Below are 72089 nucleotides of genomic sequence, written 5' to 3'. Positions count from 1 at the left end.
GTTGTTCATCAACTACAGCTTGGTGTTTAACACCATCCTCCCCTCGAAACTTACGGGCAGCACTGTGGCGCAGTGGTAGAGCTACTGCCTTGTAGTGCCAGAGACCCGGGTTCAATCCAGACAATGGGTGCTGTCTATATGGAGTTTGTATGTTCTCTCCGTGACTTGGGGCGGCACGGTGGCGCAGAGGTAGAGTTGCTGCCTTACAGCGCTTTCAGCGCCAGAGACGGAGGTTCGATCCCGACTACAGGCGCTGGCTGCACGGAGTTTGTACGTTCTCCCTGTGACCGCGTGGGTATCCTCCGAGAGCTTTGGTTGCCTCCCACACTCCAAAGACGTACAGGTTTGTAGGTTAATTGGCTTGGTATAAATGTAAATTGTCCCTAGTGTGTGCAGGGCAGTGTTAATGTGCGGGGATTGCTGGTCGGCCGATACTCGGTGGGCCGAAGGGCTTGTTTCCTTGCTGTATCTCTAAAACTAAAAACTAGACCTGTGTGATTCTGTGAGATCTTCAATTTCAAAAAACTTTTAAATCGTCCCTAGTGTGCAGGTGTGTGGGGGCCGCTGGTCGGTGGGCTGAAGGTTGTATCTCTAAACTAAACTGAATGAAACATTCATCTTTCCCAGCCAAACAATAAAAATAATAAGAAGGGTCTCGACCCGAAATGTTCACCCATCCTTTCTCTCCAGTGATGCTGCCTGACCCGCTGAATTACTCCAGCACTTTGCGTCTATCCTCAGTAACAACAAGTAAATGGATCTAAAGTTACATGCAAATCCTACAAACACACTGGGCACCTAAATAAATGCGGCCTGTCTTCTTAATGCTGGATGTACTTGTGTATTCTCATGTAAAAATGTTGAAGATTAATCCATTAATCTTTCAGAAAATATGAAAGTTATTTAATTTAAATTCTACCGAGGTATAGATGCTGCCCCCAGCTTTTAGTTGTTTTGATTTTAGTTTAGAGAGACAGTGTGGAAAGATGCCCTTTGGCCCACTGAGTCCGCACCGACCAGCGATCCCCGCACATTAAACACTGCCCTACACACACTAGGGACAAATTTTGCAATGATAGCAAGCCAATTCAAACTCCAACCCTGTGTGTCTTTGGAGTGTGGGAGAAAACCGAAGATCTCCGAGAAAACCCATGCAGGTCACGGGGAGAACGTACAAACTCCGTACAGACAGTACCCATAGTCGGGATCGAACCCTGGTCTCCGGCGCTGTGAGGCAGCAACTCTACCGCTGCGCCACCGTGCCACCCTCAAACAGGACAAAGGGCAGATCTTTCATTTTTTTAGTTTAGTTCAGTGATACAGCGTGGTAACAGGGCCCTTCAGCCCACCAAGTCTGTGCCGACCAGAGATCCATGTACACTACCACTATCCTACACACGAGGGCCAATTTTACAATTGTTACAAAAGCCAATTAACCTACAAACTCGCACGTCTTTGGAGTGTGGGAGGAAACGGAAGATGTCTGAGAAAACCCATGCAGGTCACGGGGAGAACGTACAAACTCCGTACAGACAGCACCCGTAGTCGGGATCGAACCCGGGTCTCTGGCGCTGTGAGGCAGCAACTCTACCGCTGCGCCACCGTGCGACCTCAGGCTTTTATCCTGACTGAATGCATTGTGAGCTGCTTTCACCCTCCCAACAGATGGAGTGCTGATAAGCATTGGAAAGGACGTGGAAGAGATATAACATCACACAGCCTAAAGGCTGCTAGTTGTGAATGAAACAGAATTTTGCATTATGCATTAGTGGTTAAAATGGAGACATGGTACAAATTTCACCGCTCAGACAGCAAGTTATGAGGCAGAGAAGATTTGTTGGTGGTGCGTTGAGCATGATGTAGTGATCCATTCGGAGACGGACATCAAGAGCCACTGGAAGACCACAACCCAGTGAAAGGCTCTCAATGGTGTAGGTTTTCTCAGGGGTTTTGATGGCGTTGAAATCGACATGTAGCAGAGTTAGAAACATAGAAAATAGGTGCAGGAGTAGGCCATTCGGCCCTTCGAGCCTGCACCGCCATTCAATATGATCATGGCTGATCATCCAACTCAGTATCCTGTACCTGCCTTCTCTCCATACCCCCTGATCCCTTTAGCCACAAGGGCCACATCTAACTCCCTCTTAAATAGAGCCAATGAACTGGCCTCAACTACCTTCTGTGGCAGAGAATTCCACAGATTCACCACTCTGCGTGAAAAAAAAGTTCTCATCTCGGTCCTAAAAGATTTCCCCCTTATCCTTAAACTGTGACCCCTTGTTCTGGACTTCCCCAACATCGGGAACAATCTTTCTGCATCTAGCCTGTCCAACCCCTTAAGAATTTTGTAAGTTTCTGTAAGATCCCCCCTCAATCTTCTAAATTCCAGCGAGTACAAGCCGAGTCTATCCAGTCTTTCTTCATATGAAAGTCCTGCCATCCCAGGAATCAATCTGGTGAACCTCCTCTGTATGGCAAGAATGTCTTTCCTCAGATTAGGAGACCAAAACTGTTCGCAATACTCCAGGTGTGGTCTCACCAATGCCCTGTACAACTGCAGCAGAACCTCCCTGCTCCTATGCTCAAATCCCCTCGCTATGAATGCCAACATACCATTCGCTTTCTTCACTGCCTGCTGCACCTGCATGCCTACTTTCAATGATAGTGTACCACAACACCCAGGTCTCGTTGCATCTCCCCTTTTCCTAATCGGCCACTATTCAGATAATAGTCTGCTTTCCTGTTCTTGCCACCAAAGTGGATAACCTCACATTTATCCACATTATACTGCATCTGCCATGCATTTGCCCACTCACCTAACCTATCCAAGTCACCTTGCAGCCTCCTAGCATCCTCCTCACATCTAACACTGCCCCCCAGCTTCGTGTCATCCGCAAACTTGGAGATGTTGCATTCAATTCCCTCGTCCAAATCATTAATATATATTGTAAATAGCTGGGGTCCCAGCATTGAGCCTTGCGGTACCCCACTAGTCACTGCCTGCCATTCTGAAAAGGACCCGTTTATTCCTACTCTTTGCTTCCTGTCTGCCAGCCAGTTCTCTATCTACATCAATACTGAACCCACAATACCGTGTGCTTTAACTGCATACTAATCTCTTATGTGGGACCTTGTCGAAAGCCTTCTGGAAGTCCAGATATAACACATCCACTGGTTCTCCCTTATCCACTCTACTAGTTACATCCTCGAAAAATTCTATAAGATTCGTCAGGCATGATTTACCTTTCATAAATCCATGCTGACTTTGTCCGATGATTTCACCACTTTCCAAATGTGATGCTATCACATCTTTAATAACTGACTCTAGCATTTTCCCCACTACCGATGTTAGGCTAACTGGTCTATAATTCCCCGTTTTCTCTCTCCCTCCCTTTTTGAAAAGTGGGGTTACATTAGCTACCCTCCAATCCTCAGGATCTACTCCAGAATCTAAAGAGTTTTGAAAAATGATCACTAATGCATCCACTATTTCTGGGGCTACCTCCTTAAGCACTCTGGGATGCAGCCTATCTGGCCCTGGGGATTTATCGGCCTTTAATCCATTCAATTTTCCTAACAGCACTTCCCGACTAACCTGGATTTCACTCAGTTCCTCCATCTCATTTGACCCCCGGTCCCCTGCTATTTCCGGCAGATTATTTATGTCTTCCTTAGTGAAGACAGAACCAAAGTAGTTATTTAATTGGTCTGCCATCTCCTTGTTCCCCATGATCAATTCACCTGTTTCTGACTGCAAGGGACCTACATTTGTTTTAACTAATCTTTTTCTCTTCACATATCTATAAAAGCTTTTGCAGTCAGTTTTTATGTTCCCTGCCAGTTTTCTTTCATAATCTATTTCCCCTTTCCTAATTAAGCCCTTTGTCCTCCTCTGCTGGACTCTGAATTTCTCCCAGTCCTCTGGTAGGCTGCTTTTTTTTTGCCAATTTGTATGCTTCATCTTTTGTTTTGATACTGTTCCTAATTTCCCTTGTTAGCCACGGATGCACTACCTTCCCTGATTTATTCTTTTGCCAAACTGGGATGAACAATTGTTGTAGTTCATCCATGCGGTCTTTAAATGCCTTCCATTGCATATCCACCGTCAACCCTTTAAGAATCAATTTCCAGTCTATCTTGGCCAATTCTCGTCTCCTACCCTCAAAGTTACAAAGTTGGGTGAGTGAGCCAGATTTTTGTTTAGAGATATAGCACGGAAACAGGCCCTTCAGCCCACCGAGTCCGTGCCGACCAGCGGTCCCCACACACTCACACTATCCTACACAAACTAGGGACAATTTACATTTCCACCAAGCCAATTCATCTACAAACCAGTACGTCTTTGGAGTGTGGGAAGAAACCGGAGATGCTGGAGAAAACCCACGCAGGTCACGGGGAAAACATACAAACTCCGTACAGACGGCACCCGTGGTCAGGATCGAACCGGGGTCTCTGGTGCTGTAAGGCAGCAAATTGACAGCTGTGCCACTGTGACACCCTGCCTGTCTTAGATTTTTTATTTTTTATCATAAACTTTATTCATGACAAAGAATATATACAAAGTGAGAACCTCGTAGTACATTCTTGCATTCAATATTGTTGGTGTTATGCACAGCAGTGTTAGCATCTCTCTTTTCCCCTCACACACAGCACCTTTGCTTAAGCTCTGGCACCCTGGAGTGATCTCCCTCCCCTTGTTTGAGGGGTGTCCCCACCGGACTCTGCCCCCCCCAATGTCCAGCAGTGGAAGGACCCTAGACTGTGGCCCTCCCGCACAGAGCCTTGGCGTTGGCTGCACCGAGCTCCAGTGCGTCTCTCAGCTCGTACTCCTGCAGTCTTATAGAAACTAAGAAACATATAAAATTCGTAAGGGATTGGACAGGCGAGATGCAGGAAAAATGTTCCCCATGTTGGGGGAGTCCAGAACCAGATGTCACACAGTTTAAGAATAAGGGGTAGACTGAGTCTGAAGAAGGGTCTCGACCCGAAACGTCGCCCATTCCTTCTCTCCAGAGATGCTGCCTGACCTGCTGAGTTACTCCAGCATTTTGTGAAACCTTTCTCTCAACGTAAGCAAGGCAAAGGAAATAGTGATCGACTTCAGGAAGTGAGGCGATACACATACCCCAGTTTGCATTGAGGGTGCAGAAGTAGAGGTGGTTGAAAACCTCAAATTCCTAGGAGTCAATATCACCAACAACTTCTCCTGGACCACCCATATTGAAGCAAACGACCTAGGAAGCACACCAACGTGAAGGCTGAGGAAGTTTGGCATGTCCCCTACAACACTCACCAACCTCTACAGATGCACCATAGAAAGCAGTTTATCAGGATACATCACAGCTTGGCTTGGGAACAGCTGCTGTACATTCAAGATCGTAAGAAATTGCAGTGAAGTGTGGAAGCTGCCCCCCACCCACACAAACCATTGACTCCTTCTACACCTCACGCTGCCTCGGCAAGGCCAGCAGCATAATCAAGGATGAGACGCACCCTGGCCACTCCCTCTTCTCCCCTCTTCCATCGGGCAAAAGGTACAGAAGTGTGAAAACGCACACCTCCAGATTCAGAGACTGTTTCTTCCCAGCTGTTATCAGGCAACTGAATCATCCTACCACAACCAGAGAGCAGTCAATAGACAATAGACAATAGGTGCAGGAGTAGGCCATTCACCCCTTCGAGCCAGCACCGCCATTCAATGCGATCATGGCTGATCACTCTCAATCAGTACCCCGTTCCTGCCTTCTCCCCATACCCCCTCACTCCGCTATCCTTAAGAGCTCTATCCAGCTCTTTCTTGAAAGCATCCAACGAACTGGCCTCCACTGCCTTCTGAGGCAGAGAATTCCACACCTTCACCACTCTCTGACTGAAAAAGTTCTTCCTCATCTCCGTCCTGAACTATCATCTACCTCATTGGTGACCCTCGGACTATCCTTGATTGGACTTTGTCTTGCACTAAATGTTATTCCCTTATCATGTATCTGTACATTGTAAGTGGCTCGATTGTAATCACGTATTGTCTTTATGCTGACTGGTTAGCATGCAACAAAAGCTTTTCACTGTACCTCGGTACACGTGACAATAAACTAAACTAGACTAGATTAATGTCAAGATATTTTGGGGAATGAAGAGAAAACAAACTCAAAGGGCCGATTGGCTTTTTCCTACTCCTTGTCATGGTTTTATGTTCTTCTTGCACCTGCTGGACAGAATTATGTGTTCAGAGCGACAAGGATTGATGGGAGCTAACGCTGGATTCAATTTATAAATATCATAAGAAAGCTTACTGAGCTCGATAGATCTTTGTTCTTCTGTAAAGATGTATTGTCTTGAGTTTCACATTATTTTACTGCTGTTGTTTTTTGGCCACTGTGTAGCTTCAACTTTTTACAATAAATCAAATTCAGGTTTGCACGATTGAATCATGTTGTATATTTCTTGCTGTTGAAGGAGGTAAGATTTATGAGAAAGACGAGACATAATAATCCATTTCTGAAGATCTTGCTCCAACGGTTAAAAAAAGGACACAAAGTGCTGGAATAACTCAGCAATTCTGGGGAACATGGACAGGTGACGTTTCGTGCCAAGACCCTTCTTCAGGCCAGAATGGTCATAGATTCATAGTCATACAGCGTGGAAGCAAGTCCTTCAGCCCAACTTGCCCACCCCAACCAACATGCCCCATCTACACTAGTCCCACCTGCCTGCGTTTCGCCCATATCCCTCTAAACCTGTCCTTTCCATGTACCTGTCTGAATGTTTCTTAAACATCATGATCGTACTTGACACAATTACCTCCTCCAGCAGCTCGTTCCACACACCCACCACTTTCTGTGTAAAAATGTTACCCCTTCAGGTTTGGATTAAATCTTTCCCTCCTCACCTTAAACTCATGTCCTCCGGTTCTCGATTCTCCTACTCTGGGTCATAGACTATGTGCGTTTACTCGATGTATCCCGGTTGTTGCTGTTTCAGTAGTTTGTTTAAGGCTTACTTTACTATTAAGACTTGTCTCCCTAATCATTTGTGTGTCTGCAAGTAAAGATTTTCTCTGCCGTTTGCAGTGGGAGCTGGACATTTGGGCTATAAAGGCTTATTATTGTCACACGGACCGAGGTGCAGTGAACAGCTTTTGTTTACATGCTGTCCAATCAAATCAGATAATTCTACACGTAAATATAATCAAGGCAAACACAAGAATGAAAGATAGAGCAAAGAGAAAAATCTCAGAGTGTAGAATCTAGTTTCTCGGCATTGTAGTGGAATAGTTCCGGAAATAAAATCCAGTGTCCACAATGAGAGAGGTTGGAAAATTGGGTCTGCCCCCAGCCTAGGGGAAGAGGCCCGGTTTCCATCCTGACCTTGGGTGCTGCCTGTGTGGAGTTTGCATGTTCTCCCTGTGACCGTGTGGATTTCCTCCAGGTGTTCCAGCTTCCTCCCCCATCCCAAAGACGTGCGGGCTTACTGATTAATTGACCTCTCTAATCCTCTCTAATCGCCCTTTGTGTGTAGGGAGTGGATGAGAAAGTGGGATAACATAGAGCAAGTGTGACCGGGTGATCGATGGTCAGTGTGGACTCGGTGGGTCGAAGGGGCCTGTTACCGTGCTGTATCTGTGAATGATATAATGATACTGCGTTTTCTACCTCTGTGCTTCTGACGTATATAGAGGCTGCAATGTAGTTTATATTATACTAGACCAAGTGGACCCGTTGGGCCCAAACCTCTCCTGCATTGGTGCAGCACCCTCTCCTCCCCCACTCCCCCTCCTCTCTCCCCCCCTCCTCCTTTCCCCTCCCCCACTCCATCCCCCTCAACCCCCCTTATCCTCCCTCCTCCCCCTCCCTCCCTCCACCCCCTCCCTCCCTAAAAGATAGATTTAAACTTTAAAATGTAAAAATATAACACCAATTTCAATGAAACGTCTTCCATTAGCACCAAAGGGACGACGGTGAGTAAGGTGGGCCTAAAATTGTCGAGCTACCGTGTACCGTTTTGGCTGTAGTTCAGGAACAAACAAACAAACAAACGAGAGTTTTGGTATGTAGATGTGCAGTGAAGATAGACACAAAAAGCTGGAGTAACTCAGCGGGATCGTGGATGTTTATATATATTGGTGAGTAATTTGTTTATGAGAGAGAATGCAACCGTCGTTTATATTAACTGTGTTCTGTGCGGTTACTCCACCAGCCAGTACCTATAAAGCAGTTTATCGATGTGTGTGGCTTCATGTGGTAGTCAGAGATGCTGCCTGTCCCGCTGAGTTACTCCAGCATTTTGTGTGTAAATATGTCATGTAACTTCCATATGTGGAGTGCGTGTGCATAATGCAACGTGAGTGAATACAATTTTTAAATTTCAAAAATCAACATTATTTGTCATTAAAAATTTCTACGAAACAAAAACCGTGCAAAACGTTTGATACATTCTGCATTTAATATTGCAGGCGTTATAACATATAACATATAACAACTACAGCATGGAAACAGGCCTGTCCGGCCCTACCAGTCCACGCCGACCATTCTCCCTGACCTAGTCTCATCTACCTGCACTCAGACCATAACCCTCCAATCCCCTCCTATCCATATACCTATCCAATTTACTAACCCAGTAATGTTAGACTTTAGAGATACAGCACGGAAACAGGCCCTTCAGCCCTCCGAGTCTGCGCCGACCGGTGATCACCCTGTACACCAACACCATTCTACACACGAGGGACAATTTACAATTTTACTGAAGCCAATTAACTCATAAGCTGTACGTTTTTGGAGTGTGGGAGGAATCCGGAGCACCCGGACAAAGCCCATGCCGGTCACGGGGAGAATTTTCCAAACTCCGTTCAGACAACTCCCGTAGTCAGGATTGAACCCGGGTCTCTGGCGCTGTGGGGCTGCAACTCTACCGCTGCGCCACTGTGCCGCTCTTATTGCCTCTTTACTTCTGTACACAGAGCACCATTGTGACTCACGTGGACCACTGGGGTGGTATCCCTTCCCTTGTTTAAGGGACTCTGCCCCTCAAAGTAATTCCATCGCCCGGCACGGCTCGGCTGCGGGGCCTTCCATCTCCTTGCGGGGGCTGCGCAAGTCGGTCGCCTCGGCAGAAGTCAAACTATCTGTCCGTGGGAGGAGCATGGGGGAAGAGAGAAGAATTTTTTTTTGCCTTCCATCACAGTGAAGGGGTGTCTGGAGGTAGTCACTGTGATGGATGTTTGTGTTAAAATTGTGTGTCTTGTGTCTTTTACTCTGTACTGTTGTGGCTGTGTGGCAAATGATTTTCGTTCAATTCATTTTGAATGACAATAAAGGTAATTCAGATTCAGAATATCCAACAGGAGAAGAGCCCTAGAATATGGTTCCCCACAGAGTTTTTGTGTGGTTGCACCAAGATTTTTCATTTTAAAAATAAACTTTATTTGTAATAAAAATACATCTACAAAACTGTTTACTAAAAACCTTTATACCTTCTTGGTGTTTACCTTGTATCACGCTCATTCGTATTAACATCTGTCTTGTGGAGTAGTGCAGAGGGGTAGAGCTGCTGCCTGACAGTGCCAGGGACCCAGGATTGATCCTGACCTCGGGTGCTGTCTGTGTGGAGTCTGCAAGTTCCCGTGTTTGTTCATGACCAAGTGTGTTTCTTCCGGGTGCTCCACTTTCCTCCTGCATCCCAAAGACATGTGGAGGAAGGAACTGCAGGTGCTGGTTTACACCGAAGATAAGTCTGAACATGCTGGAGTAATTCAGCGGGTCAGGCAGCATCTCTGAAGGGAAGGAATGGGTGACGTTTCGGATCAAGACCCTTCTTCAAACTGAGAGTCAGGGGAGAGGGAGTCTAAGGAAATGGAAAGGTAAGGTGTGAAAATGACAGATCAAAAGTAGATGGTGCTGAGGAAATGTAGAATGGTACATTGTTAGCTGAGGGGAAGGTGACAATGAGGCATACAATCGGAAACATTTAATCAGGACAGTGAAACTAGTTGGTGAACGAGGATGGGGGGGAGGAAGGATGGAGAGAGGGAGGAAAAGCAAGGGTTAATTTGAGGTTCGATAAATCAATATTCACACACCTGGGTTGTGAAGCTGCCCAAGTGAAATATAAGGTGCTGTTCCTCCAATTTGCATTGGGCCTCACTCTGACAATGGAGGACTCAGGGACAGTAATGCACACTATGTACATGGGGTACTGCAGCCTGCACGGTGTGCTGAGCTCCCATGCCATGCATTGGTACAAATGCAGCCCTGCAGCATGTGTGCAAGGGGCAGCAACCTCACCAGCCATGCATAGGCATTAATGCATCCTCCGCAGCAGCAGTGTATGCGCACGGGGCAGCGACCTCCCCAGCCATGCATTAGCACTAGTGTACATGCACGGGACAGCCACCTCCCCCGCAGCCATGCATTAACTAGTGCACCCCCCCGCTGCAGCAGCATCTGCACTGTATGTTGACCTCTCCAGCTATGCATTGGCATTAATGCATCCTCTGCAGCAGTGTATGTGCCAGGGCCGGATACCGCCCCCCAGCCATGCATTAGCACGAGTGCATCCCCCCTGCAGCAGCAGCGTATGAGCACGGGGCAGCGACCTCCCATCCATGCATTAACACCAGTGCACCCACCCCCTGCAGCAGCATGTGCACTGTATGTTGACGCCCAGTGTTGCATTGGCATTAATGCATCCCCTGCAGCAGCAGTGCATGTGCACAGGGCAGCGACCTACCAGCCATGCATTAGCACCAGCAGTGCATCCTCCCCAGCCATGTATCAGCACCAATGCATCACCCCTGCAGCAACACAGTAGCACGGGCGGCATGGTGGCGCAACGGTAGAGTTGCTGCTTTACAGCGAATGCAGCGCCGGAGACTCAGGTTCGATCCTGACTACGGGTGCTGTACTGTAAGGAGTTTGTACGTTCTCCCCGTGACCTGCGTGGGTTTTCTCCGAGATCTTCGGTTTCCTCCCACACTCCAAAGACGTACAGGTATGTAGGTTAATTGACTGGGTAAATGTAAAAATTGTCCCTAGTGTGTGTAGGATAATGTGCGGGGATCGCTGGGCGGCGCGGACTTGGTGGGCCGAAAGGGCCTGTTTCCGCGCTGTATCTGAAATATGAAAAATAAAATATGAAAGTGTATGTGCACGGGGCATCGACCTCACAGCCATGCATTAGCACTAGTGCATCCTCCCAGCCATGCATCAGCACCAGTGCATCTCCCCTGCAGCAGCCGTGTATGTGCATGGGGCAACGACCTCCCAGCTATGCATTAGCACCAGCAGTGCATCCTCCCCAGCCATGCATTAGCACAAGTGCATCAACCCCCGCAGCAGCAGTGTATGAGCACGGGACAGTGAACTCCTCCCTCAGTCATGCGTTAGTACTAGTGCATCCACCCGTGCAACAGTGTATGTGCATGGGACGACCTCCCCCCCCTCGCCATGCATTGGCACTCGTGCACCCCCTCTGCAGCAGTAGTGGATGTGCACAGGACAGCTACCACCCAGCCATGCATTAGCACTAGTGCATCCCCCCTGTAGCAGCATGTGCACTGCATGTTGACCTCGCCAGCCTTGCATTGGCATTAATGCACCCCTGCAGCAGTGTATGTGCATGGGACAGTGACCTCACAGCCATGCATTAGCACCAGTGCACCCACCCCCTGCAGCAGCATGTGCTGTATGTTGACCTCCCCAGCTTTGCATTGGCATTAATGCACCCCCTGCAGCAGCAGTGTATGTGCATGGGACAGCGACCTCCCAGCCATGCATTAGCACCAGCAGTGCATCCTCCCCAGCCATGCATCAGCACCAATGCATCTCCCCACAACAGCAGTGTATGTGCACGGGGCAGCGACCTCGTCATGCATTAGCACCAGCACATCCGCCCAGCCATGCATCAGCACCAATGCATCCCCAGCCATGCATCAGCACCAGGGCATCTCCCCTGCAGCAACAGCGTATGTGCACGGGGCAGTGGCCAGTCCCAGCCATGCATCAGCACCAGCAGTGCATCCACCCCAGCCATGCATTAGCACCAGTGCATTTTCCCTGCAGCAGCAGTGTTTGTGACGGGGTATCCACCCCAACCATACATTAGCACCAATGCATCCTCCCCCGGCCATGCATTGACACCAGTGCAGCATTCCCAGCCATGCATTAGCACCAGTGCATTTCCCCTGCAGCAACAGTGTATGTGCACGGGGCAGCGACATCCCAGCCATGCACCAGCAGTGCATCCTCCCCAGCCATACATCAGCACCAGTGCATCCTCCCCAGCCACGCATCAGCACCAGTGCATCCTCCCAGTCATGCATAGGCACCAGTGCATACTACACATCCATGCATCAGCACCAGTGCATACTCCGCATCCACGCATCAGCACCCGTGCATACGCCCCAGCCTTGCATCAGCACCAGTGCATACTCCACATCAATGCATCAGCACCAGTGCGTCCTCAGAGCCATGCATCAGCACCAGTGCATACTCTACAGCCATGCATCAGCACCAGTGCATACTCTACAGCCATGCATCAGCACCAGTGCATCCTCCCCAGCCATGCATCAGCACCAGTGCACCCCCTCCCTCCCTCCAGCGGCGGCGTTGTTGTTGTTGCTGGCGGACGGGGCGAGCAGCCTGCAGGCAGTGGGAGTGGGGGAGTGGGGGGGAGTGGGGGGGAGGGGGGGGAGGCGGGTCTGCCGCTCTACCCACAATACCAGGCTGGCCGTTTCCGCTGGCGGCCGGAGTGGCTTCCTGATGCGCGCGCGGGGCACAGAGAGAGAGAGTGAGTGAGGGGGAGAGTGAGAGAGAGCGGGGCCGCGCGCGGGGAGCGGGACACAGACAGACAGACAGACAGACAGAGAGAGAGAGTCCGCGAGCGCCCGCCCGCCCGCCGTCACCGCCACCAGCACCGGGCCCGCCCGCCCGCCCGCCCACCCACCTACATACATGGGACAGCGGTGAGTGAGGGGATGAGGGGGGTATCAGCCCCGGTCTGCTCCGCGCCCCCACCCCCCGGGAGGGAGGAGGAGGAGGAGGAGGAGGGTGTGAGCCCGGGGGAGGGGGTGGAGCGCGGCCCCGGGGTGGGGGTGAGGGCCGGGCCCAGACAACGAGCGCCCCCGTCCCGGCCCCGGGTAACGCTGAGGCCCCTCGCTCCCCTCACCCGGCCACAGTCTCCCCCACCCCTCCCCCCCATCTCCCCCCCCCCCTCCCCCCCCATCTCCCCCCCCCCTCCCCCCCCATCTCCCCCACCCCTCCCCCCCCCCATCTCCTGTGGGCGGCCGGAGCCCCCCCCCCCCCCCTCCCCGCACAGCGCGGAGTGCGGCCCGGCCCTCATTGTCTCCCCCCTCCCTTCCCTCCCCCCTCTCCCTTCCCCCCTCCCCCCCTCCTTCCCTCCCTCCCCCCCTCCTTCCCTCCCTCCCCCCCTCCTTCCCTCCCTCCCCCCCTCCTCCCCCTCCCCCCCCCCTCCTCCCCTCCCTCCCCCCTCCTCCCCTCCTTCCCTCCCTCCCCCCTCCTCCCTCCCTCCCCCCCTCCTTCCCCCCTCCCCCACCCTTCCCTCCCTCCCCACCCTTCCTTCCCTCCCTTCTCCCTCCCCTCCCTCTCCCCCCTCCCCTCCCCTCTCCCCCCTCCCCTCCCCTCTCCCCCTCCCCTTCCCCCCCTCCCTCCCCATCCCCCCCTCCCCTCCCCCCCTCCCCCCCCTCCCCCCCCTCCACCCCCCCCCTCCTCTCCTCCCCCCCTCCCCCCCCTCCCCTCCCCCTCCCCCCCCCTCCCCTCCCCCTCCCCTCCCCCCCACCCTTCCCTCCCTCCCCTCCCCCCCACCCTCCCTCCCTCCCTCCCCCCCACCCTTCCCTCCCTCCCCCCCCCACCCTTCCTCCCCCCACCCTCCCCTCCCCCCACCCTCCCCTCCCCCCCACCCTCCCTCCCCCCCTCCCTCCCTCCCTCCCCCCCACCCTTCCCTCCCTCCCCCCCCCCACCCTTCCCTCCCTCCCCCCCACCCTTCCCTCCCTCCCCCCACCCTCCCTCCCTCCCCCCCACCTTCCCTCCCTCCCCCCCACCCTTCCCTCCCTCCCCCCCCCCTTCCCTCCCTCTCCCCCACCCTTCCCTCCCTCTCCCTTCTCCCTCCCTCCCCTCTCCCTTCTCCCTCCCCTCTCCTTCTCCCTCCCCTTCTCCTTCCCCCTCCGTTCTCCGTTCTTCCCCCTCTCCCCCCCTCCCCCCTCCCTCCTCCCCTCCCTTCCCCCCTTCCTTCCCCCTCCCTCCTCCCTTCCTTCCTCCTCCCTTCCTTCCCCCTCCCTTCCTTCCCCCTCCCTCCCTTCCTCCCTTCCTTCCCCCTCCCTCCCTTCCCCCTCCCTCCCTTCCCCCTCCCTTCCCCCTCCCTCCCTTCCCCCTCCCTCCTCCCTTCCCCCTCCCTCCTCCCTTCCCCCTCCCTCCTCCCTTCCCCCTCCCTCCTCCCTTCCCCCTCCCTCCTCCCTTCCCCCTCCCTCCTCCCTTCCCCCTCCCTCCTCCCTTCCCCCTCCCTCCTCCCTTCCTCCTCCCTTCCCCTTCCCCCTCCCTTCCCCTCCCTTCCCCCCTCCTCCCTTCCCCCCCTCCCCCCTTCTCCCTCCCTCCCCCCTTCTCCCTCCCTCCCCCCTTCTCCCTCCCTCCCCCCTTCTCCCTCCCTCCCCCCTTCTCCCTCCCTCCTCCTTCCCCCTCCGTTCCTTCCCCCGCTCCCACTTCCCCCTCCCCCACTTCCCATTTCCCCTCCCCACCTTCTCCTTCCCCCCTCCCTCCCCCTCCCTTCCTCCCCCTCCCTTCCCTTCTTCCCCCCTCCCTTCCCTTCTTCCCCCTCCCTTCCTTCTTCCCCCCTTCCCTTCTTCCCCCCTCCCTTCCCTTCTTCCCCTCCCTTCCCTTCTTCCCCTCCCTTCCCTTCCCCCCTCCCTTCCCCTTCTTCCCCTCCCTTCCCCCTTCTTCCCACTCCCTCCCCCCTTCTTCCCCTTTCCCCCTCCCCCCTTCTTCCCCCTTTCCCCCCTCCCTCCCCCTCCTTCCACCTCCCTCCCCCCTCCTCCTCTTCCCCCTCCCTCCCCCTTCTTCCCCCTCCCTCTCCCTTCTTCCCCCTCCCTCCCCCTTCTTCCCCTACTTCCCCCTCCCTCCCCCTACTTCCCCCTCCCTCCCCCTTCTTCCCCCACCTCCCCCCTTCTTCCCCCTCCCTCCCCCGTTCTTCCCCTCCCCTCCCCCTTCTTCCCCTCCCTCCCCCCTTCTTCCCCTCCCTCCCCCCTCTTCCCCTCCCTCCCCCCTTCTTCCCCCTCCCACCCCCCTTCTTCCCCTCCCTCCCCCCTTCTTCCCCCTCCCTCCCCCCTTCTTCCCCTCCCTCCCCCCTTCTTCCCCCTCCCTCCCCCCTTCTTCCCCCTCCCTCCCACCCCCTTCTTCCCCCTCCCTCCCACCTTCTTCCCCCTCCCTCCCACCTTCTTCCCCCTCCCTCCCCCCTTCTTCCCCCTCCCCCCTTCTTCCCCTCCCTCCCCTTCTTCCCCCTCCCTCCCCTTCTTCCCCCTCCCTCCCCTTCTTCCCCCTCCCTCCCCTTCTTCCCCCTCCCTCCCCCCTTCTTCCCCCTCCCTCCCCCCTTCTTCCCCCTCCCTCCCCCCTTCTTCCCCCTCCCTCCCCCCTTCTTCCCCCTCCCTCCCCCCTTCTTCCCCCTCCCTCCCCTTCTTCCCCCTCCCTCTCCCGTCCCTCTCCCTTCCCCCTCCCTCTCCCTTCCCCCTTTTCCTCTCCCTCCCCATCCCTTCCCCCTCTTCCCTTTCCGGCCCCCCTCTCTTTCCTTCCCACCCCCCCTCTCTTCCCTTCCCGCCGCCCCTCTCTTCCCTTCCCGCCCCCCCTCTCTTCCCTTCCCACCCACCCGTTATCCCTCTTTGTCTCCCCCTCCCCTCATTGTTTACCCCCTTCTCTCGCCCTCATTGTCTGCTCCATTCCCTATTGCCTCCCCTGATACCCCCCTCATTGTGTACCCCACTTATCCCTCTTTGTCTCTTTCCCCCCTCCTTCTTCCCCCATCCCTCTTCCCCCTCCCTCTTCCCCTCTCCCTCTTCCCCTCCCTCTTCCCTTCCTCCCCTCCCCCCCATCCTCCCCTCCCCCCCATCCTCCCCTCCCCCCCATCCTCCCCACCCCCCCCATCCTCCCCTCCCCCCCATCCTCCCCACCCCCCCATCATCCCCTCCCCCCATCCTCCCACCCCCATCCTCCTTCCCCATCCTCCTTCCCTCCCTCCCCCCATCTTCCCCCCCCCCCATCCTCCCTCCCCTCCCCCCATCCTCCCACCCCCATCCTCCTTCCCCCATCCTCCTTCCCTCCCTTCCCCATCCTCCCTCCCTCCCCCATCCTCCCTCCCTCCCCCATCCTCCCCTCCCCCCTCCCCCATCCTCCCTCCCCCATCCTCCCTCCCCCCTCCCCCATCCTCCCTCCCCCCTCCCCCATCCTCCCTCCCCCCTCCCCCATCCTCCCTCCCCCCCTCCCCCATCCTCCCTCCCTCCCCCCATCCTCCCTCCCTCCCCCCATCCTCCCTCCCTCCCCCCATCCTCCCTCCCTCCCCCCATCCTCCCTCCCTCCCCCCATCCTCCCTCCCTCCCCCCATCCTCCCTCCCTCCCCCCATCCTCCCTCCCTCCCCCCATCCTCCCTCCCCCCATCCTCCCTCCCTCCCCCCATCCTCCCTCCCTCCCCATCCTCCCTCCCCCATCCTCCCTCCCCCCATCTTTCCTCCCTCCCCCATCCATCCTCTCTCCCCCATCCTCCCTCCTCTCTCACCCCCCATCCTCCCTCCCCTCTCTCCCCCCATCCTCCCTCCCCTCTCATCCTCCCTCCTCCTCTCTCCCCCCATCCTCCCTCCTCCTCTCTCTCCCCCCCATCCTCCCTCCCCCCCATCCTCCCTCCCCCCCCCCCCCCCCCCCCCCCCCCCGTCCTCTCTCCCCGCCATATGTATTGACAATGGAACAATTTGTGCCTTTTTGTGTAATGTAAAACACCCATCCTTTTCAATGGGGGGTTTCTCATTTTGGTCGGGAAACTTGAATAATTGACTCCAGCTATTGGTGGGGTGATTGTACGTCCACATCCTCCATTCTCTTGGCACCCATCTGCTCCGGCAGTTCAGACACATCAAGCCATTAAAAACTGGAGAGGCAGTTAAATTCTCCCACTTCCTGATTGGAATTTCCAACGAGAACAGAGATATCCCAGAAAGGGCTTTCCCGTTTTCAACGTTTCACTGCTGGTGCCCTTAAATAATTAGTAATACACGCTGCTTCACAGTTCATGTTTTATATCACAGTGCATGAACACTTTGCAGTTGGATTAGAGTTACTGTGATCCTACATTATTTACAGAATAATTGGCTTGGTTTGGGATTTTTTTAAGAGCCTGTAGTCATAGAACTGCAGATGTTGGTTTAAACCGAAGACAGACACAAAAGCTGGAGTAACTCAGCAGGTCAGGCAGCATCTCTGCAAAAAAGGAATAGGTGACTTTTCGGGTCGAGACGCTCCTTCAGAATAGGATACCACAGTAACATGCCCATCGGCCCACATTGTACCGAACATCATGGCAAGCTAAACTGATCTAATTTGCCTGTACATGATCCATATCCCTCTGTTCCCTACTCTTCCATTTGCCTATCTATAAGTCAATAATTTCAGCATCAACATTTGTGCTACGACCTGTTAACCTACATTAAGTTTGATTAATAAGTTTTGAATGCATTAAATGTTGAAATTTGGCAAGGGCATTTGAAATTTGCATTCCCTCTATCTTTGTTGTTGAATTTGTTTGATGCCTTTGTACAATCATGTAATTTAGTATTTTAAGGAAGTTGCATGCATGTGATTATTTTTAAAGTAATTAAGAGTGAGGAACTAGAGACCCAGACAGAGAACTAAAGAAACCCATACAGTAAAAGTCTGGAACAAAGATAAAATAGTTTGTGAAGGAGTGGGGCTCATTAAAGGTAAAACTTGGAACTTGGACTTTGAAACCGATAGCACTGACAGGGTACTAAATGAGTACTGAGCATCTGTCTTCACCAGGCAGGAAGGTGCTACCAATGTAGAATTGAATGAGGAGATAATTGAGACCCTGAATATGTTTTCTTTTAAAAAAAAATGATACCACAGATTGGGATTTTGAGGGGAAACATGGGGGTAATTACTGGTCCCTCATGTTCTTCCAGTGCACCTTGAACATTGGAGAACACCGAGTTTAACCAATGTGAAGGGATATTTTGAAGAAATGTATAAGAAAATAACTGCAGATGCTGGTACAAATCGATTTATTCACAAAATGCTGGAGTAACTCAGCAGGTCAGACAGCATCTCGGGAGAGAAGGAATGGGTGACGTTTCGGGTCGAGACCCTTCTTCAGACATTTTGAGGAAATGTAGTCTGAGGAAGGATCCTGGCCTGAAATGTGAAGCTGGCCACGTCATAGACAATAGGGGGTAATGGTAATTTGGGGTGGCGCAGTGGTCGTTGCTGCTTAACCGCACCAGAGACCCGGGTTCGATCCTGACCATTGGTGCTGTTTGTACGGAGGTTATACGTTCTCCCTGTGACCCCGTGGGTTTTCTCCGGGCGCTCCGGTTTCCTCCCACACTCCAAAGAAGTACAGGTTTGTAGTTTAATTAGCTTCGGTTAAAAAAAAAATGTGAATTGTCCCTAGTGTGCAGGATAGTGCTAGTGTACGGAGTGATCACTGATGGTGCGGACTCGGTTGGCCAAAGGACCTGTTTCCGTGCTGTATCTCTAAAGTCTAAAGTAATGCTTTTCAAATTGGAAGGAGGTGAATAATTCCCCAGGGATCGGTGTTTTTTTATTTTATTGATTTAATGAGCTAGACTTGGGGATGCAAACAATTTCTGAATTTGTGGATGACGCAAAACGTGACAGAATTGTACATTGCTTAGAGATTAGTGATAGATTGCAGTAAAATATAAACTGGCTCTTGCAATGGGCCAATGAAGTTTAATAGAGGGGACATATGTTTTGGTAGGAAGACTGGGGAAGCCATTTAAAGGATGCTGTTCTAAAATGGGTGCAAGAACAAAGGGATGTGAGCACATAACGTTGAATGTGGCAGAAAGACGTGCTGTGCTGGAGTAACAGCGAGTCAGGCAGCATCTCTGGAGAACGCGAATGGGTGACGTTTTGGGTCAGGACCCTTCAGGCACGTTAGGATGAGAATAGTTTGAGCATAATTCTGGGCATTATCAGATGAGACAAGGGATATAAAAGCTGAGAAGCTATGCCGAACCTTTATCAAACATTGGTTCAGCCTCAGCTGGCAAAGTGCTGCGGAAACACAGCTGTTCAGGCAGCACTTGTGGAGGGAATGGGCAGACGACGTTTTGGGTATGAAGAGGGATCCTGACTCCCAAACATCATCTGTGCATCTCCACAGATGCTGCCTGACCTGCTGAGTTCCTCCAGCATTTATATTTTGCTCAAGATTTCTTGCATTTCCATTGTGTTCAACAATCGGACTGGTGGAAATGTAAATATTTGGTTGCCATGTTCATGGAAGAATACACAAGCATGCGAGGGAATCTGGAATCGAGTTGATACAATACAATATATCTTTATTGTCATTGTACAGGGGTACAACGAGATTGGGAATGCGACTTCCATTCGATGCAATAAATTAATTAGCTAATCAACAGTAATTTAGACAGCCCAGAGAAACAAAAGAGGATGATTCCTGTGACGAGGGATGACAGTAACAAGGGTAGGCATTATCAGCGAGGTTTGGTTGGTTTTCGTTTGGAGAAGAGGCATCCAGGAATGGTTTAATTGAAGTTCATAAAATAATGAAGGCTCTGGATCATGTGTGGCTTTTTCTTTGGAGGGGGTCAAGACATAGAACAGGACAGGCCCTATGGCCCACAATGTCTGTGCTGAACACAATGCTAACGTAAACTAATCTCTTCTGCTTGCATGCGATCTTTATCCCTCCATATCTAAAAGCTTCTTAAATGCCACATCTGTGACTCCTTCCACCACGATCCCTGGCAGGAAAACATGTTTAGTGTGTGTGGTTGAAATTTAAAATGCACTGTCTGCAGATTTGGTATAAACAGGTTAAACTGTAGCTTTCAAAGTGGAATAGGTAAATGATAGCGATGAAACATTGAGACAAGTGCAACGACGGGTAAAATTGGTAGTGGTCCTGAGAATTTAGATTTGGGTTTATTATTGTCACGTGTACCGTGGTGCAGCGAAAAACAAAATTTTCTGATCAGATAATACTCTACAATCTAAATACTCGAGTGCAATAGGCAGATCAAAGTGGAAGATACAGAGTGCAGAATATAGTTCTCAGCATTGTGGTGCATCAGTTCCATAGACAGTCCAATGTGCGCAATGGGGTCGAGGTGAATTGGACAGCACCCTAGCTTATGGAGGGACTGTTCAGAGGTACTGGGATTGGAAGTTTAGGATTACTGAATGGAGCATTGCTCTTCTCTCTCTGTTCTGCTTCATCTCCGAATATTTATATCTCCTCCGGTCAGATCAGCTGCAAATAGCAAGCCTTCGTCATCCTCTTTCAGCCAGTCATTTATTGGGTCTCTCTTGATTTTCACCCGATCACAGACATTCTCTTTGTTCACTCTACACCCCAACCACAAGTTACCTAAAACATCCTTGATTCAAACCTTTTCCTAGTTGTGTTAAAAGTGCATTGGCCTGAAATGTCATCCTTATTTCTTTCTCCGGATATGCTGTCTCACTTGCTGAATCTTTATACCATCTTTATACCATTTTCTGTTAGTATTCCATGATTGGTGCAATACTTAAAGATTACATTCAGAATGCATAAAAAATTCAGAATAGATAAAAAAAATGTGTTTAATTATTAAATAAAAGATACAAAGTGCTGGAGTAACTCAACAGGTCAGGCAGCACCCCGGAGAAAAATGATAGGTGACGTTTCGGGTCGGGACCCTTTAGACTGGTTAGGGGGTGGGGTGGGGGGGGGGGGGGAAAGAAAGGTGGAAGAGGGGAGGGGCAGGACAAAGCTTGACCCACTGAGTTACTCCAGCACTTTGTGTCTTTTTTTTTGTTGTAAACCAGCATCTGCAGTTCATGTGTCTACGTTTAGACGACTGATATGAATAAATAAATCTATTCAGCTGTTCTGCGTTTGCCACTTCCAATTTTAACTGGATAGGCAACATTTCAGGTTGGGACACTTCCGAGTGATTATGGTTAGGGGAGAGAAAGCTGGAAGAGAGGTGGGGGTGGGACAAAGCCTGGCCCACTGAGTTACTCCAGTATTTTGTGCCTTTTTCTTTTGTAAACTAGCAACTGCAGTTTCTGTTTCTACATTTCATTTTTCCAAGATAAGTAACGAACAAATAGATCACCCATTCAGTTGTTTTGCATTTGTCAGTTTTCCAATTTTCAATGCTAAACCTAATTTGACTACTTGATGTACAGCTTGGTCTGTTGGAATCAACAATGTACCAGATGGTAAAACCACTGGAGATCTGGGATCTTGAGAGGCCACAAAAGGTCCTGAAGCCAAATCCCTGGATGTTTTTAGAAAAGATCTGTAGTGCATTGATGATAGTATTTAAAAATATCGTTAGGCTGTGTAAATCTGGATATTTTTGAACATGCTGCATACAAACATGCCCCGTGGCTCACGTTTTGTTTAGAGATACAGCGCGGGATTGGCGGGACTGACATATGACAAACGAATGGGTCAACTGGGCTTGTATTCACTGGAATTTAGAAGGATGAGAGAGGATCTTATGAAAACATAAAATTCTTAAGGGATTGGACAGGCTAGATGCATGAAAAATGTTCCCCATGTTGGAGGAGTCAAGAACCAGGGGTCACAGTTTAAGAATAAGGGGTAGGCCATTTAGGACTGAGATGAGGAAAAACTTTTTTCACCCAGAGAGTTGTGAATCTGTGGAATTCTCTGCCACAGAAGGCAGTGGAGGCCAATTCATTGGCTGTTTTCAAGAGAGAGTTAGATTGAGCTCTTAGGGCTAAAGGAATCAAGGGATATGGGGAGAAAGCAGGAACGGGGTACTGATTTTGGATGATCACCCATGATCGTATCGAATGGCGGGCGAAGGGCCGAATGGCCTACTCCTTCAACTATTTTCTGATTCTATGACACAGGTCATTCGACCCACTGAGCAAGTGCCGACCAGCGATCACCCATACACTAGTTCTATCCTACACATTAGCGAACAATTTACCAAAGCCAATTAACCTACAAATCTGTACTTCTTTGGGATGTGGTAGGAAACCGGTGCACCTGGAGGAAAACCCACGTGTCCATGCAGGCAGCACCCATAGTCAGGATTGAACCCAGGTCTCTGGCCCTGTGAGGCAGCAACTCTACTGCTGTACCACTGTGCCACCCTTTGTATGAAGCAGTGCTGAATCATTGCTGAATGGGTGATACATTTGAGGTTTCTTTGTCCATTAAAGGGCGTTTAGCCAAATGCAACATGAAGTTTTTAAATGTATTAATAGAATGCAGGCGCTGTGGTCTGCTGGGGTCATGCACCCCCGATAGGGAGGGAAGGGGGGAAATATGTGAGGAATGCAGACTATTTGAACAAATGCATTCTGAATGTTTTTTGAGGAGAACAGTTTGTGAAACATTTTAAAATCTTTTCCTCCCCCTCCATCTCCATAAATTTCCATTGATTCACTTCCCTATAACTCCAAACTATGTCTTTGAGAATTATGGATATTTGATGCTATAGTGGAAATATATGCTGGGCTCCAAATCTCTTATGTTTACAATATTTCACAGAAACTAAATCAAGCAAGGGTAAAATAACTTGTGGTGGAAAGCGTAAAGTGATCTAAATCTTTTACAAACTATATTTATAATGAGAGATCTTTGGTCTTTTTTGTGTGTGACCTAGGCAGCCATAGAAACAGCAACCTAGAGACAGACTCAAAATGCTGGGGTAACTCAGCAGGTCAGGCAGCATCTCTGGAAAACATGGATAGGTGATGATTCGTGTCGGGACCCTTCTACAAACCCGACCTAAAACATCACCTATCCATTTCCTCCAGAGATGCTACCTGACCCGCTGAGTTATTCCAGCATTTTGTGTCTATATGTTTGGTATAAACCAGCATTTGCAGTTCCTTTTTATTATAGCAATCCAGAGAGGTGTGTTGTGGATATTTAGGTATTCGGAACTGGAGCAATATAAATATATCTATCATTTAAAAAAAAAAATGTAGATTTCAGAAATCCGAATGAAAAACAGTGTTTGAAGCCCTTAGTATGTCAGGCAGCATCTATTGCATAAGATGCCAAGCATGTTGGTGACAAGGGAACAGTTTAAGCTGCCTGTTGCATCATTGCAAAACCATGCCTTATCCATGATTTACAACTTGCATTTTTCCTGCAATTATCAGAGTTGCAGAACAAGAGGGATTAATTTAGAAATCATCACAGGCGTTATTTGGAATGGTCTAATATGAGCAATAATATTGGCTTGTTGTACTTAAGTCAAAACTGGTACGTTTAGTCAACCAAATATGCTTCTGTTTTGGCTTTGAGTATCTTCATAGACCTACCTCAAATTAACGTGCATTAGAAATGACCGCGCCATCCATAATTTGATTAGGAGGTGTAGCGGTAGATTTGCTGCCTTACAGCGCCAGAGACCCAGGTTCGATTTTGACTACGGATGCTGTCTGTACAGATTTTGTACGTTCTCCCCATGACTGTGGGTTTTCTCCAGGTGCTCTGGTTTCCTCCCACACTCTAAAGATATACAAGTTTGTTGTGTGGGTCTCGACCCGAAACGTCACCCATTCCTTCTCTCCCGAGATGCTGCCCGACCTGCTGAGTTACTCCAGCATTTTGTGAATAAATCGATTTGTACCAGCATCTGCAGTTATTTTCTTATACAAGTTTGTTGGGTAATTGGCTTGGTATAATTGCATATTGTCCTTGGTGTGTAGGATAGTGTTAGTGTGCGGGGATCACTGGTTAGCGTGGACTTGGTGGGCTTTAGGGCCTATTTCCACACTGTGTCTCTAGGCTAAACAAAACCTGCAGAACAGCAGTTTCTAATTCTAGGCACAGTTATCTTGGTTCATATAAAGTGAATAACAATGTATCATGTTAAATAATGAAAATGTTTAAACTTCTGATGCTCATAAGATATCAAAAGAATTGCAACATTATACAGAGAGAAAACAGGCGTATGTGCAAATACTTAACTGTAATTATTTTCCAACTGAGAACATTGTAGGAAAAGATTTAATGAATTGTGTGCTCGTGGGCGTTTCTCATTGTAAATATCCTGTTCAGAAAGGGTGGGGTGGTGGGAGGAAACCACCATTAAGTGAGAGCCCTATAACAGTAATATTCAATACTGAGGGTGGGAGTGCTTCGAAGACATTTTGCCTTAGCTTTACTTTTCAGCGAGTGAGGTTTAAAATTACCAGAAGTGGCAATTGAGTTTAGTTTAGTAATACAGCATGGGAACAGTCCCTTTTGCCCACTGAGTTCACGCCGACCATCGCTCGCCCATTTACACTATTTCAATGTTATCCTACTTTCACATCCACTCCCCCTACACATCGGGGGCAATTTACAGAGGCCAAATTAACCTACAAACCCACACGTCTTTGGGATATGGAAGGAAACCGGAGCACCCGGAGGGAAAAATATAGCCACAGGGAGAACCTAAAAATAAACATAAAATACCAGAGTATTTTCATCACTTAGATTACTATTACATAGAACTTAGTTTAGAGTTTGCAGAAGATTACAGACCTGGGCAAAGAACTCCATAAAATGTTTTATTCACATCCTCGCAAGGCAGCACGGTGGCGCAGCGGTAGAGCTACTGCCTTACAGCGCCAGAGACCCGGGTTCGATCCTGACTACGGGTGCTTGTCTGCAAAGTTTGTGCATTCTCCCCGTGACCTTTACTCCAAGATCTTGAGTTTCCTCCCACACTCCAAAGATGACAGGCTTGTAGGTTAATTGGCTTGGTATCAATGTAAAATTGTCCCGTGTATGTAGGGTAGTGTTAATGTGCGGGGATCGCTGGGCGGCGCGTACTCAGTGGGCCAAAGGGCCGGTTTCCGCGCTGTATCTCTAAACGAAACTAATCTGGGCTGAAACAGGGACAACAGAAATGCTTTTAGTAACATTTTGGGGGCGGATGGTAGTTAGCAGTAGCTTCACCGTGATAATTCCATTACCAAAGCTTCTAGAATTTGGGATCAGCATAAATATACAGTCAAGCTTGTGTGAAAACATGGAAATGTTTGTAAATAATTAAAGTTTGAAGAAGGGTTTCAATCCGAGTCGTCACCTATTCCTTTTCTCCCGAGATGCTGCCTGGTCCGTTGAGTTACTCCTGCATTTTGTGTCTATCTTCTGTGTAAACCAGCATCTGCAGTTCCCTCCTACACTTGTAAACAAATCATCTCTCTTCCAATTACAGTGCAGGAGTGTCCTTCATGGAGTCTTGCTTCTCATTTGAACAGGAACATTTTAGAAGCTGTGATATAATCTAAAAACAGTTTACAGTTCAGTTTATTGTCAGGAAAAAAAACCTGCAGATGCTGGTTAAAATCGAAGGTAGACACAAAATGCTAGAGTAACTCAGGAGGTCAGGCAGCATCTCGGGAGAGAAGGAATGGGTGATGTTTCGGGTCAAGACCCTTCTTCAGACTTAGTTTATTGTCACATGTGCCGAGGCACAGTGAATCAATCACTTCAAATAGAACCTGCATAAACTTCGAGATGACATTAGAGCTCACTTTTTTCTTTCAGTGTATTGGTCTTGTTCAAACGAATATTTTATATAGCTACTGCCAAATAGTGAGAAGCTAAAAGAACCCGAACATTCTATTTATTTCCTGACGAAAGCCAGCCATTTAGTTTGGCCATGGTTACAGGAACATTATTTTTTCCAGTAATGTTTGGAGTAGTATTGAATCCTTGTCTCCCTATTTGAGTTTTGATGTTTGGGTATCTTTCTTAAAAGAAGAAAGAACTTTAATAGCATCTGTAATATATTTCGAAATAAGCGAGCAACTTCAGATCATTTTAAATTGAAGCTTAACGTCTAACTGGTGGATTTTGGTCTTTATGGACACTTCAGTTAAGAGCAAAATAAACACTAAAATACCACTTATTTGGAAAATAATGATCCATGTTAAAATTACTATTAGTAGGCTTTGAGATGAGGTAATGTCTCGAGATTTTACAGATTACTCTCATGCAGAAATATTTCAAAATAAATATTTGAAGAGGATATTGTGCAAAGTGTAGTTAAATTTATAAAACTTTTCCAAAAATTAGTTTAATTACGCTGATGAATTATTTAATGTGCATTGACGTCATTTTTAATGCACTTGTGATTAAAGTCATACTGCATGGAAATGGACCCTGCGGTCCAACTTGATTGTTGATCATTTCTTTGAGGCATATCCCTCTAAACCTGTCCTATTCATGTACCTGTCTAAATGTTTTTTAAACGTTGTGATAGTACCTGCTTCAACTACCTCCTCTGGCAGCTTGTTCCATACACCCACCACCCTTTGTGTAAAAAGTTACCCCTCAGGTCCCTGTCAAATCTTCCCTTCCTCACCTTAAACCTATGTCCTCTGGTTCTCGATTCCCCTACTCTGATCTGTGTTACTCGATTTATCTAATCTCCTATATTTTAGTAGGACTAAGAAGAGGATTGAAGGAAAGAGTAAAGTTCCTATAATAATGAGGTTGTTGTGATTGTGGTAAATGTTGGGTTGTATCTATTGGCAAATGCAGCTGCCCTATACGCTGTAATTAATTTTGTTGTTGTGACATATTTTATATTAAGAAATCAAGTTATCTTTTGGATTTGTGAGCTATGTGGAATTCATGAAACCAGTGGGAGTGTTTAGTGTTTTAGTATGTGGTGCAATGATGTGAGAAATGATATTTATCTAGCTCCACTTTGAAATGGCCATTAATTTACGTCGGCCAAAAAAGTTATAAATATTATTCAGTTTACTGTTCCAAGTATCCAGTTGTGGTGTCTAAATGCTTTGTTTATTTTGGGTAGAAATTTCTGATTGCGCATGTATGCAAACTTCATGAACATTTTTTGTTCATTAGATCCAACTCTGAGCCTTTCCTGTTAAATTATACTCTGACCTTGACCAATTAACTTAAAGGATTTGCGCAAACTATTAGTTGCTCCAGTAAGCATACTGATTTTGTTTCTCTTTCTCCAAAGTCCTCTTGTGTCTATTACTTCAGCCATTGTTTGCTTGTTATTGATAAACACATTGCATTTGATAACATTCATATTATTTTGAAGGAACTCAGCAGGTCAGGCAGCACTTGGTGTTTTTTTTGTAAACCAACATCTGCAGTTCCTTGTTTCTACGATTTAGCTGAGGCATTAATTATTTCTCCTTAGTTGGATGGTTAGCCTCCTGTTGCATTTTTTGCCTCATATAGCAGTCATTTATCTTTAAATTTTAAGTGGTATTTTAGTTTTTTGGGGCCCACAAAATGAAATTTGCATCAATACCACGGTTGACATTACAACATGCACACTTGAATCATGAGTGGTGCAATGTAAATGCAATCTTGTCCCACATTTTAATTTCTCCTGTCAATTGCCAAATGATTGTGTTTGTTATGCACAAGTATTGTATCAAAATTGAATGCTGCATTTCCTTCTCCAGCATTATTTTCTACACTTCAGAAATACCTCTCAATAAAATGTTTTGAAACATAGTGACAGTATGAAAGAAGGGTCTCGACCCGAAACGTCACCCATTCCTTCTCTCCCGAGATGCTGCCTGACCCGCTGAGTTACTCCAGCATTTTGTGTCTTCCTGTGACAATATGAAATACATTCTACAAATGCACTTGCTTGCTGTGTTATTAGTTTCTGCCCACATACATTTGTGGCAAGAAGAAAAATGACATGACATTAATTTGAAAATAGGGCAGATTTATTGCTTTTGAATAAAGTGTGTAAATTTTCAATTCAGCTGGTTCCTCCAAATGTGCTATTTGGACTCATAATTCGTGCTTGTGCAACAGTTTTGTGAACTCAGTACTAAGTTCTGGCAATAAATTAGAGTAAGTGCATTTTAAACATCACTTGATGGTTCATTCAATGGGAATTGGAGGACAAATATGCAGGGAGATTGCAGAGAGCTGCAAGGATAATGGAGTTGTCATAGCAGGGGATTTTTACTTTCCTAATATAGACTGGGACTGTCATAGTGATAATAAATTTAAATGTGTCCAGGGACGTTTCCTCTGGCAGTATGTAGAGGGCTCTGTATAAAGCACTAAAGCCTGGCCTATTCTTGGGAAATAGGACAGGGCCGTGACTGAGGTGCCAGTGGGGGAGCACTTTGGGACTGGTGACCATTGTTCTAGTTTTAAAGCGGTTGTGGAAGAAGCAGAACTGACTTACAAGTCAATGTGCGAATTGGGGAAGGCAAATTTTAATGGTGTTGGACCGGAGCCTGCAAAAGTTGATCAGAGTAGATTTTGTCCTGTGGGCAGAGGGACATCTGGTAAGTGGAAGGCTTGTGAGATAGTGAGAGGTCAATATCGGTGTACTGTTGTTAGAGTGAAGGGAAAGGCTGGCAAGATTAGGGGACTCTGTATTATGAGGGTTTGATTCTTCTTTGTATGGCGTATGGTATGCACAGCCTAAAGTTGTGGGTCAAGGGTAGACATCCAGGCCAGGGCAGCATCAGTTGCTGGGTGGATGGCCTTGAAAAGCCTCAGTGAGCAGTCGTTCACAATGTGTGGGATGGTCTGGTCTGGATATCTGCAGTCGCAAGCAGGGCTGTCTGTCATCCCCCAGGTGCAAGTGATGGGCTGTCCTTGCTTGGAGGGTGCGGATCCTGTTCAGCGTTAGCCCTTGCTTGCGATGGAGGTCAAATCCCGGTGGTTTCACTGGGGGGTCTGATGACATCTCCGTTGTTGGTGTTGGCATCTTTCCAGGCTCTGCGCCACTCAGTCTTGGGGTCAAAGTCTTCCAGGGATTTGGCTGAAGACCAGAAGGATTTGCGGGACTTCAGGCGCATGTTGGGCAGATTGTTCAAGTCTGCATGGATGGGAAGGTCAGGGTTAGCCTCGATGGTGCACCAATCTTTCAACATCCTCTCCCTTTTGCGTATGCTGGGAGGGGCGATGTGAGAGAGGACATGGAGCCACTGCAAAGGTGTTGACTTAAGCATCCGCATTGCAGAGTTAAGGACTCGTTTGGTGTGGCAGCTATTAGCCCAAGCTGTTGAGCAAAACTCGGCTGTTGAGTAGACTAGGGCTATGCATTGGATCCCCAGCTGTTGCCTGCAAGTTTCCTGATGATGTTGACCCTTGCTTTCAGTTTATCAGCCACTCTCTTCAGGTGTTCACTATAGGCGAGGGTGTGGTCCAGGGTGACTCTGAGGTACTTGGGGAATTCCTCATTCTTCACCGGCTTACCACAATTTGAGTGAAAGATACAGCATGGAAACAGGTCCTTCAGCCCATCAAGTCCACGTCGACGATCGATCACCCGTTCACACTAGCTCTTGTTATTCCACTTTCTGATCCACCCCTGACACACTAGGGGCAATTTACAGAGGCCAATTAACCTACAAACTTGCACACCTTTGGAGTGTGGGAGGAAACCAGAGCACCCGAGGAAACCCACGCAGTTACAGGGAGAACGTGTAAACTCCACAGAGACAGCACCTGAGAACCTGGGTCTCTGACACTGTGATTCAGCAGCTCCTACCAGGTGCACCACTGTGCTGCTCGAGTTGTATTTGAAACTTCACACAGACAGCACCCAAAGTGAGATTGAGACTCTGGTTAGAAAAAAGGGAGGCCCCAATGGGTGAGGTACAAGTAACTGGGATCAAGTGAATCCCTGGGGATGCAGGAGCATACTTAAGGAGAAAATCAGTAAAATCAGAGAAGATTATGGAGAATCCAAAGTGTTTTTATGTTTGGTGACATCTATGTTTTGAGAAGGGCGAGGCCCTCAATGAATATTTCTCCTTTGTTTTAATACATGAAGAATAGGAGTCCCTGGAAAGATAATGAGGATGTCTAGGGAATAGTCCGCATCACAAGAGATGTCTTAATGTAAGAATGTAGGTAATTCTCTGGGGCCTGATGAGGTACACCAAAAATACTGGGAAGCTAGAGAATAAATTGCAAGAGCCCAGGCTGAGAAACAAGCATCACCATTAGCCGTGAGTGAGGTGCCAGGGGACTGGGGTGTGGTTAATGATGTGCCTTTATTAAAGAAGGGTTGTAAAGAAAAATCTGGGAATTCTATGCCAGTCAGTTTAACTATATGTGGTAAGTAGGTTATTGGACAAGGCTAAGGGATAAGATATAAGTGTATTTGGAAAGATATGGTTGATTAGTTTAGTTTAATGTCATGTGTACCGAGGTAGTTTTGTTGGAAAATAACTGCAGATGCTGGTACAAATCGAAGATATTTATTCACAAAATGCTGGAGTAACTCAGCGGGTCAGGCAGCATCTCAGGAGAGAAGGAATGGGTGATTGAGACAAAAGAGGTACTTTTGTTGCTTGCCAATCAGTTAGCGGAAAGACTAGTCAGCATTGTTTTGTGTGTTTTGGTTGAGTTTTTGAGGAAGTAACGGGGTAGGAAGATGAGGACAGGGCAGTAGACATTCTCTATATTCAGCCAGGCATTTGATAAGATTCTGCATTGTCGGCTGCTGTGGAAGGTTAGATCGCATGGGATCCAGGGATAGCTGGTCTGAGTGTGATTGTGACAGCAGTGTGATTGTGGAAGGTTGTTCCCTGGACTGGCAGCTTGTGATTAGTGGTGTGCCTCAGGGGTTGGTGCTGGGCCCATTGTTGTTTGTCATCTACATCAAAAATTTAGATGCAAATGTAATAGACATGGATAGTTAAGTTTGCAGTTGACACTAAAATAAGTGGTATTGTAGACAGTGAAGAAGATTATCAAGAATTAGAGTGGGGCCTTGAAGTGGGTTGTGGAATGGCAAATGGAGTTTAGTTCAGGTAAACATGAGGTGTTGCATTTTGGGAGGTCAAACCAGTGTAGGACTTTCATAGTGAATGTTAGGGTCCTGGGGAGTGTTGTAGAACATAGGGATCCAGGAGACAAAAGTGTCCAGAAAGTTACATCACAGGTAGACTGTGATGAAAAAAGCTTTTGGTATTTTGACCTTCATCAGTCAGAGCATTGAGTATAGAAGTTGGAATGTTGTGTTGCAGTTTTATACGGTCTCGGTGAGGGCTGCCTTGAACTATTGTGTTCAGTTTTGGTCACCCTGCTGTAGGAAAGAGCTACAAATGCTAGTTTATGAAAGAAGACACACTGCTGGAGTAACTCAGCAGGTTGGGCAGCATCTCTGGAGGTTGACGGATAAGTGACGGTTTAGATTGAGACCCTTCTTCAGACTTTGTAGGGGGAAGAAGAAAGCTGAAAGAGAGGAGGGGCAGGACAAAGTCTGGCAGGTAATAGGTTGAAGATTTAGGAATAAGGGTGAAATGTGGAAAATTGTACCAATTTAGATGGGCATTTTGGTTGGACTACTTCCCTGCTGTATAACCGACTCTGCAATTCTAAGCCGTGACGTGGGAATGCCCTCGCCTGCATGTTCCCCCCCTTGTCATGGCCATTGTTGACTTGAAGATACTTTTATATTGTGCCGTCACAGTCTTTCTTTGTTGGGTCTGGATGCATCCAAACCATTGTGGGAGTACCCACACTGCAGAGAGTGCAATTGTTCAAGAAGACAGGTCATCAGCACATTTCTACACAATCCAGAATGGTTGTTAACCATCGGCCTTACCAACAACACCTGGAAATAAATGGCAAGATTTTGGGGGGTGGTGGTTTGGAGAATTTTTTGTCTGACTAAAAAGTGAAACTTTTGCATCTCAGTGTTGTGGTCCTGATAGCTGCTATAAGCGGAATTGATCTGATTGGAAATGATAAATCATTTACACTTACAAACTCTATTCATTAAGGGAGGTGCTACCTTTTGAAAGGATGTGTGCTGTCTGTAAGGAAGTGTTCCATTTTAGATGTCCTTTATCCCAGTTTATTCTTTTGGTGCTTGTGTTTTTATGAAGCAGTTCTTAAAGGCAGAAAAAAAGAATGGCATATACGAATCTGGAGAACTGCCGAATAATATGGTCATATTTTATGTTCATGGTTTTTAAGAGTCAAGATAAATTAAAAATAAAACAATGAGGGCATAATGAGAGGCCTTGAACGTAGTTTAAATTTTATTTCATTTCTGGCTGCATTCTCTAATTTGCTTTCTTGTACAATAACAGAATGTTTGCTTTTTGTTTCTAGGTAGGATTTCTCATTGTTTAAAACCGCTGGGATTTTTTGAATAATCCTTGGGACAGAATGGGAAGGAACTGGCACTACATTGATGAAGGGGAAGGACAGCGTGAGAAGGAAAGGCAGTAAGTAAAACAAAATCCATGAAATTATAATGAAGACAAATTCCTGGCTATTGAACGTCTCATTTGTCCCAATATGTACACTGAGAGAATGTTGTAAAACAAGGAAAGATCATAATTGAACTAAATTCAGCACTTTAAAGCATCATCTTCAATAAATGGTCTTATGGAGGTGTATAAAATCATTGGTGGAATAGATCGGGTGGACGCACAGAGTCTCTTGCCCAGAGTAGGGGAATTGAGAACCAGAGGACATGGGGTTTACGGTGAGGGGGGAAAGATTTAATAAGAATCTGAGGGGTAACTTTTTCATACAAAGGGTGGTGGATGTATGGAACAAGCTGCCAGAGGAGGTAATTGAGGCAGGGACTATCGCAATGTTTAAGAAACATTTGGACAGGTACATGGATAAACTGGGACTATGACTGTAAATATAAATCTACTTGGGAGATCTGCCATGCCAATTTCCTTGAAACAATAGAGGATTACTGATGTGCTCAAATAAAAAGTCTCTGGTATAGTTATCTCACCAGAAGCTACATGGTGGAGGAACAATTATAACTGGAAATAATGTAGTATTGTGGTGGGGTGGGAACATACTGCTGTGAGCATACAAATTTCAACTTTAATTTATTAACATGTTCTCTCTGGAATCTAAGATGGAAAACTCTAAAATAGCTTCAGAATAAAAGGACGCACCTTTAGAAAGGAGGTAGAAAGAATTTCTTTAGTCAGAGGGTGGTGAATCTGGAATTAATGGCGACAGACGGTTGTGGAGGCCAGGTCAATGGATATTTTTAAGGTGGAGATTGGCGGTTTCTTGATTAGTAAGGGTGTCATAGGTTATGGTGAGAAGGCAGGAGAATTTTCCGTGTTTTCTGTTGGTAAGCAAGACTTGATTTAATTTTTTTGTTCTCCGTTTCCCTTTTACTAGAGTTCAGAAGCAACAACAATACCTATCAATGAACAATCGAAAAGATGACATGGAAATCCCATCACACTACCGTCACTTGTTAAGGGAATTGAATGAACAGAGGCAGCACGGCATCCTTTGTGATGTTTGCATTATTGTCGAGGGGAAAATCTTTAAAGCACACAAAAACGTACTGCTGGGGAGTAGCCGCTACTTCAAGACTTTGTACTGTCAGGTGCAGAAGATGTCCTCCGACCAGGCTACTGTGACCCACTTGGATATAGTCACTGCGCAAGGTTTCAAAGTAATCATAGACTTCATGTACTCTGCACACCTAGCACTGACGAGCAAGAATGTCATTGAGGTGATGTCGGCTGCAAGCTACCTGCAGATGACAGACATCGTTCAGGCATGTCACAGTTTTATCAAGGCAGCGTTAGATATCAGCATAAAGACTGAGCCACCGGATGATATCATGGAGTACGACATGGGAGCTCCTTCGAGCAGCAGCATTGACGTGGTAACACCGGTGGCAGTGGGCAGGAGTAGCTCTCCCTGGTTGGAAAGACGGCGGACAAGCCCGGCAAATTCGTCCGGAGATTCGGCGATTGCCAGTTGCCACGACGGTGGCAGCAGCTACAGCAAAGAGGAACACGAGCAGAAAGCTGACAGTCACGACGACATCTCCTCACAGTCGCTCTGGTCTAGTGACATTGGGTACAATTCATTTCGGGTGAAGGAGGAGCAGATATCTCCCTCGCATTATGGAGGTGCTGAACTGAGAGAGACCCACCTTGGAAAGAGCAGCACCTCGGTACAGACTGGGTTTTCCGATCAGGTCCCTGAGGTGTGGCAGCTGCCTGGCCGGAAAAAGAATCGTAAAAATAAACAAACGGTGCGCCACATAACACAGCACGTTGAAGTGGACAGCAGAGCCAGCTCCCCAATGCCATCAATGCTTGCAGTCGGTGGCTGGCCATACAATAGCCGAGACGGCACAGGTAAGCAAACTTTAAATCAATATTTAGCATTTGTTGGGCCGAAGGGCCTGTTTCCACACTCTATCGCTCTAAGACGACGACGTCCTTGTGGAGAGCTACACAGCGCAAAAACAGACCCTTTGGCCCAACTCATCCATGCTTACCAAAATGTGCCAGCTACTACACTCGTCACACTTGCCCACGTTTGGCCCTTACCCTTCTAAACCGTTCCTATCCATGTACCTATCTGTGTCTTTTAAATGTGTAGGAAGGAACTGCAGATGCCGGTTTACACTGAAGATAGACACGGAAGGAAGGGAATGGGTGACATTTCGGGTCCGAAACATCACCCATTCCTTCGATCCAGAGATGCTGCCTATCCTGCTGAGTTACTCCAGCATTTTGTGTGTCTTTTAAATGCTGTTATGGCCTTGCCACGTGTCGTTCAGCATAATGTGGGCAGCTCCCACTGTTTTAATTAAAATGAAATTATCTTAGTGGGATGTTTGAACCGAGTACAGTTTCAGTAATGAGGAATGTTAGCACATGAGCAAGAAATTAATTAAATTGTCTCTCCCCCTTGCATACTGTTCTCCGGAGGGACTTAAGAATAAAAAGCCAACTCTTTATTGACATATGTCGGTGGGTCAAAATATATATTTAAATCTATGATACACAATTAAATGTGAATAGTTATTGTAAGTAAACGAGAGGATTTCAATTCATGAAACATGTTTTGGGTTGCGAAAGGCTTTTCTCTCCAGCTGAACGAAAGGAATTTTGTCCATGTATCAATTTTGTTAGAACCGCTGATATTCTGAACTTGGAGTACAGTTACTTAAAGGGGTATTTTAAAGATGCAATTAATATTCCCCTTAATTCTTCATTCAACTATGCCATGTGTTAAGGTGCCCAGGGAGTGAAAACAAGACACTCTGTGAAGTAGTTCTGAATTGTGGATGGTTTGGGGCATGCTATCAAGTTGCCCTCAAAGGACAGTACAAATTGACCAACTTCTTTGGTTCTTGGTGCAGCTTTTAGCAGTGTTGCACTATTCTGAAGAAGTCAATCCTTCAGGACTGGAACAGAGGAGAGATTGGTTAGAAAAAAAGGCATAGAATGCTGGAGTAAATCAGGGGGTCAGGCGGCATCTCTGGAGAACATGGCTAGGCGACGTTTCAGGACGGGGCCCTTCAGACTTTGGTTGGAGGTTGGGTGGGCTGGCTTTATTTACCTTGGAGCAAATGAGGCTTGAGGGATGACCTGATTGTGGTGTTAAGTTATAAGAAGCGTAAATGGGATAGGTCGTCAGTATCTAGGGTATCAGAAAACAAAACAGCATGTGTTTAACGGGATTCGAGAGGAAAGTATTTAATATCTGAAACTCTTTGCCTTAGGAAGTCGAGTCAGATGCAATTACTACATGATAGTAACATTTAAACCAGCACTTAAATAAGCACGGCATTGAAGGATACCGAACTAATTGCGAGAAAATGGAATGAGTATAAATGGACAAAAAGGTCAGCTTGGATGTGATGGGACGAAGGGCCCATTTCTGTAACTTTAACTCTATAACTTTAAGATTATGGAAATTCAGAGTTAAAATCAATAATGTTGAAAATTGAACAGCGTGAAGCTTAAAGTCAGCCTGTTTTGGAGGGTGTTGAAGTGTCTGTTGCCTCGTTTCGTGAGAAAATTGATTTTGCTCATGGTGAGACATGTTTTACCGCACTTCTACTCATTGGGTAATGAAGTGATGTTGATTATTATTGTTGATCGCAGGGCACCCCTGTGGCTGGATTCTCGAGTAGACAAAACAAAAACCACAGACACAAGGAACTGCAGATGCTGGTTCACAAAAAAAAACCCACAAAGTGCTGGGGTAACTCAGTGGGTCAGGCAGCATCTCTGGAGAACAGATAGGTGACCAGTTTTGGGACCCTTCAGTTACTCCAGCACTTTGTGTCTTTTTTAACAGAAACTGCAACTGCTCGCAATAAAACTGTTGGCATTTAGCTTCATTGCTTCATATTAATTTTCATCCGTCACTGTACTGATTCTGAAGTTCCTTAATCGTTCGTCAACGGGATTAATGGCATATTGAGAGATGAAATGTTGTAAGTTTAGATTCAGAAAGATCGGAATTAAAGGAGTAAGGAAAACGGGATGGACAGAAAGATGAAGGCGTGGTAAGAAACCAGAGTACACCTGGTCAAAGGAGTATTTACAAGGTTGGAAATGGTGTTCCTGATGGGTTCCTAGCCAAGATGGGTGTTACTGTTGAAGCAAAGAGATGGGCAGCCTGGTGTTATCAACCTCTTCAGGGAGATGCACGCAAGGAGGAAACCAAAAGTTCTGCTCAGGACTGAAAGATGAAGGCGTGGTAAGAAACCAGAGTACACCTGGTCAAAGGAGTATTTACAAGGTTGGAAATGGTGTTCCTGATGGGTTCCTAGCCAAGATGGGTGTTACTGTTGAAGCAAAGAGATGGGCAGCCTGGTGTTATCAACCTCTTCAGGGAGATGCACGCAAGGAGGAAACCAAAAGTTCTGCTCAGGACTGAAAGATGAAGGCGTGGTAAGAAACCAGAGTACACCTGGTCAAAGGAGTATTTACAAGGTTGGAAATGGTGTTCCTGATGGGTTCCTAGCCAAGATGGGTGTTACTGTTGAAGCAAAGAGATGGGCAGCCTGGTGTTATCAACCTCTTCAGGGAGATGCACGCAAGGAGGAAACCAAAAGTTCTGCTCAGGACTGATTGTTCAGGATCAGATAGAAGGTCAGAGATGCTGGAAAACAAGAGGTAGGGGAAGTATATTCAGAGGCATTGAGATACGTGTTCTTGAAACAAAGGATGAGGCAGTTTTTAATCAGAAATAAGTCTTTATGAAACTTCTATAAAACTGATGCTTATTTAAAAAAATAATTGGTTCGAGGTATTATGCTGTATTTCTAAATGTTTTTGTAGTTTGCAGTTTTGAGGGAGAAGTGACAATTTGGGGCGGCAGAGTGACTTAGCGGTCGGTATTGTTGCTGCTTGACAGTGCCAGAGACCTGGGTTCTATCCTGACTACGGGTGCTGTTTGTACGGAGTTTGTATGATCTCCCTGTGACCATGTGGATGCAGCTTTAATGCAGTCAGAGATTTGACAGTATGACAGGAAATACAGAATAAACACCACAATTAATTCGGTTGTACCCACATTAGTACCAAATTATTGTTCAAAATGCTAAGTACATTTTATTTCCTGCATTCTAGTCTACTGAAAGAGTTCTATGTATTTGTGTTTCATTGTGGAATTCTCTGCCTCAGACGGCAGTGGAGGCCAATTCTCTGAATACATTCAAGAGAGAGCTAGATAGAGCTCTTAAGGATAGCGGAGTCAGGGGGTATGGGGAGAAAGCAGGAACGGGGTACTGATTGAGAATGATCAGCCATGATCACATTGAATGGCGGTGCTGGCTCGAAGGGCCGAATGGCCTACTCCTGCACCTATTGTCTATTGACACAATAAAGTTTTTTTTTGCAGCTTTTAGTGGTGTATCAGGGGGTTATATTGCATCAGCAACGCTGTTACCAACTGATTTCCCAGAGGATGGTGTGGAGCTTTTTATTTACATTGACTTGTGCTTCATGTGAGATAGTGAGATGTTAACTCTGCACTGACTGAGATATTACTCAGATTTATTTAAAGCAGCCCACCCCAGCGAATTCCAGATTCAAAAAGATTTACAGTGTAATTAGTCATTAGTTAAGAACCAACTTTTGAACATTTGCTCAGAACTGTTCTGTTTAGAACTGTTCAAATTGTGCGTCAGATTTGCATTAATTGTCTGTCTGGGTTTTGCATGTGATCTCTGACTATGTGATTTTCCTCCGGGTACTTCGGTTTCCACCCACATCTCCAAGGTGAGCAGGTTTATAGGTTAATTGGCCTCTGTGAAGGGAGTGGATGAGAAAGTGGGATCACATAGAACTAGTGTGAACGGGTGATCTTTAGTCAGTGTGGGCCAAAGGGCCAGTTTCTTTGCTGTATCTTTAAATGCTAACATAACTGCTGACTTTTCTAGCTTATTAATGTTTGGTAATGTAATTCTACATTCCCATTCCTTCAGTATGCCATTCTTGGGTCATGAGCATCATTTTGGTCTATTGTTAAATGCAGTGATAAACAGAACAGCGGTAGGTAACAAATTATGCACAGTCATTAATATTTTTGCTGGTGCTAAAGTACGGAAAGAATTTACTGATGAAGAACACTTCGCATTTCATAAGCTTCCTAGAACGGCCTGGGAAGAGTGATGGATTGAGTTCACTACCATCAATCCCTCAAATCTGTCATAGTGAAGCTGCATTATTTCTACTGCAATCCGAAAGGGAATTTATTTTTAAACACTTTTTAAAGAGGTACAGCGCCCACCGAGTCCGCGCCGACCAGCGATCACCGCGTACATTAACACTATCCTACACACCAGAGACAATATACAAACCTGAACGTCTTTGCACCCGTAGTCAAGATCAAACCCGTGTCTCTGGTACTGTAAGGCAGCAACTGTACAGCTGCGCCACTGTGCCACCCCTTGTTTGTCTAATTGCTTGACTGATTGTAACTCAAATATAATTGTCCACTTGTTAAAATCCAAACTTTTGTATGGCGTGTCATAGTTTCCTCTTGGTTATTTGTGTGGCCAGTTGTTAGTCACCACACAATTTGATTTGGAGAATTGATTAAAAGTTTAAAAAAAATTCAGGGTTCTGTGAAATTTGTGGGAAAGCTATTTAGGTTTGGTTTTGGATTTTTGTCATATTCACACTTGTTACCAGTTTTTGCTTCAGTGTGTCTTCAGTTCAACAATGCCATCAATTCCACATAGTTTGGTATCAAGCTGCAATTAATTTTAGTTCATTATTCATTATTGAATGACAGGTTTAGTAAAATTATTAATTTATCAATTAAAACTATCCACTGGAAGAAATTAAAAATTCTGAGCATTTTATTCTAATTTTAAAAGCAGGTCCAAGTCATGAGCTGAATTATAATTGGGCATTCTAAATTGTTTTATACCTTTCCAAAGGTATAAAAAAGAGGTTATCCACTTTGGTGGTAAGAATAAAAAAGCAGATTATTATCTGAATAGTGTCAAGTTAGGAAAAGGGGACGTACAAGGGTGTCCTAGTGCATCAGTCACTGAAAGACAGCAGGCAGTGAAGAAAGCCAATGGAATGTTGGCCTTCATAACAAGAGGAGTTGAGTATAGGAGCAATAAGGTTGTATAGGGCCCTAGTGAGACTGCACCTGGAGTACTGTGTGCAGTTTTGGTCTGCAAATTTGAGGAAGGATATTCTTGCTATTGAGGGGGTGCAGTGTAGGTTTACTAGGTTAATTCCCGGAATGGCAGGATTGTCGTATGTTGAAAGACTGGTGCGACTAGGCTTGTATACACTGGAATTTAGAAGAATGAGAGGGGATCTTTATCGAAACATATAAGATTATTAAGGGGTTGGACACGTTAGAGGCAGGAAACATGTTCCCAATGTTGGGGGAGTCCAGAACCAGGGGCCACAGTTTAAGAATAAGGGGTAGGCCATTTAGAACAGAGATGAGGAAAAATCTTTTCAGTCAGAGAGTTGTAAATCTGTGGAATTCACTGCCTCGGAAGGCAGAGGAGGCCAAGTCTCCGAATGCATTCAATAGAGAGCTAGATAGAGCTCTTAAGGATAGCGGAGTCAGGGAGTATGGGGAGAAGGCAGGAACGGGGTACTGATTGAGAATGTCAGCCATGATCACATTGAATGGTGGTGCTGGCTCGAAGGGCCAAATGGCCTACTCCTGCACCTATTGTCTATAAAAGTAAATTAATGTGCTTTTATGAATAAATAAATTGCACACATAAAAATGTGCTCATTGTTAAAGGCATTTATAGTGTAAACAAACATCAAATTTGCTGAAAATGTTGTATTTCCCCAGCTTACCGAACAAAATGAATTTACTTTTAAATTGTTTGATATTTAGCATTTAGTTTATGAAAAATACGGTGTTAGTCGTATTGATTATCATTAATACTTCCACAGTGCAGGTCCACCGCCGATTTTCTGGCACCCTAGGTTCCAATGCCTTGCCGGATTATCCATTTTGCTGGACTAACAGAGGTGATGCAATGATGATACAACTAACACACCTCTGACCCACTAAATATACCCTCCCGAGTCTCCAAAGCACCATGGACTGCTAGAAACTTAAATAAAACAAATATTAAATTAAATGTGCTAACGCTTGACACCAAGACTGTCACTTAGGCCTTGCTTAGAAGCTGTAGCTGGGGTTAAATGTAAGCAAAATAAGCTAAGAGTTGCACGAAGCCTAGGGACCACTGCCAACAACTGCAGATGTAAACAAATAACGTTCAGGGTGGAGGGACACGCAGCGCCCTCTGTGGCTGCTGTGGGAATTTCAAGTGCACGCTCGTAATTTTGTTAAAGGAGGTGCCAGACCATCAGTTGCTGGAAAATCGGTGGTAGACCTTACTTAACATCTTGGGCTGAAATCATGCTGTATCAGATCCCTGCCTGATTTATGTCTGATCTGCATATGCCTCACTTAGTTCGGCCAGTTGCTGTTGGTCCATGTTGTTGGCTGCCTGTGCCCCAGAGACAAGGAGTGTGGCATTGAGGGCAACTAGGCACATGGTGGCAAAGATGTCGTTGCAGTGAAACACTACCTTCAACTGAGCCGCTGAGTTACTCCAGCACTTTGTATCTTCAGCTGACCATGTTGGCAGAGGGCATTGTCATGTGTAATCCTCTGGTTGATTTAGATAGCTTTAAAAGCCCCTGATGTGTGAATTAAAATTGAAATTAAATTGAAATGAACATGAAATGAAAATGTGAAAACATAGTAACTTAAAAACACAAAGCTAAATAAGTTGAAATCGTCTTTTCCCTTGCCTCTTAGTCCTTTGCTTGACAGTCTACATTGAAGAAACAGAGTATGCATTAGGGCGGGAGGGGGTGTTCAGTCTTGCACTGGGTTAAGCCTCATGTGGGATTTGAGAGGCTTCCTTTCATGCTCCCCCCCCCCCCATCCCAGTCCCATTGTTGAAATCTCAACAAGATGCGGATTCAGCCATCGAACTTTGAAATCCCAAATGAAACCAAAGATGGAATTGTCTTTGCGCAAAGTTGGAACCTCGGGCTGTTTAAATGAATGATTGCCGGCCGTTCTGATAAAAATCGTTGGCAAAACCCAGCACTATTCGAGCCAAAAAAATTATTTCCTCTATTAATATTCAAAGTATAGATTTGGGTTTATTATTGTCACATGTACTGAAGTATAGACTTTACGCTTTAGAGAGATACAGCTTGGAAACAGGCCGTTCGGCCCACCATCTGCGCTAACCAGTGATCACCCATCACACTATCCCACACACTAGGAACAATTTACAACTTTTACTAAAGCATATTAACCTACAAACCTGCATATCTTTGGAGTGTCGGAGGAAATCGGAGTACCTGGAGAAAACCCATGTGGTCATCGGGAGAACGTACAAACTCCGTACAGGCAGCACCTGTAGTCAGGATTGAACCCCGGTCTCCGGCGCTGTAAAGCAGCAACTCTACTGCTGCACCACTGTGCTGCCCCCTACAGTGAGAAGCTTTGTTTTGCATGTTATCCAAACAGATCAGATATACCTTGCATAGATACAATCAGCTCAAACTCAAAACAAAGTAGAAAGTGGTTCACAGCATCATAGTGGTAAAAGCACTCTCTCTACCTATGGTGAGGTTTTAAACTCGGATTGGTTGAAAGATACAGCATGGAAACCCTCGGCCCACAGTCCATGCCAACCATCGATCATCTGTTCACGCTAATTAGTTTATTTTAGAGATACAGATTGTAAGCAGGTCTTCGGCCCTCCGAGTCCATGCCGACCATCAATCACCTGTTCACACTAGTTCTATGTTGTCCCACTTGTTTGTATCCATTCCCTACACACTAGGGGAATTTTAGAGGCTGATGAACCCACAAACCTGCACGTCTTTGGGATGTGGGAGGAAACAGGAGCACCAAAGCAGGGAAAACAATAGACAATAGACAATAGGGGTGCAGGAGTAGGCCAAACGTGCAAAGTTCACACAGGCAGCACACTGGGTCAGATTGAACCCGGGGCTCTGGCGCTGTGGGGCAGCAGCTCTACCAGCTGTGGCACTGTGCAATCCTGATCTTGCTGCAATGATATCTTGAAATTAGTGCCCTCAAGTAATCTCAGTGCGTCTGATGGTGGCGGAAAGTGAGATGACTCACTTTGTCAAGAAGCCTGAACGATCAGAACAGCTCTAAATTGTGAAATTGTTGCTGTCCTGATTCACATGTGCCTCTCTGCATTTGCAGATACTGCCTGGACCTAGTGTTTTTAGCAATTTAGCCATTTCCAGCGTTTATCGTCTTTCTTTGATTTTCAATAATAATGCATACTTTGCATGCATATATGCTGGGTTATAAGAAGTGAATAATTAATTTTATTTCTATCATTGTGCATTGTTGCAGAAGTATAGCAAGTACTGCAAGAAACTTGCTCACCTGTGTGACTGTTTGTATGCCCCGGAAGAGTAGAAAGAACTGTTAAGATGCTTCTATGCAGGCTAGTTTGATTTATTGCATTGAATAAAATGCAAAGCTGACCAATTATTAACTTGTGTTTCCTCAGGTGCGGATGTAACTGAACCAAGTAGTTCAGATAGCAGGGGAGACCGATCTGATTTTTGTCAGAATCCAGAGGAACCACTGGCTGGTGTAGAATCGAATTACCTGTCTCAGTTTGTTGCCTCGGTGAAAGAGGAGCAGCAGGCATCCACAGTGGCCAACCTGAGAGCGGCGTTACTGAGCAAGCACAGCTTCCTGTCTGTAAAGTCCGACCAACCAGGAGAAGATAACCCTATTATTTTCGAGTACTTGCCTAAAGGTACGCCCATTTTTTAAATAAAATGTTTGCAGTGTAGGGCTGCACAGTGGTAGAGTTGCTGCCTCACAGCGCCAGAGACCCGGGTTAGATCCTGACCTCTGGTGCCGTCTGTATGGAGTTTGTACGTTCTCCCTGTGACCAAGCTGGTTTGTCCCTGGGTGCTCCGGTTTCTTCCCACATTCCAAAGACGTACAGGTTTGTAGGTTAATTGGCTTTGGTTAAAATTGTGAATTGTCCCTAGTGAAGGATGGTGCGAGTGTACTAGGTGATCACTGGTCGGTGTGGACTTGGTGGGTCGAAGGGCCTATTTCCGCGTTGTATGTCTAAAGTGTGGTCAATTGCTTGAAACGGTTATATTGGATCTAAAACAATTTTAAGAACGCATTAAAGTTTGTTTTGTCTTCAGTGGAATCACTCGCTTGCAGCTTGTTTTAACATCACAGGCTTAAATAAAAGAAGTTAAACAGAAAATTATTCTTGATATGTGTTGAATTGATCTTGTTAAACTGCCTCCCCACCGGCATCTTATTCCAATATTCCTGATGAATGGACTTCAGTGACGTTCGGCTTTGTTGAATGTTCTCTTTCTTATCGCCTTCTCATCCTTTTGTTATAAATCCATCCCCTTGTTGTGTTTTTTTCGCTGGAGCTAATTGTATTATTAATATTTACCACGGTAATCCTCAAGAATTTAAGCAGATTAATTCAACTATTCACAGTTCCTATTTTATTCTTTTCCCAAATCTATCTGCTGAGTAAAATAGGATGGTGTTCCATTTTGCTGCTTGTTTTCCAATTTATTAGTAATGTGATGCAAGAATCTTCACAGAAACCATTTTGCATGTACATCATGTGTAGGAAGGAACTGCAGATGATGGTTTCTACCGAAAATAGATGCAAAATGCTGGAGTAACTCAGTGCGTAAGGCAGCATACAAAAAATGCTGGAGTAACTCAGTGGGTAAAGCAGCATACAAAAAATGCTGGAGTAACTCAGTGGGTAAGGCAGCATACAAAAAATGCTGGAGTGACTATGACCCGCTGAGTAACTCCCAGCATTTTGTGTCTATCTTGCATGTAAATCAGCTGACTTGTGTATGTTTTCAGTATCATGAACATATAATCAAAAATATCCCACAGCAGAATTTTGTCATAACTTTCTAAAACTGTCATTGTGAGCTCTTCGCTTTGTTCTTAACAGATAAATGAGTAAATGCCAATGTCAGCCTGCAAAGAAATCAAATTGCAAGTTTTTTTTCCTAATGGGTGGAGCAGCAAGAAAGTTTATTTGTGGAACGAGAAGAAATGATAGGGTTATAATGACAAACTCAATTGCAGGAATGCACGAGTTATTTGTGATTATAAAAGCAAGGATGGTTGAAACGTTGAAGGAAAAAAAACTGCAGATGCTGGTTTAAATCGAAAGTAGACACAAAATGCTGGAGTAACTCAGTGGGTCAGGCAGCATCTCAGGAGAGAAGGAATGGGTGACGTTTCGGGTCAAGACTCTTCTTCAGACCCAGGTCTGAAGAAGGGTCTCGACCCGAAACATCATCCATTCCTTCTCTCCTGAAATGCTGCCTGACCCGCTGAGTTACTCCAGCATTTTGTGTCTACCTTCGGTTAAAACGTTGAATATTTAAGTCGGAGAAGGGGGGGGGCGGTTTGTATGCACGTACATATCTAGAATGAGCCAGGGTCTGCAACATGAAGTCATTTATTCTTAAAATGTGGACAAATGAACCTTGTTGAATCGAGAGTGAACTCTTAGTTTATGAAAGGACTGTTCGGAAGTCTGATAACAGTGTCAGCATTCGTTTGCCATGTGTAGATGGTGTTGATGCATGCTAATTTCATTCTTGGAGGAGAAACTGACTGCTGGACATGGCAGTGGGTGTAGTTTTGGAGGATCGCTGCTTAATGATGTACTGAAGGGTGAATTTTGAAGAGCCAGCCTCATTCGAACGATTCTTGAAGTCTGGACCAAATGCGGGCAGGTGGGACTAGTGTAGCTGGGACATGTTGGCTGGTATGGGCAAGTTGGGCAAAAAGGCCTGTTTCCACACTGCATCACTCTATGTCTCAGTGTTGGTGCGTGACTGAGATGGGGAAGAAGTAGTGAAAACAGTTGATGAGTTACAGCTCACAGTTTCACCACTAATTTAGAAAACTGACGTTAAAAAGGTCCCTTTTCAAAGACTTCGGAAGGGGTTCTGGAAGGGGTTCTATGTTGGAAATTCTATTTTTTAGATAAGACTTTAAACTTAACCACTGATTTATGAGCTTGGGGAAGGAGATGAATGAACTGCAGATGCTGGTTTAAAAAAAGACAAGAAAACATGGGTATGTGATATTTCGGGTCGGGACAGTCTGAAGAAGGGTCTTGACCTGAAACCTATCCTTTTTCTCCAGAGGGGCTGTCTGGCCGCTGGGTTTCTCCAGCGCTGTGTGTCTATCTTTTGTATAAACCAGCGCCTGCAATTCTTTGAGATGAATGAATGGCATTTGATCCAGGAAAATGGAGGAACAGAATGAAGTCAGGCCAGTCTGATGGAAGAGCCCATCTCTCAGTTGGCCTGAGATTGAGTCCATTTGAGGTGATAATCTGGCATGGACTATGTGTTTGTGATGCCATTGTAGCAGTAGACGTCAGATTATAATGGATTTGAAAAATACTCCATTCTAATGCACGAATGCAACAAAAAGCTGACTGGTTAATGCACCAGTACTGTAGGCGACTTCAGTCCAATGTGGGCAGGAGCCCAGCATAGTCATAGTCAGACAGCATGAAAACAGGCCCTTCGGCCCAACATGCCCTCACTGACCAACATGTCCCATCTACACTTGTCCCACCTGCCTGCATTTGCCCATATCCCTCTAAACATGTCATATCCATGTACCTGTCCAAATGTTCTTAAACGTAACAGCCAACAATGCCAACTCCTGGTGTTCCCAGAAGACAAATTAGTAGAAATGAGTTGTCTTTGAGTGTGTCTCTTCTACTGGGCATAGCAGCATTCTGTATTAAGTTTTTTGGGAGTCTTGTTTGTGGGACTCCATTCCAGCAAAGAATCAAATCGATTTTTAGATCATAGCGACAAATCGATGATGTATTACTGCATTGCATGTGGAGTTGTGCATGTTTATTTTAGCTTTTTATCCAAAAGTATGTTTGTCTTTTCTGTCAACCATGATAAACGTCAAATTAAGAGCAATTATTTGCGTTTGAAGGTACTTTATCCTGGTCTCTGTAAAGGGTCTAAACCCACAAGGAGGAAGCTGATGATGACTTTGAAGAGCTTTCCCTTTGCTGACAAGAGGATTGATGATATTGCATCCAGTGGGTTAAAAGGTCACTGAAAGACGGTTAGGCAGCATCTAGGATTCTCTCTCTCCTAGATGCTGCCTGATCTGCTGAGTTACTTCAGCATTTTGTGATACCTTCGATTTGTACCAGCATCTGCAGTTACTTTTCTACACTGAAAGACGGTTTGTCACTCTGCCTGTATCTGGCTCGAGGTGTTCTGGAATTATTTTAATTTCACTCCACTCCTGTGTTGTCCTCATGTCCTCAGCCAAGGTCATCCTAGAGCTTTACAACTATATTCTCCAGTTGAAGGTAGACACAAAATGCTGGAGTGACTCAGCGAAGGGTCTCGACCCGAAACGTTGCCCATTCCTTCTCTCCAGAGATACTGCCTGCCCCGCTGAGTTACTCCAGCATTTTGTGTCTACCTTCGATTTAAACCAGCATCTGCAGTTCTTTCCTACACATATATTTTGCAGTTAATTCTCTTCCCCCCCAAAATGTTGATGCTTTGTATGAGCGGTTCAAGTTAGCACTCAGAAACTGAATCTTACATTTGCAATCTGAATAATGTGGGATTTATGGTGTACAAAATCTAGAACCTGGTTTTCTAATAACGATCAAAATGCAGAAGTTTATAATGAGAAATTATTTGGATGATTTTTTAAAAATTTCTTTTGAAAAACAAAGATTTTGTTCCTCACAACATGGCAGCCAAAGTGATTGAAGAAAATGAGTTGGTGTTCTTCTGTGACTGGTAGCTAGTGGTTTTCAAGAAGGAAGGAGTTTAATCAATTTTATTTCTGTGAAAGAACCGCCTCATTGCTCAAGTTGCTACTTTGGAATCTTGTCCTGTTAATCTGCTCATAGTTACAATGGCATTTCCTGTGTACTGGCATGTCTTGGTGCAAATTGAGATTTTAAAAGTTATGTTAGATACATTTTAAACCACACAACCATGAATGGAGGGAGATACAAGGAAGTGAGGGTGCTGGAATCTTGAGTAACGCACTAAGTGCTGGAGTAATTCAGCGGGTCAGGCAGCATCTGTGGAGGACATGGACAGATGATGTTTTGGGCCGGGACCCTTCTTCAGGCTGCTTGCCGGAGGTGGGAGGGAGCTCAGAGAGGTGTGGGTAGGACAAAGCCTGGTAAGTGATAGCTGGGCAGAATAAATTCATACTTGCCTATCAGAAAGCAGGAGAATGGCATTGAGAGGGAAAGATAGATCAGCCATGATGGGAGTGGAGCAGACTCGATGGGCCAAATGGCCTCATTCTGATCCTGTGATATATGAACTTATGAACAAAAACTTATGCAAAGGATTAAACTGTTACATGGTTTTGTGGTATTTAAATATGTCTTCTATGAAGGTGAGGCATGAAGTAAGAAATGGTCAATTTAAATAGAGTCATGTAAAATCTGGTGTTTTGGTGTTCAACTTTAGTTGCAACAGGGAGGAGCAACATGACTGTAAGAGGAACTGTGTGAGAAGCAACTGCAGATGTTGGTTTAAACCGAAGATAGACACAAAAAGCTGAAGTAACTCAGGAGAACTTAGCAGTCTGAAGAAGGGTCTCGACCCGAAACGTCACCCATTCCTTCTCTCCGAAAGAGTAACAGGGCCTTGGAGGGCATTACCACTGACATTTACACTAAATGCATTGTTATACCAGAACAAAAGTAGTTTAGAATTGTTACTTGGCCAATTCTAGAGGTAAATGTTGAGCTTTATTGCGTTGATACAACTGTGTGTGAAGCACAACTATTGTGCCATGTGAAACGTGTTACTAGGTTATTAATGTTGAGAAAATATTACATTTAAATAATAACAGCAAGAGCTTTATTTGTGTGTGTGTGTGTGTGTGTGAGTGTGCTCGTACGTAGGTGTGCGGTTACAGGGATAATTCTAGATTGTGAATTTCAATAATGAATTATTTACGGCATTATTGACGACTTGTTGTATGTCTATAAATTAAACTAAAACCACTGATTTGGGATCAGTAAACCCGGCAGACGTTTTAAATCTATGTGCCACTAACAACATTAAACAGTTTATTTCACTAAAGTCAGTAACTTTATTTCCAATTGCCATTTTGATAAAATTAAAACATTCCATGCTTGTGCTCCTAATTGTATAAACACACTGTCAATGAAATGTCATTAAAGCAAGAGCATATTTTTGTGGAAAGTCAACTTATCTGAAAGAAGTTTAGAAGATAAAATTTGTTACCAGTGCTCAATGTAGTCATCATCTTTAAATGCTTGTTGTCCAATACCATATGTAGCAGCTGACCTCATGTCACAGCTAATCATAAGCCGATTATTGTGTTGTTTCTAGTAAATTGATTGCATATAAGTGCCCATGAAAATAGGATTCATTTGACTTGTTATCACTCAATTTTTAATATTAAACTCAGTTACATAAATTCCATTTTGCATAGATGCAACGATAACTATTCGGCTGGCAGATGGGGTTGTATTTCTGGGACTAAAATGAGTGGGACAGAGGAGGTACAGGATAAATGGAAACTAGAATCTAAAAGTTAAGAAATTTTGTCTTTGGTCACTAAAACATTTTAAATGACAAAAAAAGATATTTTATCAGCAGGAAAAAAAAAATGTTTTTTTGATCAGCATGAATCATTTTTAGCATTAACATTTTTTTTTACAGAGGAGTTATTTATGTAATGCTTTAATATACTCTAATCCTTAGTATTTTTAATACTGGCTATCACAGGTTTAATTTGCAGCACATTTGCATAGCAGGCAGAGCTGCTGCCTCACAGTATCAGAGACCTGCGTTCGATCCTGACTCGAATGCTGTCTGTGTGGTGTTTACACATTCCAACTGTGATTGCATGGGTTTCCTCCGGGTGCTCCAGTTTCCTCCCACATCCTAAAGATGTGCGTTTGGAGGTTAATTGGCCTCTGTAAATTGCTCCCTTGTGTGTAGAGAGTGGGTGTGACAGTAGGAGAACAGAATTAGTGTGAACGTGTGAACGATGGTCTGCGTGGTCTCAGAAAGGCCTGTTTCCATGCTGTATATTTTAATCAATTCAGTCAATTAATTGATTTACCAGGCTTGGTTTACAATGTTAGCACGATCTCCCTAGACTTTGTGAATTGTTTATTTTTCCAAATATGGAACCACCGGAGTGATTCTTTGTTTTGTCAACGAATTTGAACAATTGCACTGCAGTGGCTATGTTTTGCAAGCAAACCATGATGGTGGGGAATGGTTCAATTGGGATAGAAATGACAAAGACACATTTTGGGTGAGGAATGATGTTGCAGCTGATGTTAAAATCAGAAAATACTGGAAGTACCGGGACAACTCTGTGTTGTGGAAAGAGAAATGGGTGATGTTTCAAGTCAACGTCTCTTGGTCAACGTGGCAGGGCATGGGAGTCAACTGTTAGTGAAGCAACCAGGTTAACAAGGGCATCTGCAGAGAGAGATAGAGAATACAACAGAGGGATTGCCCTACACATTGTGGAATATATACCTGCAGGGAATGCCAAAAAGGTGGACCACACTGGTGGGGAAAAGTCAGCCGAATGTTCACTGCAAGCTTCTTCATTTCATTCCAGAAGAAACATCGTGGAGGTAACCGCTTAGAGTTAAAGAGCAGGGGTTTCAAGCTGAACGCACACGCGCGCACACACACACACACACAGACTCTATTGCAGGGACGCAGACACACGCACACGCAGACGCACACACACTATTGCACACACACACACACACACACACACACACTCTATTGCTAGTTCTTTCAGCTTAAACCTCTAATAATGTGGCTGTTAAATAAGTAGAATCCTGAAGTCCTTACCGACTTAAGTTCGTAAGTCATAGGAGCAGACATAGTCCATTCGGCCCATTAAGTCTACTCAGCAAGATGTACACGCTCAGTTTGTGAATTTAAATTTCATGCACGAAACTTGTGAATTTATACTAGAGTTCTTGGAAGAAGCACAGGAGATAGTGAAATGATTGTTGCAATCGATTGGCTTCAGTAAATTGATAGAAAACCAAATGTCAGAGTATTTAGAGTGTTCCAAGCTATTTTTACTCACACTATACTTTAAATGTATAAATAGAAGCTTTGAAATAAAGCTTTGTAAAAGGCCAAGCATGCAACAATTTTGAATTAGTGTATAAAATGTGCACTATATTGATTTAAAAAAAAAGTAGATATGTCTGAAGAAGGGTCCCAACCCGGAACATCACCCATTCCTTCTCCAGAGATGCTGCCTGTCCCGCTGAGTTACTCCAGCATTTTATGTCTACCACACAATTTAAACCAGCATCTGCAGTTCTTTCCTACACAAGTAGATATATATCCTTGGTTGCGTGAGTTGATTGCAGAATATAAAAGTCTAGGTTATGTAGTTAGTGAATTACGCAGTTAAAAATGCACCAGCGGATTCATTTGGCCCCATGTCTTTGTACCAGATGCATAGTTTTATTGTCGTACCTGAAACACATGCTAACGTGTCAATTGCTTCTTAATACAGGCACCTGTTTACATTTGAGTTACTTAGGCAAATTTTGTATTGAGTATAGCATTGCATAGTTATGGCTCAGAGAAGCTTGCCTCACTGGTATTTCCACACCATTGTTTAATTCCATTAAAAAAAAATTGCAGTGCATAACAGTTCAGTGTTTCACATGTGTGTCCTGGGCCTGTGTTAAAATGAATTATTTTAATCATGTACAGTTTTTAGGAATGATCTATTGTGAAACTTTTGAATTGGTTCAAATCTTTTTGCACATTTTACCGTAATGAATGTAACTTTATTTATTGTGTGTGGAGTTTGTAAGTATTGCCTAAACATATTCTGTACTTAGGTGTAACGTTCCAGCTTCGATGGGGGAAGCTGTATCTTAAAAAGTTAATGGTTTACGTACGATGGTGTCGATATTCTAATCTTATTGTTCGAATCCTATGCCTGCAAATTTTGACCAACAAAGCATCATCTTGGTCAAAGAGTAGCAGTTTCCATTTTAAATGAATGGAATTTCTTGGTAATTGGTTCTTTTTCAGCTTGACTCTCCCATCCCTCCATGCTGTGAAGGGGTGGATGCTTTCAAAGTCAAAACTCCAGACTTGAGAAATTTGAAGTTCAAGCACAGACAATGTGGGCCGAAGGGCCTGTTCCGATGCTGTACTGTTCGATGTTCTAGGAGCACACATTGACTATCAACTTGAAAGTTTCATTTTGTGTTAAATCTATAATTTAAAGTTACACTGAGCATTATATTTAGGATGCAGCAATTGCATATTGCCTCAAATTTTGCATTTTTCCCGTTGGTTTTCTGAAATAAAGAAACAGTTTCCTACCATTTGAATGTTTATTGTAGGATTGGTGTGGTGGTCTATCTGACCTGGGTTGATATTTGCTGGTATACTGCTTTAATAAAAGTTTGCTTCAGTCATAAATTGATGCATCTTTTGGTGATCAAAAATCATCAGTCATTTCCATTTTTAGCTTCACGTGCCTCATTGATAGCACCAATCTGTGTTCTTTTAACCAGGGCAACAATTTAGTCCGTTTTCAAAAAAGAAACCTCTGACCACCATGATTACTTTAAGATTCCTAGTTTCTTGAAGCTTTGGGAATTCCTCTCGATCTGTAGGATCTCCAATCCACTCTCTCACTGACAGAGGAGAAACGCAGCAGACCTCTACTGCAGTGCAGACCGTTTTTTTGCCGAAAGCCAGCTGGTGCTAGTTTACGTGGGTGAGACTCGTTTCCTGTGTTTCTCAGGGCCTGGAAATAACTTGAATCATTCAGAAGATGCACATGATTACCAACAAAGAGACTTGTTTCCACTGACCTCCCAATTTCCTGAGCCGAGTCCACCTGGGACGTTGCAGTATGAAGAACCATTATCGGAACCAATCTCACGCCAACAGGCCGACTCACACCAACAGTCTGGCTCCCCGCAGCAGGTAAGAATCAAAACCATTATATGAACAGATACAAGTAGAAAGTAATTCATAACTTAGAAGAATTCATGTGAGGATTGATCATTTGAATGCAAATTAATTATGTCTAAACTTAATGTCCTGTGGAAAATTCAGCAATAGATTTTCAGTATTGTAATTTATTTTTAACACTTACCTTTATTTATTTTTACTAATTAATTCACAGGTCATTATTAACTTATGTTATTTTACGATTACAGATCAATATAGACAATACCGAGGGGATCTTGGCACAATCGTACGGAAATGACGATTCAGGTACAGTCAGTGTTGTTTCAAATCAGCACAGACTTTCCACCGCACAAAGTTTGCTGAACTCGTAACAGTATTTATTTCCTTCTCTCAGGACCTGAAGCCCGTAATGCAGTGGATTTGTCGAACGGTGAAGAGGCAGAGATGGGGACTAGCTTCATTGCAGACGATGGTTCAGAGGTCGTCAGTAGCCCAGTGCCAACAACAAGCGAGCTACAAGAAGAGTTTGCTTGTAGATTCTGCAGCATGAGATTTAGCAGCCTTGAAAACCATACAGAACATGAATATCAACATGCATTATCGATCCTGCCACACAACACTTCCAACCAAATGAAGCCATTGCTTGCAGGGACAAGCTTTCAAATGCTTCCTGTACTAGCTTTCCGTTACCAGTGCTCTAAGTGCCCTGCCAGCTTCACATTGAAATCGAACGCTGAGCGTCATGAAAAAACTGTCCACTTCAAACGTAAAAAACTGCAGTGTTCATTCTGCCAGAAATCATTCCGTGACAGAACCGACTTAAACCGGCATGTAGCATCGGTACATTCGTGTGAGCGGGCCTTTGTGTGTAGCGACTGTGGAAAGAGTTTTGGCGTGCAGAAAAACCTAATAAATCACATGAAAATTTGCTGTCAGGGTGGTGCCCAAGGACATACGGAGCTCTCTGACCAACCTCTGGATAGCCAGGCTCTTAAAGCAGAGGAGAATGATTGTGACAACAGTGCCCCCACACTCGATTCCAATCAGCATCTCCCCACCTCACAGTTCAGCGACACAGAATTGTCAGAATAATTGACAAACGTGAATTTTGCTCTTGTTTGGTTTAGTGAAAATTTGGATTCAGCATTTAACATAGAAACATAGAAAACAGGTGCAGGAGGAGGCCATTCGGCCCTTCGAGCCAGCACCACCATTCATTGTGATCATGGTTGATCGTCCCCAATCAATACCCCGTGCCTGCCTTCTCCCCATTTACATGGAGTACATTTACATTATATTACTTTGTGCACTTAATCAGGCATTTTCAAATCTTAGTTAAAACAGATTACACTTCCTACTGTAGTTTGTCTTTGTATATACGTCATACTGACTTTGCAGGGCAAAGTTACTCTTTTAGGTTGCTATGCACTTTTTATATGGATAAGTGTCATGACTAGAAATGGAAGAATATTCATTTTAAGCAAGATCTACATATTTAGTCATTAGCTGGGTTTATGGTGTCAATGACCCAATTGTTAAGGTTCTGGAATAAAATGTTGAAATCCGTTATCTTTTTGGTATTTATTTTTATTTGTTCACTTATCCAATTGTGTTTTATATTTTGGTTAAATGAAAGGTTTTCAGACTATGAGCTTATTCTGAAACCTGTTTGTTCTTTAGTTGAGATTGTTTAGGTTTATCATTGTCACGTGTACCGAGGTACAGTGAAAAGCTAAGTTCTGCATGCTCTCCTGACAGATCAGAGCTATAACAGGAATATACATAAATACAATTAAGTACAATAGGTAGAGCAAAGGGGAAGATAGTGTAGAATATAGTTCTAGGCATTGTAGCACATGTTTAATGGGGCTGTCTGCGCAAAAGTAAAAATATTGCAATATATACACGAGAATTTGATAAATTTAGTCAGTTGATGATTATGTATTTTAACTGGGGAAAGTGCATATTTAGAGTATTTATCCCTGCAACTTGTCTTTAGATTTATATAGCCACGTTTATTTGTGCTGGCAAAGCTCGGTATTAATTTCCATGAGCTTCATTAAGGATTATTATTAAGAAAGTTAAATATATGTTGTACTAATCATCCCAGCAACGTAGATGGAGAATGAATGTGGTGGATACTCTTGTTAATGCAATGAAAGATGAAGTTTGAATTTACTTCACTGATGTAGCCTAGTCTTGGTGTAGTGGCACCAAAGATTAATTCATATCTTTTACATTAATAGTCGAAAGAAAATTATTTTTCCCCCCAAGTGCAGTCTATTACACAGTATTAGTGTACTACTTTAGTCTAGTAAAGTACTTTAGTCTACTAGTTTGGTCTGAAGAAGGGTCATGAACTGAAACGTTAACAATTTATTTTCACCAGAGATGCTGTCTGACCTGCTGAGTTACTCCAGCTTTTTGTGTCTATCTTCCGTAGTTTACAGGGTTTATGTCATGGTTCAATATGCAGCGTCATCTGTGGTATTAGTCCAGGGCTTTTTGTTCCCGTTCTAATGTTTATCATTAAACATTTGTTTTTGAACTACTAAATGTTTTTGAACTACTGACAAGCAATCAGTCTTAAAGATTTAGCCATGTTATTAGTTTTATTGTTATACTAGTTACTGCTTGCCTCTTATTTTCTGTACGTTTAGGAAATCATATATGCCCTGAAAGATATTCACTGCGTGATAAATTAACAGTGCGTGTACCACAAAATTCTCGATGCATAATCTCTAAGAAAGTTGTTAAAAGTCTTATTACCTGTTACTTTCTAATACTTTCAACATGTGGCTCGTGTTGCTGTATGTCATAAAATTCAATAAATTTTAGATTGTAATGAAATGATCTGATTTCCTGTTTATCTGCACTAATAGGACCATTTAAGCAACAATTCTTAAAACTTGAAGCAACACTTCTTGTGTTTATATTTTCAAGATATCCTTACCTCGTACTATAATTACTTGTGCTCTTTAAGTTGTAGTCAAGATGTGGTTTGGTTTATCAATGCAGTCTCACAATTGGGAATTTGGACTAGGACAATTCATTTGCCAAAAGCATACTGTACATATTGGGGTAATGTTATTTTACTCATGGAGCTGGAAACGACCTTGCCTTGAATAGCTGCATGTTAATTGAAGTGTGGCATCTTCACCTTTGTTTCTACCTGCCACTTGAAGGCTACAGGATGCTTGTTATGATACTCATCTGAATTAAAACCAAAAACCTAGGAAGGCATTTGAATTCTCCATCAATAATTTCTGTAGGTAGGAAGTAATGTCAATAATTCCTTCCAATACCGTGCGTCAGGGCGCTGAGCAAGTGGCACCATGTAACTAAGTTTGTTTTCTTATTCTTTCCTAAATTTAATCGTCTTGCCATTTTAACAAATAGTTTACTGATTATTTTTGGTTGTATCTTTGTAACCAAATGTTCAGTTTAGTTTATTGCCACGTGTACCGAGGTACAGTGAAAAGGCTTTCTTGCATGCTAGCCAGTCAGCGGAAAGACTACATAATTACAATCGAGCCATCCACAATGTACAGATCTGTTCAATGGAGGTTTAATAGAGTGGAGCGATTGTAATGCGTGATTGGAGATCCAGCTCGCGGAGTGCTCTGGCTTGGAAATAGGCAAATATGATGTTGACTGTTGACTACACAATCAATTTTCTTTCTTAGATCAGCAACACGGCATTATAGAATAACAAAGATAATTCTAATTATGTAGAATTATTGGCTAGCTAACCTTATTTCATCTTTTCTCCCCATATTGCCAATTCTTTTTCAACCATTGATAGACCCATTGGTTTTTACAACAAGAGGTTTTCATAGCGTGAAGTTTCTTGGGAACGCAACGATTGCCTTAAAACGGAACTACATGTTTCTTCTCAAAGGTAGACACAAAATGCTGGAGTAACTCAGCAGGTCAGGCAGCATCTCGGGAGAGAAGGAATGGGTGACGTTTCGGGTCGATACCATTCTTCTGACCCATTCCTTCTCTCCTGAGATGCTGCCTGACCCGCTGAGTTACTCCAGCATTTTGTGCCTACCTTCGATTTGAACCAGCATCTACAGTGATTTTCCTACACATCTTAAGTTGTATAATCGTAATAAAACGTGCTACAAGCTTTGATATGTTGATGACAAATGTGCAAACTAAAATATAACTGGAACCTGAAAATTGTATATCTAAAATTATAATGTCAATTCTAGATGAGTATTAATTCAATTGTTTCCACATTTCGCAGTTAACGAATTTACTGTGATAAGAAAGAAGTTCAAGTGTCCGTACTGCAGCTTTTCCGCGATGCATCAGTGCATCTTGAAAAGGCATATGCGTTCTCACACGGGGGAAAGACCGTATCCTTGTGAAATCTGTGGCAAGAAGTTTACCAGACGGGAACACATGAAGAGGCACACCTTGGTAAGTACCGTTTGCACGGCCGTTACTTCAGTATCCGCTCATGTACGTTGCGGTGTGATTACTGGTCCCATTACTGCAGGGAGGTTGCAAGGCATGGTGGCACAGTGGAAGATTTGCTGCCTCACAGCGCCAGAGGCCCGGGCTCGATTCCTGACCTCGGGTGCTGTCTGTACGGAGTTTGTATGTTCTCCCTGCAACCTCGTGGATTTTCCTCACGTGTCCCGGTTTCATCCCAAACTCCAAAAATGTACAGGTTAGTAGGTTACTCTCGCCCCTTCCATGACACACTGGTTAAGCTGAGGAGTGTCTTCAGCAACAGACTGGTCCCACCAAGATGCAGCACAGAATGCCACATGAGATCCTTTTTCCCTGTGGCTATTAAATTGTGCAACTCCTCCCCCTTCTGTCGTGGGGTAGACTGACTCCACTACCCCCAAATCTTTGCACATCCCCAATCCTGGACTTTCCACTCGTCACTTTAATTTCCTGTTTCATGTGTCTTGTGTTTTATGACTGTTGGCAGACCAATTTCCCTCCTGTGATGAATAAAGTTCTATCGTATTGTAATTGGCTTCGGTAAAAATTGTATATTGTTCCTGGTGTGTAGGATAGTGTTCGTATATGGGGATCGCTGGTCGGCGCGAACTTGTTGGGCCAAAGGGCCTTTTCCCGGCGCCGTTCTGAACTGAACTAAACTAAAATTAGGAGTAGACATAAAATGCTGGAGTAACTCAGCGGGTCAGGCAGCATCTCGGGAGAGAAGGAATGGGTGACGTTCAGTGCATCCATGATTTCTAGGGCCACCTCCTTGAGTACCCTGGGATACAGACCATCAGGCCCTGGGGATTTATCTAACATAATTTCCTGACTAATGTGGATTTCCTTCAGTTCCTCCCTCCCACTAGAGTTTTACAAATTCTGTTCAGACAGTACCCATAGTTGAGATAGAACCCAGGTGTCTGGGGCTGTAACACACCAACTCTACTGCTGCGCCACCGTGCCACCTCCTGAAGATGTTATTGTGCACATCTGACATCTTTTGAATGATTACCTACATCAATTTTCCATCTGGGATTTTAAGGAAGAGGTCTGTAATTTAAAAAGAACCCAACACTAAGCATTTATTTTCTTTATTTAGGTGCACAGTAAAGACAAAAAGTACGTTTGTAAGGTCTGCAACCGAGTGTTCATGTCAGCAGCCAGCGTGGGCATTAAGCACGGTTCCAGACGCCACGGGATATGTGTGGACTGTGCGGGGGGGAGCCTGATGTCTCAGCTCGACCAGGACGGCACCGATGAGTCTCCAGATGGGATGTTCTCCGCAGAAAGCCAGTACCCAGATGATCACGGAGAGGGCCCTTACACGGATGATCACGGGGAGGGCCCCTACACAGATGATCACGGTGAGGGCCCCTACACAGATGATCACGGGGAGGGCCCTTACACGGATGATCACGGAGAAGAGCCCTACACGGATGATCCTGGCGAGGGCCCTTACACGGATGATCACGGAGAGGGCACGTATCCAGATGGTCACGGTGATGGTTCATATCCGGATGGTCATGCTGAGGAAGTCTATCCAGATGATCATGAAGGTCCCTATCCAGAAGATCACGGCGAGGGTCCTTACCCTGATGATCACGGAGACAGGGAGAGGGAGATTGACGAAGAAATGGCAGGTGGCGAGGAGGAGATGAAATGGAAGGATAATGTAATTCCCCAGGCTGAAATAATCCTCGAGGCCAAGGAGATGATCGATTCCCAACAAGACCAAGAGAATCAGGAAATTCCCGTAGCAGATGACAAGGACTTTGGGTGGATTTCCCAGGAGATGTAGCCCCCGGGTTATTTTTACATTCTAGAGTGCTTCAATGCACTGTAGTCCGTTAGAGTGCTAGCTGTTTCACTAATGTACACGTTAAATTGTAGTCGGGCAGTTTTACAAGAACGTTATATTTACAAAGAATACTACTCAAAGATATGAACACCACGGTGATTTTTCACGTTCATTGTCCAATTGTGAAATTTAGGATTAGACGTTGTTAAAATTCGGGGCATTGTGGTTCGATACGCCTTTCTTAAATTTCATTATTTTTTTCGGGAGGGAAAGGGGTGATTTTTGGATCATTTTATTTAGTTTTATTTGTTGTCCTGAAAACTCTTTATTCCAGAATGCCCAGGTAAATGCAGGATCCAAAGCACATCGTTGGTAGCTGTTGAGAGATAATGAAAATGCCACTGAGTAGCAAAAATGTTTTCTCCAACTGTTTGCTTCCCACACGACACAATCAACGATTATTCGAGTTATCATTCCCTCTTTCAGCTCAAAAATGCATCCAGATGTGAAAACCCCATCATTATGTGTGTTAGTAGATTAGATAACCTTGATAAATTATGTGCAACAAAAAAAAAAGAAAATCAAGTGTACATTCCCATATAAGAAGATTCTCCGCTCTGTAAAGAGTTGAGACATTCCTTCATCCTATAAACTCTATTTGTGCACCCAAATTCTGCCATAGATTTAGTTTTGAGTTAGTGCATTTCAAGAAATGTTTCAAAACGGGGTTTCTTCGCTATGGTGGGTGTGAGTCATGTGCTGCATTGTGTTCTTTTAACATTTTCAGTGTCTATATTCTTTGGGCTACTCGTGAAGATTAATTTTGGCTGTCAAAACAAAACCACACACACACGCTTCATGAAGTTCAAAGCTATGCCAGATTTCTACTCTGTAGACAAGGAAGTAAGGAGTTAACTTATTTGTTGCATTGGTAAAAAGGTAGCACATTGCTTTTTTAAGTTATAATATACACTAAATACTGAATATATACCAAAATTATATGTTTTAATAGAATTTACTTTGGATATGTTACAGATGATTTTTGTTTATCATTTAGAAAATGCAAAAAAAAAACTGGAATTGTTCAGTCTATTTCAGAAAATCAAATCTTATCATGTTTTGGCTTGTTAGTGGTAATATGTGCAAATCCGTACTAAATTAAGCCATAACTATGGTTACTTTTTAGAAATCTATATTGTTGTATTTCAAATTTCTGCCTTTTACATTAGGAGTTTTGCCTGATGAAACTTTTGGAGAGTGCCGTGCGAGTATGCTGTCGATGTTTTCAACATGCTTACAGCTGGATTTAAGAGAGAGCTTACAGCTGTTGAAATCTTCTGCTTGGAATATTATTCTATATGATACTGACTTTGTAATTATAAACCTGTGTTTGTATTCAAGATGTGTTTAATATTCAGAGTTAGTTATGAGTAGTGGGGAAAGATGACTGTGCATTGTACTGATCTCTGTAAATGTAGTAATGACATTTTTTTTTAGGTGATTATGCTTTCTGTATCTTAGGCATACCAAAGGTCTGCCTAAAGTTCATGTGCTGGGTAGCTTGGATATACTCTCACCCAAATCAATCTTAAATAAACTCGGAATTGCTGCCAAAGCAAACAGGTGCGGTGCTTGTTTTGAAGCTCGTATGTAATTTTTGAACATAGTATCTCATTCCTAATTCATTGGGTGTCAACCCAGAATGTTACCCGTTCCTTCTCTCCAGAGATGCTGCCTGTCCCGCTGAGTTACTCCAGCATTTCGTGTCGATCCTTATTTTTAAATGTGTAGGATGGAACTGCGGATGCTGGTTTATACTGAAAATAGACACAAAATGCTGCAATAACTCAGCATCTCTCTCTCTCTCTCGAAAAGGGATAGGTGACGTTTCAGTCTGGAGATGGGTTCTAACCCGAAACGTCACCTATTCCTTTTCTCCAGAGATGCTGCCTGACCCGCTGAGTTACTCCAACATTTGGTGTCTGTCTTACATTTAAATGTTGTTTGTACATCTTCAATGAATAGCGTATCCAAATTATGAATGAACATCCATTCAATATTAAAAGAAAGTAAAATATTTTATCGTTCTGGCTTATAATGTGCAAGTTTTGTACTGTTCTGATCTCTTGCTCTGTGACCTTTTTCTCTTAGGAACACTATATTAGCATGAGCCACCAATGGTGCAAACAAAGACATTTGTTTTATCTATTTGAAAATACCAGAAGGTACTGATCTATAGGGTAATTTCAATAAGCCTCAAAAGCAGTCACCCATTGTGGATCTGAAATGATGCGGTGGCAATAATAGGTATGACTCTAAGATGTGCAGGCTTTTCTCTATGGGCCGTTCAGGAGCATGCGACAAAATATTTTGGGCAATGGGTAAAGTATAGATCCATCTTCCTGTTACATCATATATATATTTCATGTTCCTGATCTCTTTAGATGAGATTTACCCCCACTGAGAGAACTGGGGCGTCACAGTGGCGCAGCGGTAGAGTTTATGCCTTGCAGCGCCGGAAACCCGGGTTCGACCCCGACCACGTGGGGAGTTTGTACGTTCTCCCTGTGACCTGCGTGGGTTTCTTCGAGATCTTCGGTTTCCTCTCATGCTCCAAAGACAGATAGGTTTGTAGGTTAATCGGCTTGGTACATGTAAATTGTCCCTCGTGTGCGTAGGATAGTGTTAATGTGCGGGAATCGTTGGTCGGTGTCGACTAAGTGGGCCGAAGGGCCTGTTTCCGCGCTGTATCATTAAACAGTTTGCTGTTTAGCGGCGGCACTGTGGTCCAGCTGATGTCGAGTGGCTGCCTCACAGCCCCAGGTTTGATCCTGTCCTCGGGTGCTGTAAGAAAATAACTCGGGTGCTGTCCTCGGGTGCTGTCAGTGTGGAGTTTGCACACACTCCCTGCAACCGTGCGGATCTCCTCCGGGTGCTCTTGTTTCCTCCCACATCCCCAAGAGGTGTGGGTTAGAAACAAGGAACTGCAGATGCTGGTTTACAAAAAAAGACACAAAGTGCTCTGCGGATCAGGCAGCATCGCTGGTGAACAGGGATAGGTGATGAGAAGAAGGAGCCTGACCTGAAACATCGCCTATCCATGTTCTCCAGTTTAATTGGCCTCTGTAAATTGCTCTGTGTGTGTCGGGAAAGGATGTGAAAGTGGGTTAACAAAGAACTAGAGTGAACATAGACCTAGTGTGATTAATTGGCCGGGACTCAATAGGCCAAAGAACTTGTTTGGTGCTGTATCTTTCAATCAAATTCTTGAATCTCCAGTCAAACCAATTACCCAATATTAGTACATAGTTAATTGAGCTTCATTTATCTGATAATCAGCACATGGATGACTCATACTCTTGAAATTAAATGTTCTGACTAAATGACAAACCACTTAAGAAAACCGGAGAAATATCTTTAATCCATGAACTGCTATTCTTGACAAGTACCCTATCTTGATATCTAGAAACAATTTGCAACATTAACAGCATGTTGTCCACAATGGAATGAGCTGCCAGATGAAGTGTGTAGGAAGGAACTGCAGATGCTGGTTTACACTGAAGATAAGACACAAAATGCTGGAGTAACTCAACGGGTCAGGCAGTATCTCTGGAGAAAAGGAATGGGTGAAGTTTCGGGTTGAGTCCCTTCTTCAGACTGAAAAGTCTGAAGACCTTCTTGACCCGTAACTCCAGAGATGCTGCATGTCCCTCTGAGTTACTCCGGCATTTTGTGTCTGGCAGATGAAGTAATTGGGGCGTGCACAATAGCAACATTTAAAAGACATTTGAGCAGGTATGCAGATAGGAAAGGTTCACAGGGATATGGGCAAAACCTGACCAGTTTCTATGGGGCATTTTAGTCGGCATGGACAAGTTGGGCTGTTGTCCTGTGTGTCTAATTGAAGAAATCAATCCTTTAGCAGATGTGCAAGCCTGTGATTAAACTTGACTAATTAATTGTTTTTAATCACACCAACATTTTATATAGAGCATCATTAGCACAGCAAATGCCCCTTCACAGAAGGTCACCAAATTAAAAAAGGTTGATTGCAATCTCTGTAAATGTTGATTCAACTAGTAGACGTCTTAAAGAGAATACTTTGATGTTTGCAGAAGCCAAGACAGCAAGATACAAGTAGAAATTTGTTCTACTTGTATCTTGAGAAAGTTGCTAGCATTTATACCAAGTGCATAGAGTATAGCCATTGAAGCCAAGAGTGTTTTATTGTCATATGTCCTGAAATGGAACAATTAAATTCTTACTTGCAGCAGCACAACAGGTATGTAAACATAGTACTCTGTAAAATCCATCATAAAAATAAAGTTGTATGTGTGTGTATGTATTGCAAAGAAGTGGTAAATACATGAGAGCTATTTATTCACAAAATGCTGGAGTAACTCAGCAGGTCAGGCAGCATCTCAGGAGAGAAGGAATGGGTGACGTTTCGGGTCGAGACCCTTCTTCAGACTGATGTCGGGCGGGACAAAGGAAGGATATAGGTGGAGACAGGAAAATAGAGAAACTGGGAAGGGGGAGGGGAAGAGAGGGACAGAGGAACTATCTAAAGTTGGAGAAGTCAATGTTCATACCACTGGGCTGCAAGCTGCCCAAGCGAAATATGAGGTGCTGTTGCTCCAATTTCCGGTGGGCCTCACTATGGCACTGGAGGAGGCCCATGACAGAAAGGTCAGACTGGGAGTGGGAGGGGGAGTTGAAGAGCTCAGCCACCGGGACATCAGGTTAGTTAATGCGGACTGAGCGAAGGTGTTGAGCGAAACGATCGCCGAGCCTGTGTTTGGTTTCGCCAATGTAAAGAAGTTGACATCTAGAGCAGCGGATGCAATAGATGAGGTTCGAGGAGGTGCAAGTGAACCTCTGTATCACCTGGAAAGACTGTTTGGGTCCTTGGATGGAGTTGAGGGGGGAGGTAAAGGGACAGGTGTTGCATCTCCTGCGGTTGCAGAGGAAAGTGCCCGGGGATGGGGTGGTTTGGGTAGGAAGGGACGAGTGGACCAGGGAGTTACGGAGGGAGCGGTCTGCGGAACGCAGAAAGAGGAGGGGATGGGAAGATGTGGCCAGTGGTGGGGTCCCGTTGTAGGTGACGGAAATGTTGGCGGATGATTTGTTGGATCCGCTGGCTGGTGGGGTGGAAGGTGAGAACGAGGGGGATTCTGTCCTTGTTACGAATGGGGGGAGGGGGAGCAAGAGCGGAGCTGCTGGTTGTAGAAGAGACACTAGTGAGAGCCTTCTACATCCTGCAGCTCCGCTCTCTTCTACATCCCGCAGCTCCACTTTAGATAGTTCCTCTGTCCCTCTCTTTCCCTCCCCCTTCCCAGTTCTCCCTCTATCTTCCTGTCTCCACCTATATCCTTCCTTTGTCCCGCCCCCCTGACATCAGTCTGAAGAAGGGTCTCGACCCAAAACGTCACCCATTCCTTCTCTCCTGAGATGCTGCCTGACCTGCTGAGTTACTCCAGCATTTTCTGAATAAATACCTTCGATTTATACCAGCATCTGCAGTTATTTTCTTACACTACATGAGAGCTAAGTATAGGCGTAGAGCTGGGGTGGTGCAGCGGTAGAGCTGCTGCCTCACAGCATCAGAGACCCAGGTTGGATCCAACTACGGGTGCTGTCTGTGTGGTGTTTGCACGTTCTCCCTATGACCGAGTGGGTTTTCTCCGGGTGCTCTGGTTTCATCCCACATCCCAATGGCAGTGGGTTTGTAGGGTAGTTGGTTTCTGTAAACTGCCTCCAGTGTGTAGGGAGTGCATGAGAAAGTGGGAGAACAGAACTAGTGTGAACGGGTGATTGGTATGGACTCGGGGGGAGGGGGGGGGGAATGTCTCCATGTTTTATCTCTTGGATAGGCATGTGGAAATGTAGGGAATAGCGGGATACGGATCATGTACAGGCAGATAAGAGCATTTTGACTTGGCATCATGTTTGGCTCAAACATGGGCCAAAGGGCCTGTTCCTGTGCTGTACTGTTCTATGTTCAGCCTGTCCGTGTTCTCCAGAGATGCATGCTGAGTTACTCCAGCGCTTTGTGACCCATTCTAGCACGGTAGGTCAAATAATAGTGAGCATACAGCAACTGAATGCAGCCTGTGTGATGTTTGGTCTCTTGGATTTGCCATGAGGATGCTTTGTTTATGATTGTGTAGTGTAGAGTTGTGTATTGAACCAGTACTTACCTTGCCCTGTCCTGGTCCACAAACTCACCATCTACTGAGATGAACCATGTCCTTCCTTCGCTACAATAGCAGTGGAACGGGAAGTACAGCAGGCAGTGAAGAAAGCTAATGGCATGTTTGCCTTTATGACAAGAGGAGTTGAGTATAGGAGCAAAGAGGTCCTTCTGCACTTGTACAGGGCCCCAGTGAGACCGCACCTGGAGTACCGTGTGCAGATTTGGTCTCCAAATTTGAGGAAGGACATTCTTGCTATTGAGGGCGTGAAGCGTAGGTTCACTAGGTCAATTCCCGGAATGGCGGGACTGTCATATGTTGAAAGACTGGACCTACAAGGCTTGTATACACTGGAATTTAGAAGGATGAGAGGGGATTTTATTGAAACATAAGATTATTAAGGGATTGGACACGCTAGAGGCAGGAAACATGTTCCCAATGTTGGGGGAGTCCAGAACCAGGGGTCACTGTTTAAGAATAAGGGGTAGGCCATTTAGAATGGAGATGAGGAAAAACTTTTTCACTCAGAGAGTTGTAAATCTGAGGAATTCTCTGCCCCAGAAGGTAGTGCAGGCCAAGTCTCTGGATGTTTTCAAGAGAGAGTTAGGTAGAACTCTTAATGATAGCGGGGTCCAGGGGTCTCTGAATGCATTCAAGAGAGAACTAGATAGAGCTCTTAAGGATAGCGGAGTCAGGGGGTATGGGGAGAAGGCAGAAACGGGGTACTGATTGAGAATGATCAGCCATGATCACATTGTATGATGGTGCTGGCTCAAAGGGCCGAATGGCCTACTCCTGCACCTATTGTCTATTGAAGGGCCGAATGGCATACTCCTGCACCTATTGTCTATTGGCTCTCCAGTGCCAGCCTGCAAGGACTCTGAGCCAAAGACTAAAGCATTGAGAGATTGCCTGAAGCAGTGAGGTTATTAATCAGGTGAAGATCCCCAGTTGCACAGCTCTAGGCTGTGTGTGGCACAGAGGTTCCCCAAGGGACTGGTGGCAAACAAGTCTGAGAGCAGGTTGCACTAGTAGGGGACATCATATGCACTGATGTCACCCTTTGTCCCTTATTTGGTAGTGAGGAAGATGGCAACCCTACTAATACGGGACAAGGGCAGTCCCGTACGGGACAAACAAATTTAGCCCAAAATACGGGATGTCCCGGCTAATACGTGACAATAGACAATAGGTGCAGGAGGAGGCCATTTGGCCCTTCGCGCCAGCACCACCATTCAATGTGATCATGGCTGGTCATTCTCAATCAGTACCCCGTTCCTGCCTTCTCCCCATACCCCCTGACTCCGCTATCCTTAAGAGCTCCATCTAGCTCTCTCTTGAATGCATTCAGAGAACTGGCCTCCACTGCCTTCTGAGGCAGAGAATTCCACAGATTTACAAGTCTGACAGAAAATGTTTTTCCTCATCTCCGTTCTAAATGGCCTACCCCTTATTCTCAAACTGTGGCCCCTTGTTCTGGACTCTCCCAACATTGGGAATATGTTTCCTGCCTCTAACGTGTCCAAACCCTTAATAATCTTATATGTTTCGATAAGAGCCCCTCTCATCCTTCTAAATTCTAGCATATACAAGTCTAGCCTACAGGCACAAAACATTTAAACACTCATTCATGTTAAAAACTATATCCATTACTTTCAAACAGATGTGCAACAAAATGGAGAGTTTTGAATGTTTAGTGCAGTATCTCTGATAGGGTTGCCAACTGTCCCGTATTAGCCGGGACATCCCGTATTTTGGACTAAATTTGATTGTTCCGTGCGGGCCACTGTCGGCCGGGATGTGTTCACCTATCGGAGGTTACGTAGCAACCCGCCTCCCGGCCCAGGCGGCCGCCGTTGGTGGAGCGGGAGCACGTGGCTGCTGGCTGGGTGAGGTCACGTGGGGCGCGGGGCGGTGACGTCACCTTGTCCTGTATTTGGGAGTGAGATAGTTGGCAACCCCTAATCTCTAACATGGGCATGATACTTGCCTTGGCTTTGAGGGTGTAATACTCCAACACTCCACAGGAAGGCGATGAACAACCCTGGTCTGGGTCCAAGAGGAAAATCCTTCAATTTGCAAAACATTGCCTGGAAGCATCATTATTTCCTCACCGTGACTTCAGATCCAGTGGTACAAATTTAACTGAGGTGTGTAGGAAGGAACTGCAGATGCTGGAGTAGGAACCGCCACCGCTGGCAGGTCAGGCAGATGCTGCACCCATTCCTCCTCTCCAGAGATGCTGCCTGACCCACTGAGTTACTCCAGCATTTTGTGTGTCTCCAATTCAACTGAGGCTGCAGTCGGTTCATGAATGTTTCTGTTACCTCAATAAATGTTTATTTATTTTTAAAATCTGGAACAGAATTGATTAATCAAACGAGGACCCATAAGGGTGGTGTACTTCCATCAGTTTGGATGCCCGTAATTAATGAGACAATAATAATTACTAGTGGCTCCGCTGGTGGAGTTGCTGCCTCAAGGCACCAGAGATTTGGTTACATGGTGCTGTCTGTGGAGTTTGCATGTTCTCCCTGTGGGTTTTCTCCCACATCCCAAAGATGTACAGGTTTGCCGGTTAATTGGCCCTCTGTAAAATTGCCCCTAGTGTTCAGGGAGTGGATGAGAAAGTGGGATACCATGAAACTAGTGGGAATGGGTGATCAATGGTCAGCATGGACACAGTGGGCCGAAGGGCCTGTTTCCATGCTGTGTCTTTCAATCAATTATAAAGTGTGAAGAGCTAATTAATTCTTCGCCATTGCACAACACAAAATGTTGGAGGATCTCGGCAGATCAGTCAGCATCTGTGGAGGGAATGGACAATGTTGCAAATCGGGACCCATCAAACCTATTCCATTTGGACATCCCAACCTTAAACGTCGCCTGAAAAAGGGTCTCGACCCGAAACGCCACCCATTCCTTCTCTCCCGAGATGCTGCCTGACCCGCTGAGTTACTCCAGCATTTTGTGTCTACCTTCGATTTTAACCAGCATCTGCAGTTTTTTCCTACACTTAAATGTCATCTGTTCATTCCCTCCCCAGATGCTGCCTGACCTGCTGAGTTTGTCCAACACTGTGTTTTGATCAGGATTTCTGCAGTTCGTTGCCATTCTGTTTTACTGCTTAACCAACATCCTGAACATTTGGATAGAATTAGTAAAGTAAAATCTTGGAACTGAACTTTGAATGTTAAGGGCTCTTGTAAAATAGTTCGAGAGAGTGGAGATCAAATGTCATTAATATAATCCGTGATCAGTACTATGTTCATGGTCTGCTTTGGCAGATATATTTGAGGTTTGCAGTTGTATTTATGTTCTTACTGCAGCTCTGGGATTAGTAATCATGGTGAACATTCCAGTGGACAATACCACATTTATACTGCCTGGCTTCCATACAAGTCCTGACCAAGGAAGAGATCTGTGTAGATAAATGCACATAGAGCTGCAGTAGGTAAAGTATGGCAAATAGAGGTGAGTTCATGTGCAATCAAGGAACTGCAGATGCTGGTTTACAAAACAAGACACACAGTGCTGAAGTGACTAACTGGGTACGGCATTGTGTATGGAGAACAGGGATTAGAAGTGTTTTTTAGTAGGGACCCTTCTCCAGACTGGAGAAAGGTACCAAGCAGAAACTTCACCCATCCATGCTCTCCACAGATGCTGCCTGACCCTCTGAGTTACTCCAGCACTCTGTGAAATGTCACCTATCCATTCTCTCCACAGATGCTGCCTGACCCTCTGAGTTACTCCAGCACTCTGTGAAATGTCACCCATCCATGTTCTCCAGAGATGCTGCCTGACCCGCTGAGTTACTCCAGCATTGTGAAACGTCACCTATCCATGCTCTCCAGAGATGCTGAGTTATTCCAGCACTCTGTGAAACGTCACCTATCCATGTTCTCCAGAGATGCTGCCTGACCCTCTGAGTTACTCCAGCACTCTGTGAAACGTCACCTATCCATGCTCTCCAGCACTCTGAAACGTCACCTATCCATGTTCTCAGAGATGCTGCCTGACCCGCTGAGTTACTCCAGCACTCTGTGCCTTTTTCAGGTGAGTTGAGTTGAGTTGTTTAAGTTGACATAAGTGGAGTTTAATTCCCATGAATCATTAAGGCTACGTAATACATCACGGTATCTAACTGGGAACCTTATAACATTGCTTTAAAACCAGGAGTCAGATCAGGACTAAAGTCAGTGCTAGAGTCAGCTTTGCTCTGCTGTGAAGAAAAACTAATTTGAAAATTAATAAGTGAAAATGCACAGCAGCAGGCTCAGGGAGAGCTTCTCGCCCTCTGTAATTAGGCTTCTGAACGGTCCTTCCATAAACTAGGGTACTGTCCGATTAAACCTCTACCCCATTACGGACAGTGGACTTTGTCGATGGCAGTGCTGTCTCAGTTCAGTTTATTGTCACGTGTACCGAGGTACAGTGAAAAGAATTTGGTGCGTGCTAACCAGTCAGCAGAAAGACAAAACGTGATTACAATCGATCCATTTTAAGAGTGTATTGATACAGGAAAAGGGAATAATGTTTAGTGCAAGGTCCAATCAAGGATAGTCCGAGGGTCATCAAAGAGGTGGCTAGTAGTTCAGCACTGCTCTCTGGTTGTGATAGGATGGTTCAGTTGCCTGATAACAGCTGGGAAGAAACTGTCCCTGAATCTGGCAGTGTGTGTTTTCACACTTCTGTACCTTTTGCCTGATGGGAGAGGGGAGAAGAGGGAGTGGCCGGGGTGAGACTTGTCCTTGATTATGCTGCTGGCCTTGCCGAGGCAGCGTGAGGTATAAGTACAATACTGAGAACTATATTCTACACTCTGTATCTTCCCCTTTCCTCTACCTATTGTACTTGAGTTTTGCTTTATTGTATTTATGTATAGTATTAACAATTCAATTCCATGATTATCTGATATGAGGGTTTGACAGCACTGGGCCTGTACACGCTGGAGTTTAGAAGGTTGAGGGGGGACCTCATTGAAACTTACAGAATAATGAAAGGCATAGATAGAGTGGATGTGGAAAGGATGTTTCCACTGGTGGGAGAGTCTAGGAATAGAGGTCACAGCCTCAGAATTAAAGGGTGCGCATTCGGGAGGAGCAGGAGGAACTTCTTTAGTCAGAGAGTGGTGAATCTGTGGAACTCATTGCCACAGAGGGCTGTGGAGGCCAAGTCAGTGGATATTTTTAAGGCAGAGATAGACAAATTCTTGATTAGAACGGGTGTCAGGGGTTATGGGGAAAAGGCAGGAAAATAGGATTAGGAGGCAGAGATCAGCCATGATTGAATGGCGGAGATGTGATTGATTGGATCGCTTGCAAAAACAATGTTTTTCACTGTACACGTGATAAACCTAAGCCTAACACTTGGTGTCAAAGTGACAACGAGCTTTACATAGTGGCAACGTGCTGCTGAAATGCATCGCTATTTAGACAAAAGTGGTTCTGAGGATCTTTATTTCTTGCATTTTTAAAAAATATATGAAACCCAGAATTACTTTGGCACGTAAACCTCAGCAGTAGGCAATTGCTGTTCATATAATACAAGGCACAGCATCACAGGTGTATATACAGAAACAAGAGGTCCTTTCCAATCCGGTTCACTTAGTAATTATGTTCCTTTGTAAAACCACGAGAATTTTATATCTCCACCGAAAACACAGTATGGAAAGCGAATGCCCTGCCTTTCCAACATCAATTGAAAAAAAAAGCACATTATACATATTATCATCCATAACTTTTTCATACAAAAAGTGCATTTTCCTCTATAAAGGATTTTGATTTCTTCACCTGTTCAATGATTTAAGTTCGGAAACCAAAGCTGGTATAACTGCTGGTAATACACATCCTGTCTTCAAAGTAGAAATAAAGTCCTCTCTTGGAATGTTTACTGCCACAATTATGCAATACCAATACATTTGGCAATAAAACTAGCTTTGTTTAGGTTGGGGGGGGGGGGGTGGGGTGGGAGATTCCAGTTTCTCTTTGCAGGGTGACATTTGGAAAATTGAACATTTTTAATTTCCAAAATGCAAAGAACAAACTCAATATATATATATGAACGTTGCCAAAAATGGGCAGTACACATTCATTTATTATTTCGCCAGTTGTGTTCAAACACCAGAGAAGAGCTGTTTATTCAATGTCTATTTTACAGACAAGCCCTTTTTTTCCCCCCCAAAAAAATCTGGTATATAATTAAAAATATTAGAGTCTCTGCTGATCCATTTTACAGTTATAAACATTAAAATCCTGAGAATACAGCGATATCATAAACTGTGGAGACAATTACTTTGGTATGATGTTCTAAAAGCCAACATCTGAAAACTGATTCAACTTGAGATAGGCTTAGTTTTCCTTTGTTGATGGTTGATATGGGCTGGATATTACAGTAGGGCCAGTATATCAGCTAAACATACCCTCATTTCAGAATTTTACTGCTTTAAAAGATTTGAAATTACAAAGCAAATCATCTTTCTAAAACAATTCATCAAATTTATTTGTTTGGCAAATTGAATTAATTGCCACAGAAGGCTGTGGAGGCCAAGTCAATGGATATTTTTAAGGCAGAGATTGATTAGTACGGGTGGCGGGAGTCATGGGGAGAATGGGGTTAGGAGGGAGAGATAGATCAGCCATGATTGAATGGCGGAGTAGACTTATCATATCATATCATATCATATATATACAGCCGGAAACAGGCCTTTTCGGCCCTCCAAGTCCGTGCCGCCCAGTGATCCCCGTACATTAACACTCTCCTACACCCACCTTGATGGGCCGAATGACCTAATTCTGCTCCTGTCACTTGTGAACTTCTATATGTCATCAAACTACCGATTACTTCAATGTGCTTAGAAACTTCATTGCGTCATTTGCTGGCCAATGACTAACTGGATTAAAAGCAATCTTGAACCCTTTTGTGTGGTCAATCTGTTAAAGGTTTGAAGCTGCCGGTTTGGTTTCGCTTCCGGTTAAGTGTTTGCCTGGAGATGAGATGGAACTGGTGGTACATTGGACTGGACCTAGCTTAATATCCTGGTTATTATAAGAAGGTGCAGCGTTCTGC

General features: G+C 45.0%; 2 protein-coding genes across 4 annotated transcripts in view; one reads left to right on the top strand and one right to left on the bottom strand.

Moving 5' to 3' along the window:
* Positions 1-12718: 12718 nt before the first annotated feature.
* Positions 12719-60888, top strand: LOC144604554 (zinc finger and BTB domain-containing protein 46-like). Of its 3 annotated transcripts, XM_078419110.1 has the most exons (8): positions 12719-12955; positions 32338-32453; positions 33385-34364; positions 43049-43303; positions 52384-52568; positions 52805-52862; positions 56812-56987; positions 58126-60888. In XM_078419110.1, the coding sequence occupies exons 2-8, from the start codon at positions 32395-32397 to the stop codon at positions 58822-58824; spliced, it is 2412 nt and encodes an 803-aa protein (XP_078275236.1). In that variant the 5' UTR covers positions 12719-12955; positions 32338-32394; the 3' UTR covers positions 58825-60888. The 3 variants fall into 3 exon arrangements, with proteins under 3 accessions (XP_078275236.1, XP_078275234.1, XP_078275235.1); XM_078419108.1 differs by lacking the exons at positions 56812-56987; positions 58126-60888 and adding an exon at positions 52951-55594; XM_078419109.1 differs by lacking the exons at positions 52384-52568; positions 52805-52862 and having other exon boundaries at positions 12721-12955.
* A 9583-nt stretch (positions 60889-70471) lies between these two features.
* LOC144604553 (zinc finger protein 704-like) overlaps positions 70472-72089 on the bottom strand; it is a 68648-nt gene continuing 67030 nt past the window's right edge. The window contains 1 exon segment of the mRNA XM_078419107.1: positions 70472-72089. This exon segment is cut by the window's right edge and continues 1206 nt beyond it. The gene's annotated coding sequence lies outside the window, so the exon portion shown is untranslated.

This window comes from Rhinoraja longicauda, chromosome 22, assembly GCF_053455715.1.
Source record: "Rhinoraja longicauda isolate Sanriku21f chromosome 22, sRhiLon1.1, whole genome shotgun sequence".
Taxonomy (NCBI): domain Eukaryota; kingdom Metazoa; phylum Chordata; class Chondrichthyes; order Rajiformes; family Arhynchobatidae; genus Rhinoraja; species Rhinoraja longicauda.
Note: the sequence above shows the minus strand (reverse complement) of the source record. Positions and strands in the feature narration are given on the sequence as shown.

Excerpts from the sequence above, each read along its gene's own strand:
- LOC144604554 (XM_078419110.1), top strand. The coding sequence starts at position 32,395 with ATGGGAAGGAACTGGCACTACATTGATGAAGGGGAAGGACAGCGTGAG. Across the intron at positions 34,365-43,048 it reads CAATAGCCGAGACGGCACAG|GTGCGGATGTAACTGAACCA; the intron begins GTAAGCAAACTT and ends GTGTTTCCTCAG. Across the intron at positions 56,988-58,125 it reads ACATGAAGAGGCACACCTTG|GTGCACAGTAAAGACAAAAA; the intron begins GTAAGTACCGTT and ends TTCTTTATTTAG.